The sequence below is a fragment of the Venturia canescens genome, chromosome 2 (genome assembly GCF_019457755.1).
Source record: "Venturia canescens isolate UGA chromosome 2, ASM1945775v1, whole genome shotgun sequence".
Taxonomy (NCBI): Eukaryota; Metazoa; Arthropoda; class Insecta; order Hymenoptera; family Ichneumonidae; genus Venturia; species Venturia canescens.
In genome coordinates, this window is record NC_057422.1 from 25,957,008 (window position 1) to 26,029,096 (window position 72,089).

The 72,089-nt window shown below is 41.9% G+C and overlaps 3 protein-coding genes across 3 annotated transcripts; all 3 read left to right on the forward strand.

Annotated features, from left to right (window-relative positions):
- The first annotated feature begins 27,178 nt into the window (after positions 1-27,178).
- Positions 27,179-28,591, forward strand: LOC122406316 (uncharacterized). Its single transcript, XM_043411710.1, has one exon. The coding sequence runs from the start codon at positions 27,179-27,181 to the stop codon at positions 28,589-28,591; it is 1,413 nt and encodes a 470-aa protein (XP_043267645.1).
- Positions 28,592-28,879: 288 nt separating this feature from the next.
- Positions 28,880-32,671, forward strand: LOC122406317 (uncharacterized). Its single transcript, XM_043411711.1, has one exon. It carries the CDS (start codon positions 28,880-28,882, stop codon positions 32,669-32,671), a length of 3,792 nt encoding a protein of 1,263 aa, XP_043267646.1.
- Positions 32,672-42,681: 10,010 nt separating this feature from the next.
- On the forward strand, positions 42,682-43,830 carry LOC122406318 (uncharacterized protein F54H12.2-like). The gene has a single exon (XM_043411712.1). It carries the CDS (start codon positions 42,682-42,684, stop codon positions 43,828-43,830), a length of 1,149 nt encoding a protein of 382 aa, XP_043267647.1.
- Positions 43,831-72,089: the final 28,259 nt, after the last annotated feature.

Here is a 72,089-nt window from a genome sequence, read left to right on the forward strand (position 1 = left end):
GCATAGAAAATTTTTAAAATTTCGATTTGACGGTTCTATCTACGAATTCACCTGTTTGCCTTTTGGTTTGGCCACGGCTCCGTTCGTTTTTACGAAGATTTTAAAGCCTGTTATGGCAAAATTGCGCGGTAGAGGTCTTCTTCCTGTTATATATTTGGACGATATTCTTATTATCGGGAAGTCTTTTAAGGAATGTGAAAATAATCTTCTGGTGACTAAGAATCTCATCGAGTCGTTAGGATTTATAATTAACGAGGAGAAATCTCACATGACACCGTCAAAAAGGTGTAAATACCTTGGGTTTTGGTTTGACACGAGGGAAATGCGACTAGAACTCCCGGAGGATAAGAAGAATAAGATAAAGGATCTGATTATAAAATTTCGTCACATAAAGACTTGTAAGATTCGCGATTTTGCCCGATTTCTGGGGTCTTTAGTGGCAAGTTGTCCGGCCATTCATACGGGTTCGTTCATACGAAAGTATTCGAGAGAGCGCGTTACCTGGCTCTTTTAAATTCAGGAGATTCTTTTGAGGCGAATATGTCACTTGGCTGTGAGTTACAGATCGATTTTATTTGGTGGTTGAGAGCCATCGAGAGCCCGAATGGTTCGATATTACCCCTTCGATTCTGTGTAGAGATCTTCAGCGATGCATCGCTGTCTGGCTGGGGAATCGTCTCGGGAAAAAAGAGATCTCATGGTTTCTGGAGTAAAAAAGAAAGTTTGGACCATATCAACGTTTTAGAACTAAAGGCGGCTTTCTTCGGGTTAAAATGTTTTGCTGATGGGCTAAGGAATAGCGATATTTTGTTGCGATTGGATAATACGACGGCTATCGCATACATTAACAGAATGGGCGGTACGCGTTCCGTAGATTTGAATAGTGCTGCGAGATTAATATGGAATTGGTGTGAGGAGCGTGGCAATAGAGTCGCGGCTTCGTTTATTGGTACAAAAGAGAATGTGGACGCAGATTTTGAATCGAGGAAGCTGTATAACGAAACAGAATATTCTCTGGCGGAGTCGGCGTTTCAGGATATCTCGAGATTGTTGGGAGTTCCTCGGATTGATTTGTGCGCTTCACGAATTAACAAGAAGTGTGAGCGGTTCGTTTCCTGGTTTAGTGATCCGGATAGTGCCGCAGTAGATGCGTTTACGATTCAGTGGCAAAATTTCCCTTTGGCCTATGCTTTTCCCCCATTTTCAATTATTCTGAAAGTCTTGCGAAAAATTATTGAGGAAGAGGCAAGGGACATCGTAGTGGTTCCTCAGTGGCCAACGCAGCCTTGGTACCCTCTCTTTCGTGCATTACTTTGCCAAAAACCTATTGTTTTTAAGCCTCATAAAAAGTTGTTGTTGTCCCCCAGCAACCAGCCGCGTCCGCTCTGGGCGGATCTTACCCTGGAGGCGGGGTTGTTATTCGGAAAGCGTTCCAGCTGAACCGTGTTCCGGAGATAGCTCTGGATCTGATGACATTTTCTCTTCGCTCCGGGTCGATAAAACAGTACGATTGTGCGCTACGAAAATGGTGGGAATTTTGCAGAAAGCATAATGCAAATTTTTACTGGCCGACTATCGAGAATATTCTCACTGCACTCGCTACAAAGTTTCAGCGAGGCGCTTCGCACGGTTCCTTGAACACCCTGAGGTCGGCGATTTCATTAATCGCAGGGCCTGCTGTAGGTCAAGATTCGAGGATTAAGCGGTTTTTTAAAGGAGTTGTTGAGCGTCGACCGTCCAGACGAAAATATGATTTTACTTGGGATCCGAAAATAGTGCTGGATTATTTAGATTCTCTCGGGGAGAATGACGCTCTTTCTTTGAAAATATTGGCCGGAAAACTCGTGACGCTTTTGGCTCTGGTGACGGGCCAACGTATGCAAACGCTGTCACTAATCAAGCTCAACAATATATTCGAATGCGGTAACACTGTTCAGATACAAATTTCGGATACCGTGAAAACGTCGGGTCGTGGTCGAGCTCAACGGCTTTTAATTTTTTCAAAATATGAAGTTCAAAGGAATATTTGTGTAGCGACAACTGTTGATTCGTATAAAAAACGGACTGATTCGATTCGAGGAGACAAAGATTCACTGTTTCTCGCCTTAAAAAAGCCATATAGAAAAGTCTCTTCTCAGACGCTTTCCCGGTGGATCAAGAAAGTTTTGTCTGACAGTGGGATTAATACGAATATTTTTTCGGCGTACAGTACTCGTCACGCGTCCTCGTCAGCCGCAAAACGTAAGGGCTTAGATTTAGATGTAATAAGAAGGTCGGCGGGTTGGACAAGAGAATCGCAAACATTATTTGCGCGTTTCTATAATCTCCCTGTATGCGCAGATAATGCGGAGTATGCGAGAGCGATTTTGGAGTAAGAAAGATTATTATTACTTATAACGTTATGTTTATCCTTTGTTGGCAGACAGCCAGTCTTTGTTTCTTCAGTTCCGACTGTACAAGTTAAATAAAGAGTTTAACTTCCTATATTTGCCGTGTCACGTCCCGCGTGCGTTAAGGCACATCCGCGGTGCGTGACGACGCTCGCGAGACTTGGCAACAGAGCGACCTTGGCTCGACCTCTGTGCGTTGCCTCGTGCCGTCGCGAGTTGGGGCCCTCGGAATCCGCTGGCTCAGCATCGCCTGATCCCGGGTTTCGAGGAGGAATATCCTTGGGTGCGACCGGGGTGCTGACGGCGCGAGAATATCATGCCACGACGATCGCTTTCGAGCAATCGTCGCCGTGGCTGATGTTCTCGGGCCTTAGTTCCGTTTGATCTTCGCAGACACTCGGTCGTCCCCTCGGATAACTCCGTAAGTTAGCCACTCGCGGCGGTTAAGTAAACCCTGAAATAAAGGTGAAACCGCACAGAGGTTGTCAGCCTAACTTTCGATAATAACGCGAAGTGAGCAACACACTGCCCCTTGCCTCACGGACGTTCTATTGCCGAGTCTTGCAGACTCCTGTATGCACCCCCTATCAATCTTCTCTTACTCCTTCGTACTCTTCCGCTATTTTTCCTTCGGTGTGTGTGTGTATGCGTGTGTAACCACCGCGCGTCTGTTGTAACGCGGTGCTGCGGTGTGTCAGTGTGGAAAAGGAGGGGAGAATTGTCCCCTCAAAACCAGCAACTGTAAGTTCTATTTTCTGTCCATGTTCTTTGTTTCTCCCTATTTTATTACTCTCGAATAAACTTGCAATTACGAATAATAAATTATCCGACTTATATTACCACCTTGAGCGTTCCCGTCAACTCCTCCCGGGGCCCGTACGGGACCACATAGGCGATCCTAACATCTCAGAAAACCCTACGCTTCACGTAGGTTGGTGGCAGCATTAAATATCGATTATTTGTCGTCTGGAATAATAACAATTACGTTCGTCCCTTCTGGACGTAACAATTGGTGGCAGCGGTGGGATATCGTTGCCTATACCACGCTCTCCGCGGTTGATTGGTTCGCTCAAAGTATCCAAATTTTCTATTCTAAATTTCATTCCATAAACAACTTATTCCTGTGTATTTCCGATTCGTTGCGTATCGAACTTTCCGTTTCCACTGCCTTTTCGTTATAAACCAGTCCACGATGCAGGACGGTCGCGAAGATCGTACGCTCAATAATAGCGCGTTGAACATCTCCGCCGCAGAGATGTCGATTGTTCTCAGTGGATTGCACTTGACCAACAAGTTAGCTTCTGTGCCGGAATTTGACGGTGTAACTCCGCCTCTCGGAGATTTCCTCCAAAACGTTCAGAATGCCGCCACGTTCGTCGGAGAGTCCCAGCTCCCCGAGTTTATTACGGGGGTATTGAGTCGTTTACATGGGCAGGCACGAGCGTGTGTACAGGGCATGACATTCCGGACAATCGAGGAACTAGTCGTCGCGTTACGCGAGGGCTTAGCCCCGTACAGAAGTTTAAACTCGTGTTTAGACAGAATTTACGAAGTCCGGCTTCGTCAAGGGGAAACTCCGCGGGAGCTCTACCTTCGAATTCAAGTGTTAATGAGTATAGCTCGCGCTGCGTGGAAAGAAGAGCGGCGCCCAGAGTTGGATGCCGACGGCAATGATACCATAGCCGTTTGGGGTTTCGCTGCGTTCCGTCGGGCGTTGCCTGACAAGCTAAGCGAAATGATTTTCGTTAAGGGTGCGACTACCTTGAAGGAAGGGCTCTCCGTCGTAGAAAAATATATGGCGGAGGTACCCAGTGCAAGTCCGAATCCGCTAGCTGATTTGAAACCAACAGCTTCTATCGGCGAGGTCCTGGCCCTTATGGCCAAGGGGGCTGCGAAGTCCGACCCGCGTTCCGATTCCCCCGTCCCGAAGGATGACAGATATCGCGAGAATGATCGCTCGTCGCGTCGACCGGAGCGATCGGAACGATCGGAACGATCGGAACGATCAGAGCGGTCAGAGAGATCGGAGCGTACCGAGAGATCCGAGCGGCCGGAGAGACCCGCGCGCTCGGAGAGATCGGAGCGTTCGGGCCGCCCTGAGCGCTCGGATCACTCGGAGAGTCCGAAATCGTCGGGCATCCTCAAACGACAGGACGAGGGCCCGCGCCCTCGGTCCCAGTCGCCTCGAAGGGGGTGTTCGAACAGGTATTGTTGCATGCGCGGGTCGGGTTGTGGTTGCTGTCCCTGGTCAAGAACACCGGATTATTACAGCAAAGGGGGGGGGGGGGGGGTGTAATTTGCGTTACTGCTGCGCGTACGCGTACGGTTGTATGTGTTGCCCGTGGTCGACTCCCGTGGTACAGTATAGCCGTGAATCCTCGCGCGCGTCGTCCCCCGATGCTCGCACCAATAACCGTTTGTCTTCATCGCCATCTGAGTCTTTAAACTCTCAGGGGGCTCGTCGGCGGGAGCTGGCGAGCCCACCTCCGTCGCCGGCGATAAACGACCGACGGTCCGTGAAGTTTCAAGACGAAAGGCGGTAGAAAGGAAATCCCCTCCCAAATTGATTTCCGAGCTTAAAATCGCTCTATCGGAAGTCGAGGAGGAGGTCGAAACTCCGGTGGTAAAATTAAAGGCCCCGGAGCTTGTCAACGGATCAGATGAATTTTTCTGTGATTCCGGTTCGGGTCTAAATTTCATCAAAGTCAAGGCGCTTCACGCCGACGTCCCGTTCGACGCGTCCCAATCGTGCGAATTTACCGGCCCGTCGGGTGAGAAATCGAAATCCTTGGGAACCGTCACTCTAACGATCAACGACCGGCCCCATACTTTCCATGTGGTGAAGGAATTTGTCACAAAAAGTAATGGGCTGCTCGGTAGACCGTTTTTGTGGAAGGAAAGGGCAGAACTGTCCTTCCATCACCGTTCCCTCGCGCTGGAGAGCGACCCAGTGCGTCCTCGCCCCTTTTTAACGGGTGATACTCAGCCGGGGCTTTCGCGATCAAACAAAAATGTCTGTTTGATCAGAGCTCGTACGCGTCGTCCGATAGCTTTTGCGGTTACGAACCCCGAGATAAAAGAGGGCTACCTGCCGCGAATCGCGACCGAACCCGGATTATACATCGGCGATGCATTAGTGTCGCAAGATAACGGAATAAGTCATGTGCTCGCGATTAACACTCTAGATCGCGACGTAGAAATCGAAGTTTTGCCTCAGGAACTATTGCCGTTTGAATTGTACCGGGGTGACGTAATCTCGGGTAGTGAGTCGTCTGACGACGATGCCCCTACCCCGGTTGATCGCGTCCCTGCGATTATGAAAGCATTGCGTTTGGATGCTCTGAACGAAGTAGAGCAGAAGTGCGTTCAGCGTATCGTCGAGGAAAATCCGATGCGATTCAAACTCCCCGGCGATAGGCTGCCCTGCACGAGCCTCGTGTCTCACAGGATCCCGACGGAAAACGATCTGCCGGTTAACACTCGTCAATACCGGTTCCCCTCCATTCATCGAGATGAAGTACAGTCACAGGTTGACAAGAAACTCGATAATGGAATAATTGTGCCGTCGCAGTCCCCGTACAATTCTCCGGTATGGATCGTACCGAAGAAACCCGACTCTCAGGGTAGACCGAGGATGCGGATGGTCATAGATTTCAGGAAGCTGAATGAGAAGACCATCTCGGACGCCTACCCCCTGCCCAATATCCTAGATATATTGGACCAGTTGGGAGAGGCGCAATACTTCTCGACCTTCGACCTGGCGAGTGGATTTCAGCAGATCCCGATGGATACGAGTGACAGCGCGAAGACCGCTTTCTCCACGATAAATGGCCACTACGAATACGTTCGTATGCCGGAGGGTTTAAAAAAGGCTCCGGCTACCTTTCAACGATTGATGGATACAGTACTACGAGGCCTTCAAGGTGTCGAACTGTTCGTATACCTTGACGACATCGTTGTATTTGCTAAATCGTTGGAAGAACACGAAACGAAGGTTCGACGGTTAATGAATCGTTTGGAGATGGCGAATCTCGTGCTGGAGCCGGACAAATGCGAATTCCTGAGGAAGGAAGTGTGTTATCTCGGCCATATTATCGGCCGAGAGGGGTTGCGCCCCGATCCCCGGAAAATCGAAGCGGTCCGACATTTTCCGCAACCCACTACTGCCAAAAATGTCAGGCAGTTCTTTGGGCTCGCGGGGTATTATCGGAGGTTCATCAAAAACTTCTCCGGCGTTGCCAAGCCGCTTTCTGACCTCCTAAAAAAGGGGGCAAAATTCGATTGGGGATTGGCGCAGCGGCGGAGCTTTAGGAAATTGCGGAAAGCTCTGTACTGCGAACCCATTCTACAGTATCCTGACTTTGATCGTGCCTTCGCGCTCACCACGGATGCGTCGGACTACGCGGTTGGGGCCGTGTTAAGTCAAGACCATGATGGTTTCGACCTACCAGTAGCCTACTTCTCCCGCATACTCCTCCCGGCCGAGGTGAACTATGGCACGACCGAGAAGGAGTGTCTGGCAGTCATTAAAGCTTTGGATCATTTTCAACCGTACTTGTATGGACGGAAGTTCAGGCTCGTGTCGGATCATGAGCCTCTTAAATGGATCGGTTCAATGAACGACCCAGGTAAGAGACTCGTCCGGTGGAGACTGGCTCTCCAAAATTATGATTACACTTTGAATATAAACCTGGGAAGCTGAATGTGAACGCAGACGCTCTTTCCCGTAACCCAGTAAGTATGATATCTTCATCGACTGACTCGTCGACTGACTCGGACTCGCACGAGTCGGAGGCGGGGAGCAAGCCGACAATGGTACTCCCTATAGATAGCGGTAAACGTCAACCGATCCCCGCTCCCCAGTCGGCTCGCTCATCGCCTTGAAATCCTAGGCGCCCCGACCCGGTGGTCAGGAGCCCGATAGCCTCTCGCACCCGACGTCAAACCGCCGGTGGTGGAGCGACGGCCGCTCCGAACTACGCCGAGTCGTCTGAGGCTAGCTCGGGAGAGGAGAAACGGCCCATACAACGATTGAGTCGTAGCATGCTTCCGACCCCTCTCCTTCCCCCGAAACGCATCCTAAAGAGACCAACGAAGCCATCAGCTGTGCAGGCAGCGGTCGATTCGGCTAATAATGATAATAATGATGCCTCGGGGGCATCGAATACCCCGAGCCCCGGACGCCCCGCTCCTGAGGCCCTGGTGTTGCTGGATGCGCCGCTGAGCGATTCCGAGGATAGCACGGTCGTTGAGGAATTACTCCCGAATGAGAAATTACGTGAGCCTCTTCGAGTAACGTTTGAACGGTTCGATGAATCCCTGCGTGCTCTCGAAGAAAAGTTCGACGGTTCTGGAACGGGACCAGACTGTGTCAAGATCGACCTACCCGATCATATATCGGATGGAGCTGAAGTTGACGAGGAGACCCGCGAGGCTCTCTCGGAAATGGACCCTATCCAAGGTAGGGACGATCGGGTATTAACGCAACGATTGGAGAAATTAACGCAGCGCTTTCGGGAAGTCCCGGAAAGCGAGCTGCTGCGTAGGGTCAGCCTGACGGGGCCTAATGTGTCCCGTACGAGCGAGCGAGACAGCGAGGCGGACGACGAGGGCGACGCCTTGGAAAACCCTGTGGCGGCCTCCACGCTTCTGCACGAGTCCGCTATAGAGAGAGATAGTCGGCGCTCCGACTCTTTCCCGCGCCCCTCGCCCGGCCCACAAGCCTCTCGTGACACGGTGGCTCCCGAGGTCCGTCCCTCACCCCCGCGCGCTCCAGTCACTGAGGCTCCTCAGCTGGCTAGCCCCCCTCCCCGAGCCCCTCCGCTGGCACACCGATTGTCAACGAGACTGTCGCCGGTTGCGGAGAGGGAGGAGGTAGCGAAACAAAATGCATCGCAAGCGTCGAGTTCTCCACGTGGTCGGACGTTGCTAGGCAACGTTGACCGCACGAATAATATGGAGGTTCCCGCGGTGACGTACGAACCGTACCTTGATGTATGGGACGTTCCAACTCCAAGAGCCGCCGCTCCTCCCGAAGTTGAGACTCGCTCCAATATAGTGGGAGATCGCGAGAGTCTCACGTATAAAATGGATAATTATGTACATTTTGTCTCATCCGACGGCGAGGTGGTCACCCCGATCGGCAGGCTTCTGCTCGACCTGGGATTAATCGACCCGGTCGCTTTGAAGGCTAAAAATCTGGCGATCGGCCAGATTGCTCTAACGCGATCCGGTCGGTGCAGGATTTTCAGTGTCGTAATCAAATCCAAATATTACGATCGTACCGATCCTGAAAAAATATGGTGCGGGCTCAGGAGTTTGGAGCGAGAATTCGCTCGTTTAAAACTGTCGTCTTTCCGAATTTCTAGGCACGGCGATTTTACAGACGAATTGGCCCCCGAAGAATTGGTCTCGATGATTCAGTCCTTATTTGAAAATAAGGGCATGAACATCGCGATTTGCTACGGGAAGGCCCAGATACCTGCCCCGGAGTTAAGGGAGGGAATAATAAGAGAAGCTCATACGAGCCTTATAGGTGGACACAAAGATGTGACCAAGACCTATAGGCGCATCCGAGAGCGCTTTTACTGGCCCACCCTTAAAAACGAGGTGCAGAATTTCATTCGTAGCTGTAAAGGGTGCCAAGAGCAGAAACTCGTGCGGGTGAAAACTCGTGAACCGATGCTGATTACCGACACTCCCGTAGATACCTTCGACAAAGTCTCCCTCGACACCGTAGGCCCACTGCCTGTCACTCCTCACGGAAATAGACATATTTTAACCATGCAGTGCGCCCTGTCGAAGTATATAATGGTGGAGGCAATCCCCGACTTAAAAGCGACGACTATCGCCGAAGCGCTAGTCCGTCGGATATACAATGTCCCTCTCGCCATCCTCACGGATCGGGGTGCATCGTTCATGAGCGGTTTATTGCACGAGGTTTCTCGGTTGTACAAGATAGCCCATGTGACTACTTCAGGCTATCATCCTCAAACCAATGGGTCGCTAGAACGTAGTCACATTGTCTTGACAGAGTACATTAAGCACTACGCCAACAGCTGCGACGATTGGGACCGACTCCTGGGATACGCTGAATTTTCCTACAACACCAGCGTACACGAGGCGACGAATTTTACGTCGTACGAAGTGGTGCACGGGAAGGTTGCCAGGCAACCGAGTGAATTTCCGTCCGGGGAAAAATTAGCAACGTACAGCGCGTTCGTGTCCAGCCTAATAAAACGATTAAGCGAAATCCGCGAAATCGTGGCGAAAAACCTGAACCAGGCGAAAGAACGCGCTAAGGGCTACTACGATCGCAAAAGCCATCCGTTCACAGGCAGAATCGGTGACCAGGTATACGTTCTAAAAGAACCGAAAAAAGGAAAGTTCGATAGGCAATACTACGGCCCATACACCATAAAATCTATTACGGACAAACACAATGTTATCCTCCAGACATCCACCGGCGAGCGGTTCGCAAAACATGTGGACAAAATTAAAATCGCATATGTTTAGCCGCTGGTCGATGTGCCGGGGAACCAAGGTAGGAAATAGTGTAGTACGTTAATGCATGAATGTCTTTTCTGAAAGAAAAACAGCATAAAGATGCTAGGACTCGTGTGCACGCTGCTTCTCCCCGCCGGTGTACTCCTTCTCAACCCGGCATCTGAGAGTTTATACCGCGTCAACAAGTTCGACGGCAATGCGGGACTGTATTACGAACACGAAGGCCCCATACAACTACAGCGTGCAGACTGGAGGATAACCCTTCACATCGACTACTACAAATTCATATCAGCTGTTCCGAACGAGCTTGCGAACATCGAGAGGGTCGAAGAGGAGTGCCGATGCTACAATAGTCACTTTGGGTGTGAACAACTGCTTCGGAAAGCCTATATACTGGCCCGGCAGAACCGCGCACACGACGTGGTTGCCGAGCTCTGGGCGATTACCGGGCGACAGGATATTCGCGTCGGAACACAGCCGCTCAAAACGATCAAGAAACGCGCGGCGCCGTTCGGGTTCGTCGGGAGTATTAGCAGGTCTCTTTTTGGTACCGCTACCGAGGAAGATGCTGCGTATTTATCCAGTCAAATCGATCGACTGTTTGCGGACCAGAAACGAACCATCCACCTCCGCGATAAGCAGATGCACATCGTGGATGCTAAACTCCAGGACTTGCATAATGAGCGCGTCGCTGAAGTCCAGCGCGTGAAAGACGTTTATCGCTTCGTAGCGGAGATGCACGCAGAACTACGCGAGCTTGCAAACAAGACCGCTATCGCGCATTATAATCTGACGATCATCGATTACGGAAACCGTGTCATTAACCAGATCGAGAATTTCATTCGCGCGGGCGAGAAATACATTTCGATAATCGGTTCCGCGATAAACGGTCGATTCGATCCCAGCGCGATTTCCCGATCTCAGCTCGTCGATATCGCACACGAAGTCCAAGCACACGGGGGCGGATTGGAATTTCCGTACCCGGTCTCCTATCTACGACCAGAAAATCTAGTGCACCTCGCACGCACTGACATCCTGTCGCAGGAGTCACGGGTAATCATTATCGTCCATATACCACTTTTGGACCACTCGGTATATGATCTTTACCGAGTCATGCCGTGGCCGGTGCCCCAACGCTTTCAAAACGGTAGCGGCTCCGCCAGCGTTGCCCCTTCTTCCCCTTACATCGCTCTCGCTAGAGACCGCCGGACCTTCTTCCTCGCGGAAGGAGAGTACGTGACACAATGTAAGATAAGCGGGGAACGCCGGCTTTGTTCTGGTGGAATCCCGGTGCTTGACGTCACCATGGACGTGTGTGAACTCCGAATGCTCTTAAATCCATCTCGAGAAGCGTTGCGTGTGTGTGACATACGCCTACATAGTAGCCCCCTCGAGTATTGGAGCTACTTACCCACTCACGGCGGATGGCTATTTTCCATCACCAACACCATCAAGCTCCGCATCGCATGCCTACACGGCCCGACGCAAGAGATCCCGATGAGCGGGATGGGAGTGCTGCAGTTGGAGACGAACTGTGTGGGAACGACACCAACGACCACACTCTCGGGCTTACGTACTGTAACGTAAGATTTTCCCCCGATGGGTACGATCACGTCCCTTCTCAGCTCACCCGTCTCGTCCTCTCGCACCGCTCTCCGGCCATGAGAGTGAATTGGGCGCCAGGTACGAAGTACCGCCGATTAGTCGACTTTTGATTCATCCACTCTCAACGATGGTAACGTCAAATAATATAATGTACGACACAGAGGGAACGAGAGACACGCGTGACTGAGGACGGTCCGGCTACTCAGCTCATCTGAGATACTGAAAGGTAGAGGGGGGGATCCCTGGGGAAAAGGTAGCAATTCGCAACGCAAAAAAAAATAAGCCAAGACAAAGCAGAATTCTGGACATATTTCAGGCTTTATTCAAAGTGACCGAATAAGTTCGAATACAGCAAAAGAGATAAATTATAACCGGGTTGGACTCGATACAAAATAAAGTTTGAATGAAATTAATTCGGGGGGGGGGGGGGGGGCATCAGGTCGCAAAACTTTGACCGCTCGCGCAGTAGCGAGGGACTTCGCGCGGGGCGCGCCCAAATTCATCGAGTAATAACGTGGTTAACGATTCGCCTCGTGGTCTCCCGGGTGCCGTAGGTAATCGACAACCGATGCTCTGGCGTGCAGGTAAAAGGTAATCAGCCGTCCGCCAGGCGGATGCTCTAGGTAAAAGGTAAAAGGTAAGCAACGCCAGAACAGCCGGCGCCCTAGGTAATCCAAGGTAAAAGGTAATTGGCACCCGTTCGATCGCGAGGAATCCGGCGATACGCGACGAAAGGTAACCGAAGGTAACCGCGGGACGAACTTCGGCCGAGCGCGAGGTAACGCCGAAGTTCCCGCGCGTTCAGTGGAGGTAATACGAGCTGACGCGAATAAAGAATACGATAAAATAGGGATAATGAGCGTCGGATTAATATTGGCAAAGATGACAGAGATGATGCAATAATACGAGGTAATAATGCTCGCAGAAAAAGGTAACAGAAAAGACGGTAAGCGTCACACGAAATAAAGAAAGAACAATGTAGGCGAAGGTAAAAATAACGGTTGAAAAAGATTCGATACGAAAGACAAAATATAACGCCGTATAAACGATGCTCGCCAGCGCGAGCGAGAGGGACAGAGCGCAAACAAACGCGAGGTAACGTGCTCGCTAGAGCCTCGGCGCGTGCAGGGAGAGAGAGAGAGAGAGGCGTCGTCGCGTGGAATATTCCAGCGCGTACGACGCAATTTCACAAAGACTCGAATTCTATGACTGACTCTACTTTAGCGCGAAACTTTAAAGAATTGACTGAGACCAAATTAATAACGAAAAACTGATCAAGCTGAGCCCTTCAAAACGACAATATCAAAAGACGGGAAACACGGGAAGTATCGGCCGCAATCTCGCTCGATACCTCGCCCTCATGCCCCACTAAAACGCAACCTAAACTATAAAAACCGGAACTATATTCCGAAACAATAAGAGAAAAGAAAAGGGCTCGACTAGATCAGTGAATTCGGTGGAGATAACGAGTTGGACTTACCGAGGAACGCTCGCTGCACAAAGGGGTGGTCGTTGGACTCGACTGGACGCTGACTCACCGGTATGATGTTCGGAACTCGACTAATTGTGCGTGCGAGCGGTCCTCGCGATTCGGCGTTGTCCCCACCACCGGGCTCCGGCAACGCAGCGCTCTCGCGCTAGGCGCGAGCCCGAGCGCGAACGCTTGGCTCGCGCTTTCGCGCGGGTTTTCAAATGGGGAGCGTGTAATGAACGTAATTTTGATTACGCCTTTTGCCCTAACGGGTTAATCACGACTCACCTTTTGTTCTCCCTTCCCTCGCTCACTCGGAACACTCCTCTCGACTTGATAGCCGTGATCCGGGTGTCTTTCCTCTTGGGGATCCGGCGGGCAGCTCCGGAAGGACGAGGGGAGGCCTCCCTCACGATTCCGGACGTCTCGGAGACGTGGTGGGCCCACAAAATAAACCACCAGGTACAACAGCACCTCGCCTCCAGAAAACTCCCCCAGACCCCACCTGACGAGGCGCCGGTTCACACGGATTGTGACACCCGAATCCACGGTAGTGCGGGCGGTGCAACTCTGGGTTGCTCCAGCGGGAAGGACACGGGCGGCGTTCAAACTATGGCCTATGCCAGCGTGCTCCTTCGGCCGCCCGCAAGTCGAGAGTGTTATTCGATGCTCGGTGACGGTGTGAGAGGGGTGATCCTTATGAGCGAGATCGGTTCAAACAATCGGAGAGCCTCAACCAAAATAATACTGATGGGGGGAGGGGGGCCCCGGCGGGTGGCAACGCCAAATCGCTCCAACATCGTTCGAAGCTGTCAAAATACACGTTATTAGAACTTAAAACAGGCGAACTAAAATTCTCTCTCCCTCTTCTCTGCACGCGGAGGTAACAGAAGGTAAAACAGGTAAATTTCGCTAGCAAGGTAATACACGGGTTAATAAACTAATACTTAAAAATACGTGACGCTGAGTCTTGTTCCGAACACTGCCAGTGAGTCGAGGGGCGTCCTAAAATGGACCGTAAACCCGGTCCACTGGTCGACACAGATCGTACGAGTGGCGGGGCAGAAATGTCACGTCACAGTACATACACCAGCAAGAATATATATTATTACGAGCCGGGTATTACGTTGAATATTTCATCGGTCGCTCCCACACTAGATCAGCACGGGTTCGTTCCCGAGCTCGGACCTTCGTTCACGCTGAGCGATAAGGAGCGCGCCGCGAGCGGTAACCCGATCCTGGGAGATAAGGCCGGCGAGTCGTTGCTCGCCGTGGAGAAAGAGCTGAAGACCATCGGCAAGCATAAGAGAGAGAAAGAAGAACAGCACTTTCTCACTCTGACCAGCTTCTTTGGCCAGGCAGGTCTGCTAGGCTTATTCATCGTCTACGCTTCGAGAGGTTGGCTGTCCTTCTTGCTCTTAGGAGTATGGAAGCGGCTATGCTGCCGGCCGAGGAAAACATAGTCAAGGGTGGAGCGAGCCTTCCACTCCACTCCAGATATTGGGCTTAGCCTTTCTGCACGTGTCGACGGACACGACGGGGAGGGGGGCAGCTCGACGCCGGCCACTCGAGCCGAGCTACACAATAGCCTGCCCTGTATCCTCTACACCCCTCCACGTCACGTCCCTCGCCAGGAGATGTGCGTGTGACAAAGTAGCTCGGACGAATTCATTTACGCCCGAGTCCTCGAGCTTGAAACATCGCCTTCGCGCGTGCTCTCTCGTTCCCTTCTAAAATTCTAAATTCTAAAAATCTCTAGAATTCTAAAATTCTAAAAATTCAAAATCCTAACAATGCTTCGAAAAGAACAGGTGAAAGTGGTGAATTCGTCACAAACCGGACTTAGACTTCATAAAACCAAAAATAAACTGTGCAAAATCGTAAAAATGCAGGCCGTCGTTGCTCGTTATATCCGTCGCCGAGAGTGCCCTGTGTGCGCGCTATCCATCGCGGAGTGTCGGGATCTGTTCTTGTGCCTACACGCGTTTCGTCAGCAACGGGCGCTGGACGGGTTACCCGATTGGTGTCCCCTCTGCGATATGGCGGGTGACGATAGCCACGTGTCATCGTGCTTTAGGAAATTCCGCGTCTTGGTATACATAGAGGCGCGGGACCGCAAGGAGGTGCTGGACCACGCCGGGTCGCGTGAGAAATACATCGAGGACGCTGCGGCGGAGGTGGACTCTATCCCGGCGGCTCGCAGATTTATCATCTCCACCCGCCCCGTCGCGCCTCTCGTGCAGGTTCCGCTCCCTGGGTCCTCTCGGCTTTCTCCCGGCGTGGAGATACGATTGGAAGGAGCGGCGGTCACACCAATCGGCCCCACCGGCCCCTCCGCGCCGCCATCGTCAACAGAGTGCCCGGTGTGTGGGAAACTCCGCGGATGTCCGGGGGTGGCCGCGTGTTTAGAATCGAGTGTCGCCCGGCTATCCCGGAGGAAGGGCAAGGTGGCCTGCCCCCTGTGCGGTGTATACGTGCAGGGGAAAACCTTCGCGAGACACGCCGGCGGCTGCCTCTCTCGCTGGGATGGTAGGGGTCAAGCCACGCAGTCGGCGCCCCAGATACGCTCACGAGCTCACACGAACGAGACCGCTCGCCAAGCGACGCGGTACACCGCTGCTTCGCCGGCACCCATCGCTGCGCCGCCGATAACGTCGCGAGCGGCCGTAGCGGCGGCCGGGGCTACACGACCTGCGGCACCGACAATGCGCGACACCACGGCGGCTCTCCGGGCCCGGGTGGCGGCACAGCCAGCCGCAAGCCACCCCACCCCCGCGCCTGTGACTAACACGGAGGCTCCCACCACATCAGCGTGCATGGAGCAGCTGGGTGAGCTGCTCCTCAACGCCATGAGCGACGACGGAGGACCGAGCACCGCCGAACTCGGACAGCTGACGGCCGTGCTACTGTGAAAGATGCGGGAGAAGTAGCGTCGCGACCACGTTTAAGTGCTTATTATTATTCATAACTTATATATATACGACTATGAGTTTTATTCTGGTTTATTCTATTTCCTCTTTGCTTTATTTTTCTCTTTATTTCCCTTTTACTATATTCTTTTCTCAATGCCTTTTGTTTTATTTCATTTTCACGTTCGTCGAGGACGACTAAAGACTATATTGAACTTTAAACATCTACAGTGGGATCTATCGGAAGAGGCGCGAAATACAATTATACGATTAAACGAACTTACCTGTAAGTGAAGTTCGATCGTAATTGTATGTAGCGCCTCTTCCGATAGATCACATCCCACCCTGCTGAAAACTAGATTTTGTGTTTTGGTTTTCTTTTTCACCAGTCACCCATTCCCTGATGGTGGGTTTATTCACCCATTTATACGGCAATACTTTGAAATAATGAGCTCTTAGGGCCGGGCGCCTGTCCGGGGGGGATGAAAAAGTCTCTAGACGAGCTTTGAAAACGTGTGGTATTTCTGGTAGTGGGAGGGGGACTACAGTGGGATCTATCGGAAGAGGAGCTACATACAATTACGATCGAACTTCACTTACAGGTAAGTTCGTTTAATCGTATAATTATACTCCTAGATCACCCCATCACCTGGCATTGGATAGTGGAACCCCCACACGCTTATTCCCATTTACCGGAATTAATTAGAGCCAAAAATAAAGTACTCTCACGTTTCAGACATGGTCTGGAGTGGCATGAGGGTGATATTACTCTCCAGCAAGCATGCAGAAATTTGCAAATAATTTCAGAACATACGCAAAATATATTTATTCGTGGAGAGAAAACATTCTCAATTTTGAGTGAACTACTGAACGAAGTCAAAATTACTCGGGTAGATGAATATCTCAACAATAATATATTCATAGATTTATTGACTACATGTGCCATGTGTTTACGCCATAGTTCTACCGCCGAAACTTGGGCCAATGACTGCTGTGCTTTAAACAGTGCAAGTGTAATTAAAAAAATGATTAAACAAATTATGTGTACGCGAAATACCCCTTATAGGATTATATATAAAGGTGAAAGGTGAATCTTTTCGTCACTTCTCCATCGTCTTCATACGGAGTATGAACACACAACAAACACGAGAAGCTCTACGCTATCTACCTATAGCTACCACGGGAGTATTTCCAGCTGATGAAATTCCACGTTTATGATCGGGAGCTGTAGTTATAATAGTCAACACTGATGAACACACAAAACCAGGAGAACACTGGATCGCTATGTACATCGATCAATTTGGAAGAGGATGGTACTTCGTCAGCTATGGATTCCCACCCATCATACCGCAGCACCTTGCAAGACTCCGGAGAAATTGCAAATTCTTCCGATGCAACATTAAAAAACTCCAAAGTGATTATTCAGATGTGTGTGGACAATATTGTATTATTTTTTTTGCACCTTATGTCTTGTGGTTTTGATATGGCTAGAATCAAAAGTCTCTTCAGTGATGATCCCCGTAAAAAAGACAAAATAGTGCGAGAATATTATAACGCTTTTGTCTCTAAAAATTCTATAAAAAATAATAATAATATGCGTGGAGGTAGTAGTTTTACCGAGCGTAGATTCGCATGTATACGCAGGGGTTTTGTATGCGGAAATAAACGCTTGGAGCGCAATTGAATTTATTGTAGCCATCTTGACGGTATACGATAGCGGAACATCTCTATAGGATGCGATACGAATAAAATTAATGAAAATTGTAGTTCGCGAATTTACGAAAATAAAAATAGTTCGCGTATCAATGACCGTGAGCGTAAAAAAAATGATATATAACTTTCATATTTTTGTATGTAACGTAAACACCGTATATTGAAGTAAAAAATTGTGAATAAAGTTGGGGTAAAATATCTTTAAGGAGGGTGGCTACGTTCGTCAAATTGATAAGAAATTGATCAAATTTGGTGATAATGTTCTTCAACATCAAGTGCGAAGATACAATTTTTTTCAAAATTTTCTTCTGCTTAGTTATCGAGTAATTACGCATTAAAGCAGATTTCTTATGCCCGGAATGTATACCTATATATATGGAAACGCTATGCTTATACACGTGAACTTTGGTGATCAATTACTCGATAACTGTACAGAAGAAAAATCTTAAAAAATTTGTATTGTCAAATTTAACTTTAAAGAATATGTTCACCAAACTTTATTAAATTCTTATCATTTTGAAATTTTTAATGTATTTTACATGGTTTAGCATGGCAACATTGTATCGTCCCTAGCCACCCTCCTTAAAATGAGTACTCTTCTTAAACAAATCCAAAAAAAAAAATCATCAATGGTTAATCTTTCATTCATTCTCTCATCATCGCCATTATTACTATTCCCGGTTTAGTCGTTCATCGACTCTCACTACTTCGCCGACTTAGTCGCGGAAGTCTTTTTGCAGATTATATAAATACTTTCCTAAAAATCAAACAAGAAGCCAGCGGAGCACCAACGAATTGTGTTGGGAATCCTGAAGCGATGCAACAATACATCGACGATTATAAAAATGCAGAAGGAGTCTTGCTTGATGCAAATGCTATAGATTTCAACCCGGGTCTTCGTTCGCTTGCCAAACTCGCTCTCAATTCTTTTTGGGGAAAATTTGGACAGCGTGAAAATCAAACTAATACTTTGATTATTTCTACGCGTGCAGAGCTCATGGATTTACTTACAAGTTCAGAAATTGAAATTACAGGAATCTTACCTGTAAATCATAGAATTATGTACGTAAATTACAAAAACGCTGATGAGGCTATTTGACCTTCGCTTACAGCTAATGTTGTAATTGCTGCATACACGACAGCACAGGCGCGGCTCAAACTGTATGAATATTTGGAGGGACTTGGTCGTCGCGTGTTGTATTGTGACACCGACTCGTGCATTTATGTAAGTCACGAACGAAGTGATGAATACCAGCCTCCTGTCGGACAATTTCTCGGAGATCTGACTGACGAGTTAAGTGCATACGAAGATGGTTCATACATCACTTCGTTTGTGTCGGGTGGACCAAAATTCTATTCTTTTATTGTGCGTAAACCTGATGGTACCACTGTAGAAGTATGTAAAGTTAAAGGTATCACGTTGAACTTTCAAAATAGTCAACAAATAAATTATCAAACGATTCGCTCATTTGTGACGGGAGAAAGGAGTGCACCAATCGTTTTGAAATTCGATGCAATAAGACGTACCGAGTTTGATCATGTAATTTCACGCGAAGAAACTAAGTCTTGCGCCCCAGTGAGTGTAAAACGTCAACAGAATAGAGAATATTGTACCCTACCCTACGGTGTTGTTCGAACAACGGTATGAATGTGAATTGAGTAATAAAATATTAATATAGGGTGTAAAAAAAAGAAAAAAAAATGGGATTAGTATTATCATATTTTTATTGTTTAATTTTATAATAAGAAAAATTATGCACAGTTTTGTAATGAAAAAAATACTGTGATAACGTTTAATAAAAATGGTGAACTTTATTTTTATGTATGTTTACGGAAATAAATTGCGCCTTCCTTCTTTTTCCATCTTAGAAGATAAAGTTTTTGCGGTGACACAACGGAACTCCACATTCTCTCGAAAATGAATATTATTTTGCGTCTAGCTCTGGCGTGTAGGGTTAAGAGGCCTTGTTCTACTCTACCATCCACAGGGCTTCATTTTGCATCGCGGGTAAAAAGGCCTTACTCCATTACACCTGACACTTCGCATTCTTTCGAAGGCTGGACATTATCTCGCGGCTAGCTATTTTACACCTGAGGTTTAAAGACCTGGCTTTGCTACAGTTGTTATCGTGAATTCTTCAGAAGGACGGATATTATTTCTTAGCATGTCTGAATAATGAATTCTTCAGAAGGTTGTCTGTTATTTCCTTATTATTTTTATGCTAAGAAGAAAAAGGTAAGAGGCGATCTCTCACACTCCAAAAAGGTAATGAAGACTATGAGATTTTTCAAAAAAAAATAGCTAGTATAAATAATAATGAACGAAGAGTAATAATTATTGTTTATTAACATAATTCAGATTGTTATTCCGAAAGTTAATTGAAAAAAAATCAGGTTACTTTTTAAGAAAGTCATTCAGGTTAACATTTTTTATTCTTGTTTTTATGAACGTGAACGAATATAAATATAGAGCATTCGATTTTGACAATCATTTCTCATTATGGATCCGCGGTGGAAACATCCATGGACCTCCATAATTTGCGGACCTACTGGTTGTGGAAAAACTTTTTTCGTAAAAAAATTTTTCAAATACATTCACGAAATGGCTGACGTTCGTTTTGATCGAATACTTTTTTATTACTTTGAATGGCAACCTGGTTATTCAGAGTATGGTAATAAAATCGAATTTCGTGAGGGATTACCGCAATCTGGTGACTATTCAGCAGATCAGCGTCCTAAACTTATTGTGATCGATGATTTAATGCGTGAGGCCTCAAATAATAGCATTGTAGATTTATTCACAAAGGGGAGTCATCATAAAAATCTGAGCGTCATTTTCATAACTCGAAACATATTTCATCAAGGACGCGGACAGAGAGATATTTCTTTAAACACGAATTATATCGTTATTTTTAAAAATCCTCGAGACCGCGCCCAAATACAACATCTTGCCAGGCAGGTTTATTCAGAAAATCCTCGTTTTTTGCAAGAAGTATATTTTGATGCTACGTCTGCCCCTCATGGCTATTTATTACTCTATCTCAAACAATCGATACCCGATAATTGCCGATTTCGCGCATGCGTATTTCCTGATGATCAATATAAATACGTTTATTTACCAAAAAAAGAAATAAAAACGCGCGACACATCTCGCGATGTTCCAGTAATGCGTTTGTAATGGCAGCGCGAGGAAGTCTCGGTAAAAAACATGTTATAATTTTACGAACACTTTGCTACTTTACACAAAATCAACTACGACAGATTTTACGAATAATCGAACCAGCATTAAGCCGGATAATCTGTGAATGTGCGCTCAATGTATTGCTCGGTAATGTGAACCTCAAAACTAGTGAAAGACGTCGGCTGCGAAAATATGCAGTACTGATTCGCCGCTTAGCTGAAAAATGAGGATATTGGAAAACTAAAAGACGTTTCATCATCAATCGCTGTACTGCTTTTCTCAAGCTTCTCCTTGTTCCGGTATTGAAATATTTTCAGCATGGAACACACGAGGAAAATGGTTCTCATTCCATATGATAATCTACATCGTCTTGGAGAAAAACAACAGAAATCCACTGACGAAACGCTTTCTCCTCCTCTAACAACATCTCTGAGCAGTGTTCAAACGAGGGGAACTCCTCTTTCTCGTTTGGACTCCGAAATGGCTGAAATTTTGAATTCTACATCGTATGCTAGTGATAGAGATAAATCAACAGCATATCTACAGATTTTACATAGATATCTGAATCTCACTTCACATTCAAAGTACGATGAGAAAAACAAATTGAATACTTCCGCAAAAACGGATGAAACTTCGGAAAAACATGAAATGGATGCGGATGAAGATCATGATACATCGGAACAATCAGCTGAGATGAGATCGCGATTAAACGACACTCTTATTATCGACAGAGTTCCAAAAAAATTTCACCCAAAGGCTAAAATGTTATTGCGCAATCTTCATAGAAATACCCCACCCTCAAAAAGAATGAGTTGGGATGCGAACGGTGTGGTATCTATAGGTGGTACCAGAATTCCTAATTCCAATATTGTTGATCTCATCAATGATGCGATGCGTGCTAGAAAACGAATTAAACCGACGGGTCGTGCTCATTTCGCTGAACATCTCCGAAAGATACAGATGCCTCGAGAATTTATTGGTAACCCTGAGGTACTTCAAGAGCCTACAATCATCGAAGCATCAACGCCCCGCAAACGCGTCATCTCCCCAGAGATTGCTGATATAACTTCAGATACAAGTAGTAGTGAGTACGAGGAGACGGACGCAACTGGGTTTCAACAAGGACGTGGCCGCTCGAGTAAAAAACGAATTATTTGGAGATCGTTAAAACTATGAAACGATTCAAATCGATCTATTATAATCCCTCCCACCCTGCATCCTTTTCTAACGCTGAAAATTTGAAAAACGTAAAAGGTATTGACAAAAATAAAGTCGAGCCGTGGTTAGAGAGTCAAGACGCTTATACCAGACATCGGCTTATTCGACGTCGATTTCCTCGACGTACGTATAATGTGAATAATATTGATGATGTATGGGAAGCTGATCTGGCGGACCTCCGTTCTATCGCGACATACAACGATGGCTACAAATATATTTTAGTTGTAATCGATGTGTTGAGTAAATTTGCCTGGATCGAGCTCAAATCCTAGATTTCCCCTTCTTTTACAAACAGATCGCGGTCGAGAATTCACGGGATCTCCATTCCAACATTTTTTAGCACAAAAAAAAATTAATTTCCGTACAGCGCGTAATCTCGATATCAAAGCATCGATTGCTGAACGATTCAATCGCACACTTAAAAACCGAATGTGGCAATACTTTACATACACGCGAAACAAGCGTTATATCGATGTTTTGCAAAAATTCGCACATGCGTATAATCAGACGCGTCACTCTGGCACACGAATGCGACCTTCTGAAGTGACTTTAGAAAATGCTAGCCTAGCTCGTGAAAATCTCGCGCGCCGATATAATTCTTTGAGAAAAAAATTAAATATTGAATTGCCTAAATACAGTGTAGGAGACTTGGTGCGTATCAGTAGTGCAAAAGCTGCGTTCGCGAAAGGTTACGAAAGTGGATGTACTCGAGAGATATTCAAAATACAGCGAATATCAAGGAACCGTCATCCAGTCGTGTATATTTTACACGATTTAAACAACGAGCCCATTGACGGAATCTTTTACTCGCAAGAATTATCTCGCGTTCGTTCGGAATAACGAAATTCTAAAATTACTGACTCTGCAAAATGAATTTTAGAGACAAAGAATTTTTCTTTGTCGTACTGCCTAGTAACAGCAGTACACGATATTTTCCTAGCAATGCCCCTACAAAATTCAACACCAAGTTACCACGCCATCTTCACCTAGATGGAGTGTGGGGAGTAGCTGTCAAAGAAATAAGTTATCCAATGAATTTCTATCACGTTCCGCGAACACCGCATACTGTAACTTTTGAACACGGTGATTATGATAAGTCTGATCGCAGTGATCATAGTAAACGTTTAGAAGAAACGGATATTATTCCGAGCGGCGTGTATCGTACTATGAACACTTTGCTTGATACGATAAATAATTTACCTTGTATAATGGAACATTTAGAATTTACCCAAGAACATAATGGATATGTTAAAGTTTTGCAAAAATGTAATGAGCCGAGGTACCACGGATTTCGTATGTCTCCTTCAATTGCAAAAATGTTAGGATTCGGTGAAGTTACTGAGGAGGGAAAAGGTATCAGTTTTAAACATCCGTGTTATTTTTTGAAGGGATATTTCCTGGTTTGTGAGTATGGGAATGTGGAGAAGTGTATTGCCGGAATGAAAGAAATGAAAACGAAAGCGAAGTGTTACGTGTAAAAACAATAGTCAAAAATATGACAGGGTTTATTAATTTCGAAGAGTTCACAAAGGTAATATGGCATCAAAGCCGTCGAAGAGAGCCGCTAATGAAGTGTTCCTGAATGAAGAGATCGAAGTCGAAGCAAAATAATACCGTGGAAGAAGTCTCGGATCTCGTATTCCCGATGACCGAGAATATCGCGGGCGTAAATCGCGGCACTCCCGTACACCGTTCGTACGAGTTCGACCCGAACGAACAAGAAGAATCCCGAAACTTTAGAAAGAACACCGAAGTATCGAAATATACTGAAAATAGCCGAAAGAATTCACTGAATTATTTCCCGAATATTTTCCCGAAGTGCCACGGTTGTAAAGCGCAACACTCCCGTTAGAAGTGGAGATTGAGCACGAAATATGCGATGAAGAAAAACCAGATAATTGTCCGAAGCACGAGAATCGCTATAGATCCGTCGCGTACCGAGATCCTTGGAAGAAGAGAGAGAACCCACGCTGGTGAGCTACCGGCTAGCATCGCACGAGGGAGGGAAGCGCGCGCAGAGGTGCACGGAACCGCCGAGCTCAAGCGCGAGACCAACCGTGCACTGAGGGCCCCACGCGAGAGAACGGCGAACTATGCCCTTTTCTGAACAATCCGTATAAAGGTTATCGCCCTGCGTCTCTAGCTCGTGCAATCCCGCATCGTCTGTTCGTATACTCAGATCTATATTCGCATTGTCAATAAATAAATTTAAAAAAATATTCAACTGTGAAAAAATTAGAGATCTATTGTAACATATACAGTGAATGAATTACGTTTCCTGTAGGAATTCTGAATTTTGGAAATAAAAAAAAATGAGATCATTTTCTAACGTAGCCAAGTACAGTGAATGAATTAAGGTTCTTGTGGAATTCATTCGTGTACACTTTTAGCCCTAATCCCTCACTTATTCAGAAAAATTTTCCAGCAAACGTCACAGAGCAACAAAGGTTTCTCGAATGATTCTGCAATTATTAAGAGATTATCATCTGTTTTTATGCTAGCTCGGATTATAAACTTAAAACAGTTTACGCGTACAAGTGCATGCATTGTATCTATACGATGAACTGCACAAATTCATTTTCAACATTACACACAAGCTTGGCGTGCATGGTTTTCAATCGGAAGCTCGGGAAGATACAATTGTTCAAATTTACTATGAAAACAAAAATTAATTAGAATTGTATGAACGAGTGTGAAAAAAACCGATCCCCCAATAAAATAAGAGGGGCCCTGTTATATAATGATTTGGTAAACAATACAGATGGGTGAAATTTGTGGATAAAATTGAACAATTAAACGAACGGATAAAGAAATGAAATCAATCAATCCCTTTATATGCCTTTATCTTGTACGGATAGATACGGCCATTCTTTCATGCCCATACGCATTTTAATTTATCCACGCGTCACTTTCACTCGTTTGTCCGTACACTCTTTTTTTACCAAATGGGCAGATGATTGGATGAATTACACAAGTATTGAAATGGATGAACAAAGAAGTAAGCTGTGTAAACATTGATTTGAGAAAAGAAAACGCGTTGAATACGAAACATTTGGAGTAATGAATTTATCAGTCAAACTAGTCAAGAATAGATATTTTTTTTGTGTACACAGCGCGGGATTTCACGTCGAACTACTCAATAAAATAGTTGGATGGAAAAGGGATGGCAAATTAAAAAACAATTACATGAGAGGATCATCAAGTTTTCTTCAAATATATGGACGGATGAGGCATTCCTTCGCCGAGCTTCCGATTGAAAACCATGCACGCCAAGCTTGTGTGTAATGTTGAAAATGAATTTGTGCAGTTCATCGTATAGATACAATGCATGCACTTGTACGCGTAAACTGTTTTAAGTTTATAATCCGAGCTAGCATAAAAACAGATGATGTTCAGAAAAGGGCATAGTTCGCCGTTCTCTCGTGGGAGGCCCTCAGTCGACGGTCGGTCTCTCGCTTGAGCTCGGCGGTGCTGTGCACCTCTGCGCGCGCTCCCCTCCCTCGTGCGTCGCGTGCCGGTAGTTGCCGGCGCCTTTTTCTCTCTCTTCTGTTCGGAACGTCGTACAAGACGACACGTGCTTCATTTATTCATTCAAATTTTCGTAACCTTCCAACATTCTTTCGTCAACTCTGTGGAGTGCGCGCTTTAATCTTGCGATTTACGCCCGTAAAATTGAAACGTGTACTTTTATTGTGTTCCGGCGGTATTTCACTTCTTTTTCATATCGGAATTAGAATTGTTAACGGCTCACTTCTAGAACGCTTTTCCGCCATATTGGCCACCCACGGACTCTTCGAGACGCTTCGATTGTGTACTCTTCGATTCGAATAAACTGTGATATTTTTACGCTATTTTTTACACAAACATTCTTCGTTTCGAATTCTTTCGTTTTCTTTCACCCGGCCATACAATTTCATCCACGATTCCTTCTCACAAACCAGGAATTCTTCTCAAAAAATTACATGGTCCTTCGAGCCGGATCGTGAGTTGGATTTCGTGGAGGTTTTTGTATTTTTTCCGGTATTAAATTTCATAGTGATTCGGACTTTAGTGCATAAAATATTCGGTGCCTTCAAGGGACTCAGTTTCGTGAAAAATCTCGTGGTTGCGGCACACGTGGTCGCGCGCGCGCGAGCTCGGTATCGACCTCCGCTTTGTGCGGATCTTCGTAGTGCCGTCTCCGTCTTTCACACTAAGCCTCCAGAACGTGCTTCGCTCTCTTCTGTCACTTGGCAACAAGTCTCTCGCCGGAACACTTCAATCCTTCCCCGGGTAAGGCAACGGAGCTCCGTGACGTCATCGCTCCGGTTTCTCACTTCGCGAGAACGCTCAAAGGAGTAAGTACTGCACAATTCTCTACAAAGAAACGTGCTCTATGCAACGGCTTTCTTCGAGCATTTTCAATATCAACTGGAGTTCTCATTAATTATTTCTCCTGAACATTATTGTGGAAGAATTTCGCGATCAAATCGCCGCTGTATTGAAATTCTCTTCTCGCATTTCTTCGAACTATATCGCGAGTGTTTCGCCGCGACATTTTTGGACGCTATCGCGAGTGTTTCGCCGCGATCTTCAAAACTTCTCCCGGCCCTCCTTCGAACTTCATCGCGAGTGTCTCGCCGCGACATTTTTGGACGTTTTCGCGAGTGATTTCGCCGCGAGTATTGACACTTTTCGTTCTCTTTTTTCAGCCATTTTTTGCGAGTGATTTCGCCGCAATTACAGCAGTACTTTCGTTTCGGTTTCCGGATTCGTCGCGAGTGATTTCGCCGCGATTATTGACACTTTTCGTTCTCGTTTTTTGGACGCTTCGCGAGTGACTTCGCCGCGCTTTTTTGGACGCTTCGCGAGTGATTTCGCCGCGTTTTTTAGACGCTTCGCGAGTGATTTCGCCGCGCCTTTTTGGACGCTTCGCGATCGATTTCGCCGCGCTTTTTTGGACGCTTCGCGAGTGATTTCGCCGCGCTCTTTGGACGCTTCGCGAGTGATTTCGCCGCGCTTTTTAGACGCTTCACGAGTGATTTCGCCGCGTTCTTTTGGATGCTTCGCGAGTGATTCCGCCGCGCCTTTTGGACGCCTGCGAGCGATTTCGCCGCGCTAGTTTGAACGCTGTTGCGAGTGAGTCCGCAGCGATTCTCAAAATCCGTCTCGGCATTTCTTCAAGCGTTTTCTCGACTCTTTCGCCATGACGACGGTTCAAGCCAAAGTTGATCGTCGCATCGCCGGACTCTACAGCACATTCCAGTGCATCATCGGCCTCGCTGAAAATGCGCAGGAGGCTTCAACCAGCAACACTTCGCGAGTTCTCGCAATGACCCGCCTAGAGCTTTTAGAAGCCGAATGGGTGCGCTTCAAAGCAGAACATGCTCTCCTCCTCGACATGAATTGCGAGAATTTACAGGAACAGGCGTACTTCCGGGAGTCCGTAGAGGCTCAATGTCTTCAAGCGTACGAGACGGCTAAAGTGGCCTATTTGACGATCAAGGAGCATTACGACCGCACCGAACCTACCGGCGCACTTCTCGCCGACGTCTCAGCTGCAGAGAGTCAGGCCGCTCTTCGTCGGTCTCTTCCAGAGATTAAACTGAAAACATTTTCCGGAGAATTCTCAAAGTGGCGGGAATTTCATGACATGTTCGTCTCCATGGTGGGTGAGAACACATACATCACCTCCGTAGAGAAGATGCATTATCTTCGAACTTCGCTAAAGGGAGAAGCAGCTCAACTGGTTTCGAACCTTCCTATCTCGGCCTCTTCATTCGCAGCAGCTTGGGACATTCTCGTCGAACGATACGAGAATAAACGCCTCCTCATCACGGCTCAGCTTGATTGTTTGCTCGGCATCCCGAACATAACAACTCGATCCGGTAAAGCTCTCAACAACCTTCTCAACACTTTGTCTGAGGTCCTCCACGCCTTACAAGCGCTGGAGGTCCCCATCCAATCGTGGGACTGCATCTTGGTTCACATCGTCGCTTCGAAATTGGATCAACATCTTCGTGAACAATGGGAAGTCAAGCTCGGCGCTGCAAAAGAACCGGCAACTCTTCAACAACTTCGAGATTTTCTCAACACTCGGGCTCGAGCTCTGGAGAGCATCGAGATTCGTGTGCCGCAGTATTCTTCTCGGCAGTCTTCAACCGCAGCACCGTCAACGAAACCGGCCACTTCGCGACCTTCATCCTCATCGGGCGCCGTCAAGGCTTATACATCGCAGGTCCCTTCGAAGGGTACGATCCCTACAACCGTGGATCATAAAGCCGCTATGGCGTCCACGAAGCCCCTAAATCCAGGCGGTTCGGCAACCCAATGTTGTCACTATTGCCTCAGCCAGCACTTCATCGCGAAGTGCCCCAATTTCAGGCAGCGGACCCCTCAAGAACGTCGGACAATCGCAGAACAGCGACGATTGTGTTTTAACTGCCTCGGACCTCATTCTGCAGTAAACTGCAAGGTAACCGGCCGCTGTGCTGAGTGCGGTGGCAAGCACCACACACTCATCCACACCGGATCAATCTCGGCTACTCCTTCACCACCTGCCGGAGCTCCTCATCCGAAACCATCGGCATCTTCGTCGCCGAATGAGCCTCAGGCTTGACTCCTCCAGAGTCACCTATCGGATATTTCAAGAGGATCAGCTTCAACGGGCACTTCGCGCGACAGCGCTCCGCTTTTCTCGGACACTTCCCCAAAAACGGCACTTTCATCGGACTCTTCGGGCACCCGTCTAGCCAACGCAATCGTCGAACCGTGCAATCGGCCGTCAGTGCTTTTGGCCACTTGCCTAGCGCTTATCACATCTCCAGCCGGTCTTACTTCTACCATTCGGATCCTCATCGACCCCGGGTCCGAACTTTCGTTCATTTCAGAACGCGTCGTGCAATCGATGCAATTCAAGCGTCAATCGGCATCATTGAACGTGGTAAGCCTCGGCAACCAACGAACTGGGCGCACGCGGGGAGTAGTCACCGCTCACCTCTCGTCTCTTCACGACTTCTCGGCCTCCTTCTCGGCCGCTGCATTCATTCTCCGGGCTCTCACCACGCCTCTCCCGTCATTCACTTCAACGGGACGGAAATCTTGGAGTCACCTCAACGGCTTGCAGCTAGCCGATCCGGATTTTCTTCAACCTCGGCCCGTCGATCTTATTATCGGAGCCGACTCCTACGGCAAACTCATCGAATCAGAAGTGATAAAAGGCCGTCCTTCTGAACCAATCGCACAACGAACGCTGTTCGGATGGATCGTCCTCGGACCAATATCGGACACTACCACTACTCCGACATCCCTTCATCACGCCTCAGTCGAGGATGACGTGTCCCTTCAACTTCGGAAATTTTGGGAAGTGGAAGAACTTCCGTCAGATTCTGCTCCAACTCAAGATGAGGATACAGAATTTTGCGAACAGCACTTCAAAAGCACGCATACGCGCGACGCTTCGGGTCGCTACACAGTTCGGCTTCCGTTCAAATTGCCTCCAACGACACTCGGAGATTCCTTCACGGCCGCTTCCCGATCACTTCACCGACTTCGATCTCGGTTGTCTGACAACGAGTATATCAGCCAGCTGTACGCGGAATTCCTTCAAGAATACGAGGCTCTTCATCACATGATCCCGGTTCCCGACGTAAGACCGACGAAACCGTGCTTCATCCTTCCGCATCGTGGAGTCGTGCGTGAGCACAGTGTCACCACAAAACTTCGAGTCGTCTTCAACGGGTCGTGCAAGACCAACACCGGCTTTTCATTAAACGACATACTCCATACTGGGCCAAAACTTCAACAGGACATTTCGGACGTACTTCTATGGATTCGGCAACATCGGTTCATCTTCGCTACTGACATTACAAAAATGTATCGGCAAATACTTCTACACCCGGATGATCAAGACTTCCAACGGATTCTATGGTACAATTCTAACAACGAACAGATCAGCTATAAACTCACGACCGTAACTTACGGCCTCAGTTGCGCCCCCTATCTAGCTATTCGGGTCATGCTTCAACTTGTCGAAGACGAAGGCCAAGAGTTTCCTCTAGCCGTTCCGTCGCTAACCAAGGGACGATATGTCGACGACATCTTCGGCGGAGCTGATTCTGTATCAGAGCTTCGGGACATTGCTCTTCAACTAGAACAAATTTGTGCTCGCGGATGCCTTCCACTTCAAAAATGGACCTCGAATTCACCAGCGGCACTTCAACATCTTGACTCTTCAGCCTTACAACCTGAAGCAGTTTCGATTAAATCCGAGGATTCGACGACGAAGCTTTTGGGCCTAGTCTGGGATCCCATCAAGGACGTATTTCGGTTCAACCTTCAGGCAAACTTCTCTTCAACAATAACTAAGCGGATCGCCCTCTCGGAAACTGCTTCCTTGTTCGATCCCCTTGGTTTTATTTCTCCGGTAATCATTACAGCCAAAATCTTCATGCAGGAGCTCTGGCTCGCAAAACTGCAGTGGGACGACCTTCTCCCGGAACGACTTCAACTTCGGTGGTGGCAATTCCGTGAAAGCTTGAGCGATCTGCCCCTCATTTCGCTTCCTCGGTGGCTACATTCGTCTCCCACGGACTCGGTCGAACTTCATGGGTTCTCTGACGCTTCGCAGCTAGCCATGGCTGCTGTGGTTTACCTTCGATCAACTTCTTCAGACGGCTCGACTTCTGTCACGCTCCTCGCTTCCAAAACGAGAGTGGCCCCTCTAAAACGGCTAAGTATCCCTCGCCTCGAGCTTTCGGCTGCTCTTCTACTGGCTCGGCTCATTGCATACATCCAGAAAACGCTTCCGCGAAAAGACGCGCCTCTCTATCTCTGGACGGATTCATCGGTTACTCTCACCTGGGTCTCTTCGCAACCAGCTCGCTGGAAAGACTTCGTCCGGAACCGAGTTTCACTCATTCAAGACCTGACTTCAACGGCTAAATGGCGCTTCATTTCGGGAAAGGAGAACCCAGCGGACTGTGCTTCGCGAGGACTGACTCCTCTTCAGTTGTCCAAGCATTCTCTCTGGTGGTCCGGTCCCACTTGGCTAATGAACACTTCGGAAAACTGGCCGGCACAGCCACTAAACCTTCCCACGGACGCTCCACTCGAGCATCGGCCCGGCTTCAGCTTTACTTCAAATCTCGAGCCAATAGGCGAGATTTGGGATCTTGTTCAACGGTATTCTTCATTGACACGACTTCTTCGAATCACGGCAATGTGTCAACGAGCTCTTCATCGTTTCAAGCGCTCCTCACCGGTTCGGACGGACATACAGCTTACTCCAGACGATCTTGAACAAGCAAGACTCTTCTGGGTACTACATATACAATCGGCTCATTTCGCTGCGGAACTTCGATCAATCTCAAACGGAAATTTTCTGACACGGGGTCATTTCCTGTCGGCCTTGACTCCCTTCATCGATTCGCATGGAACTCTTCGCGTCGGGGGACGCCTGCAGCATTCCAGTCTAAACTTGGAAGCAAAACATCCGGCTATCCTTCCACGTCATTCGACATTCACGACGCTCGTCATCGCTGACGCGCACCTCAAGACTCTTCACGGCGGAACTCAATCGACCTTGACTCTCCTTCGTTCCAATTACTGGATCGTCGGAGGTCGAGCACCAATAAGATCGTTCATTCTTCACTGCGCTAAATGCGTTCGGTTTCGAGGACTTCGAGCTCAACAGCTCATGGGGCAACTTCCGATCAGTCGTGCTACTCCTTCTCGGGCATTCCTTCACACCGGACTTGATTACGCCGGACCCTTCACAGTAAAAACATGGCGAGGCCGGAATACGAAAACATACAAAGGATATCTGGCCGTCTTCGTTTGTTTTTCAACGTCAGCTGTTCACTTGGAACTGGTGACAGACTATACCTCGGATGCCTTCATCGCGGCCTTTCGGCGGTTCACGAGTCGTCGAGGCATTTGTCATACGCTCTATAGCGATTGCGGGACGAACTTCATCGGAGCTGATGCCCAACTTCAAGGACTCTTCAAAGAAAGTGCGGCAGAAATGCCACACATAATTTCTTCGCTGACTAACATCGGAACTCGGTGGTCCTTCAACCCCCCCTCGGCTCCTCACATGGGAGGAAAGTGGGAGGCCGCCGTCAAATCGGCAAAACATCACCTTCAACGGGTTATCGGGGACTCAGCACTTACGTATGAAGAATTTACAACTCTTCTTACGCAAGTCGAGTCAGTGCTAAATTCACGTCCGCTGGGCGCCATGTCAGACGATCCGGATGACTTCTCTGCCCTGACTCCTGGCCACTTCCTCATCGGCGAGGCCCTAAATTCAGTTCCGGAACCTTCGCTCACTTCAACTCCGGAGCTAAAACTTCCGCGCTGGGCCCAAATTCAACGGAGATTCCAGCAGATTTGGCAACGCTGGTCATCGGACTATCTTCAACACGGTTTAGCCACTTCCAAGTGGCGACATCCTCGGAACGAGATCCAGGTTGGCTCCCTGGTCCTCATCACGGATGAACGACTTCCGCCTTCAAAGTGGCCGCTCGCCAGAGTGGTCTCACTTCATCCCGGGGAAGACGAACTCACCCGAGTCGTCACACTTCGCACGGAGTCATCCACCTTCAAGCGGCCAATTTCAAAGCTCTGCATTCTTCCGGTTACTTCTTCGACAACATCGGTTGCCGAAGGCGGGGAGTGTGTTCAGAAAAGGGCATAGTTCGCCGTTCTCTCGTGGGAGGCCCTCAGTCGACGGTCGGTCTCTCGCTTGAGCTCGGCGGTGCTGTGCACCTCTGCGCGCGCTCCCCTCCCTCGTGCGTCGCGTGCCGGTAGTTGCCGGCGCCTTTTTCTCTCTCTTCTGTTCGGAACGTCGTACAAGACGACACGTGCTTCATTTATTCATTCAAATTTTCGTAACCTTCCAACATTCTTTCGTCAACTCTGTGGAGTGCGCGCTTTAATCTTGCGATTTACGCCCGTAAAATTGAAACGTGTACTTTTATTGTGTTCCGGCGGTATTTCACTTCTTTTTCATATCGGAATTAGAATTGTTAACGGCTCACTTCTAGAACGCTTTTCCGCCATATTGGCCACCCACGGACTCTTCGAGACGCTTCGATTGTGTACTCTTCGATTCGAATAAACTGTGATATTTTTACGCTATTTTTTACACAAACATTCTTCGTTTCGAATTCTTTCGTTTTCTTTCACCCGGCCATACAATTTCATCCACGATTCCTTCTCACAAACCAGGAATTCTTCTCAAAAAATTACAGATGATAATCTCTTAATAATTGCAGAATCATTCGAGAAACCTTTGTTGCTCTGTGACGTTTGCTGGAAAATTTTTCTGAATAAGTGAGGGATTAGGGCTAAAAGTGTACACGAATGAATTCCACAAGAACCTTAATTCATTCACTGTACTTGGCTACGTTAGAAAATGATCTCATTTTTTTTTATTTCCAAAATTCAGAATTCCTACAGGAAACGTAATTCATTCACTGTATATGTTACAATAGATCTCTAATTTTTTCACAGTTGAATATTTTTTTAAATTTATTTATTGACAATGCGAATATAGAAAATCATTTAAAACGACGGTCACGACCTTTTAATACTTGGCGTGCCTTTTTTACTTTTTGAAGTTTTAATATTTACTGATTTCACTTCTTTTTGCGAGACGTGACAACTATATAGGAATCGTATTTCATTCACTATATTTGTCAACTTCAGAAAACGATCTCATTTTTTTTTTATATTTTGAAGTTTTTTATTGATAATGCAAATATAGAAAATTATTGGAAACTACGGTCGCGACCTTTTAATAATTGGCGTTCTTTTTTTACTTTGTCAATTATTTTTTTTCTAACTTAGCTGATTTTTTAGAGGCGTGACAATATTTACTTAAGAGAAAAAATACATTCCTCGTCTTCGACGAAAATTTTTAAAACGATTTGTTTCAAGTTGAGTGCTTTTCTCTATGTGCCAAAAGCAATCGACACAGCCAATTTTTCTATGTAGACGGACGAAAACTGTGCGGTTATGTTCATGTGAGTTGAAACCTTTTACAAGCAATAATGGTGACGATTTTGATTATCCATTCAGCAAATCGAATTTTCCAATGAAAGATTGGGAAATTCCTATGCAATGGGATGATATTTTCATTTTCTATTCCTTTTTTTGAAAAGCTCCACTTGTTTACTTGGAAAAATGATTTTTGAAACTATCTTCATCTCATTCATGGATTCCATGTTGACATGGATACTGTCAATGGTTTGCAATGTCCAAGGAAATGTTTCCATGGTATTCAATGTCTAAGACCACAGCTTTATGGTTTTTGGTGTCCAGTGATATTTTTTCATGGTCTTCTGTAACGTCTGAACCTGCCTCGTCAATGTAAACTATTAAATCGCAGATCTAGATATCGATAACTATGAGGAAATATATCGTAAACCATTGCACCGTTTACCTAAATATCGGGAAATATAAAATTGTCGAATATATATTGAAAAATACGAAGGCATCCACCTAGACATCGAAAACTCTATAGTCGCCAAACTAGACTTCGAAAACTATAGAGCCGACGACCTAGATATCGAAAACCTTAGAAAAACTCATCACACTATCGGAAACTATGGAGCCATTGACTTTCATATCGGGAACCATGGACAAATTCACCTTAACATCGGAAACTATGGAGCTATGGACCGGGATAGTGAAAACTATGAAGTCGTCAACCTAGTCCACGAAAACAATGGGAAAACATACCTGGACATTGAAAACTACGGAGCCGTTGATCTAGACCTCGAAAAGCATGAAAAAACATACCAGCACGACGAAAGCCATGGAGAAATATACCTAGCCATCGAAAACCATGGAGCTGTCGACGTAGACATCGAAAACAATGGAACCGTCGACCTAGACCATGAAAACCATGGAGAACCATAACCAAACGTCGAAAACTATGGAAATGTTGACCTAGCATCAAAAGCCATGACGGAATATACCTGGACCACGAAAACCATGAAGGAACATACGTAGACATTTAAAACTATGAAGAAATATACCTGGACATCCAAAACCATGGAGGAATATACCTAGACATTGAAAAATATGTAGACACATACCTAGACATCGAAAAGTATGGAGTCATCGACCTAGATCGCGGAAATGATGAAGAAATATACCTAGAGAACAAAAACTATGGAAACTCAGACCTAGCCATCGAAAACTGTGGAACCATCAACTTAGACCACGAAAACCATGGAGAAACATACCCAGACATCGAAAACCATGGAGGAATATACCTGAACCACGAAAACCATGATGAAACATGCCTAGATATTGAAAACCATGGAGGAATATACCTGGAACACGAAAACCATGAAGGAACATGGTTTTCGTGGTCCTTCATACTTGGTCATTGAAAACTGTAGAGCCGTCGACCTCGACTGCGAAAACCATGAAGAAACATACCTAGACCACGAAAACCATGGAAGAATCTACGTAGACCACGAAAACCATAGAAAAACATATCCAGACATCGAAAACCCTGGAGGAATATACCTGAACCACGAAAACCATGGAGGAATCTACCTAGACCACGAAAACTATGGAGGAATCTACCTAGACCACGAAAACCATGGAGCAATGTACCTAGACCATGAAAACCATGGACAAACATATCCATACATCGAAAACCATGGAGGAATATACCTGGACCACGAAAACCATGAAGGAACATGTCCAGACATTCAAAACCATGAAAGAATATACCTAGACATCAAAACCCATGGAGGAATTATCCTAGACCACGAAAACCATGGAGAAGCATACTTGGACATCGAAAACTGTGGAGCCGTCGACCTCGACCGCGAAAACCATGATTAAACATGCCTAGACATTGAAAATCATGGAGGAATATACCTAGACATCGAAACCCATGGAGGAATTATCCTCGACCACGAAAACCCGAGAGAAACATACCTGGACATCGAAAACTGTGGAGCCGTCGACCTCGACTACGAACACCATGAAGAAACATACCTAGACCACGAAAACCATAGAGGAATCTACCTATACCGAGATAACCATGGAGGAATATACCTGGATGACGAAAACCATGAAGGAACATGCCTAGACATTGAAACCATGAACAAACGTACCTAGACCACGAAAACCATGGAGGATTGTACCTAGACCACGAAAACCATGGAGGAATATACCTGGACCACGAAAACCATGAAGGAAAACGTCTAGACATTGAAAACCATGAAGGAAAATACCTAGACATCAAAACCCGTGGAGAAATTATCCTAGACCACGAAAATCATGGAGAAACATACCTAGACATCGAAAACTGTGGAACCGTCGACCTCGACCGCGAAAACCATCAAGAGACATACTTAGACCACGAAAACCATGGAGAAATATACCTTAGACATCAAGAACTATGGAGAAATACACCTGCACATCAGAAACCATAGAGGAATATACCTAGACATCGAAACCCATAGAGGAATTATCCGAGACCACGAAAACCATGGAGAAACATACCTGGACATCGAAACCTGTGGAGCCGTCAACCTCGATCGCGAAAACCATGGAGGAATATACCTAGACATCAAGAACTATAGAGAAATACACGTGGACATGAAAAACTATGGAGAAATACACTCGCACATCAGAAACCATGGAGGAATATACCTAGACATCGAAATCCATGGAGGAATTATCCGAAACCATGAAAACCATGAAGAAACATACCTGGACATCAAAAACTAAGGAGTCGTCCACCTAGAAATCGAAAATCGCGATAGAATGTACCTAAACCTAGTCCTCCAAAACCCATGAGCTATCGCCCTAGACATCCTCGAAAAATCCAGCGGCGTCGACCAGAATTTTATATTTTTTTATTTTTATTATTTATTATTTAATGTTATTCGTATTATTCAATTTTTTTATTTTATTATAATATTATCATTTTATATTATATATTGTATAATATAATATTATATTATATGTTAATTATAATAAAATATTTATTATAATAATATTTTATTATTAATTAATATTAATAAATAAAATATATATTATATAATTATATACATATTTTATGCGCAAACCAGGAGCTGGTATTGCCCCCGCTGTGCGCCCATTCTCTGTCTCTCTCGCTCGGCGACGCAGAAGGAGAGGGGGTAGCCGCGTTCAGCGTAGTGCGTGACGTAGAGTGTGACAAAAGTAAGAAATCGTGCAAAGGACGTAAGTCCAAATGTAAACAAGCGTAACTTACGCCTCTCTGTCTCTAAGAAAATGAAAATCCCGAAATGATGGATTTTAAATCTCTAACGTTACATATCTCAGGATCTACTGGACGGATTTACTTGCAACAAAGACCAATGGAAAGAGAAAAATCGAAAAAAAATCGTCACAAATTTTCAAGTTCTTTTATGAAATGGTTTATTTGTGAGAGCCATTTGAAAATTCTGTGACGTCATAAAACCGGCATATTCGCGTATATAAGAGTAGCGGCAGGGCTCGCGCTGGCTTTTCTTTTGCGCTGCAGTTTTTCCTTTTAATACTTGGCGTCGAGCCGCTACCGCGTCTCTTGATATTTGCGAATCATATATAATTGGAGACGTCCAAGCACCATTATTATCAAAAGTTTCCATAGAAGTCGAAGATGAATATGTTTATGGAGCGAACAGAACTGTACACTTCCCTTCTCCACGATACATCCCTCTTATACGCCATGAAATCCACACGATCGAAATCGATATAAGAGACGAATTTGGACAACCAATTCCATTCGAGGAGGGGACGTTGACCGTGACGCTACATTTTAAGCGCTTACAATAAATAACTGATGGAACATTACTTCGACGACGAGGATGCTCTGCTGGAATATGGGCGTCGCGGCTATGGTGGAATCAGCCACGTCTATGTCGGTGCCCCGAACCAACGAGGAAACGGAATCGGAAGTTTTTTGGGAGGACTCTTTCGTCGTGTATTACCACTTCTACGAAAAGGAGCTGCTGCGATCGGTAAAGAAGCTATTCGCACAGGTGCCAATATCGCATCTGATGTCGTCAGAAATAATATGAATTTGAAGGAATCATTTCATACCAGACTACGTGAATCTGGTAATAATTTAAAACGGAAAGCTGAGGAAAAAATAGATAAATTAATGACGGGTGCGGGCTATAAAATGAGGAAAAAAGCGTCATCTGGTCATTCTCTCAGTGTCCGTGGAACGAGACGAACCGCTCAGAAAAAGAAGAAAAGTACTAAAACGAAAAAGAAAACTAAGAAGAAACCGACTAACAAACGGAGGAAAACGACGAAAAAAAGGAGAAATTATCGTAGCATAGCTGATATATTTGCATAAGAGATCGTTCGGAATACAGCGAACATGGCTTTCTTACATACACACTCATGCGAATGTTTAAGGGGGTTATCGTGATATTTCATTTTCTATAGAAATACTTAAAAAAATTATGAGGCACTCATTCCATCACTGCAAATAACGTGTTAAAATTTCAGAAGGCCTAGCTTCATGTTTTTCGAGAAACAAAATCGCAAAGTTTTTTTGTTATACACGGGCTCTTATGGAAAGGTCGTCGCAAGCTCGTCGCGAAAGACACGTTTTCTCCTATAACTCGCTTAATTTTCTATAGTTTTTCATTAAAAACGAATATGTTGAAGGTGACTATGTTTAGAACCACTGTCTGAAATTTCAGTACACCTAGCTTCACGGTTTATAAGATATTGTAGTATAAAGTTGCACATTTCGACGAAAATCACACGCGAGTGAGACACGACGGAACGTATAGCGGTGTTATGTGGCAACGTTGCAAAGTCGGCTATGTAGTGCTCTCCAGTGCCAGGACTCGCGCCGCGGGGAAATTGAAATGTATGTACTGTGAATAACTGTATATACCGTACATATGTGCAGTACATATGTGTAGTTATACTAACGAGTAGTATCGGTCACGGCAGTGGAAGTACTATTGTATAAAAAGTTAAAAATGAAATGAGATAACTACATAAAATAACGCACATACTATTTTGATAAAATAGAAAAGCGTGAGGAGATGAAAAGTAGTAAAATAACGTGGATTTTTCATGAGATCTTGCTTATTTTTATATGTTATCACTTCTTATTTTCTAATTTTCAAATATATTGAAAATACAGTTTGGCTTCAAATGTATTAAAAGAAACTTTTAATACTTATCACAAAAATTTTAATGAGTTTCTAAAAAACTTATGATTTTTTGAATAACTTTTTTATTTTTGGTCACAGTAGGCTTATTAGTAATTTCTGATTTTTTAGATAAGTTATTCAATATTCCATCGTTGCCACTGGACTTATAAATTTCGCTTAAACTGTCTACAGTGAAACCTGCCAGGGCTATTTTTCCAATTATGTCTCTCGATACAACTGTTTTCAATGGTCTTAAGTCGACGCTAGAAATTTTTTGGTTATTAATTGTTCGAGAAATCATTTCAGAAAATGATTTACTGAAAGAAAGTAACGTAGTTTCCGTCGTAATAACATTAACAAGCTCTCGCATTACTTTGACATCGAATAATGCTTCGTGAAAATTAAGATTATTTTCAACGGTTAAGAATAATTTTGCCAATTGAATCAAAGTAAGACTTCCAGGCCCTTTCTGATTTGGAAGTAATTTTCTAAAAACCAACAAAGTATCTGAGCATTGTTTAACAGTTGAAAAATGTTCCATTAATCCGGTGTTTAATATAGCAGTGATTATGCGCGGAAAGTCGAACCTATTACCATTGTGCGCAACTAAAACACAAGATTCGGAGACGAGTTTCAAGAATTCTGCAAATGCAAGTAATGCATCATAGAGACTCATCGCGAAGACTTGCTCATTTTTATAATGTAACTCATTATTGACGAAAGTTAAACCATTTACTTTGGTAGCTTGAGCAGGAATTGAACAAGTTGGCAAAATGTATACACTAAATTGAAAATCTTCGCAAACTGCAGCAATTTGCAGTATATTGTGAGAAACTTCGAGGCCGGCTGTTTCTAAATCAAAGTAAATAAATTTATAGCTTTGAGAATTAACAATATCATTATGTGTAACGATCGGAAGAACTTGATTATTATTTATACCACAGTTGGTCTGGTATGTAATACCTTCTGTTCTTTCTCTGGTTTTACGCAAATTTTTCCGTGCCGCAATTAGTTCAAGTCTCCTCAATTTCGATTGTTTCAACTTTTTTGTTTTGGTTTTATTTTCTCTTAGTTTGTCTACTTTCGTGAGATATCGAGTTGTGAATGACGCCTGCTTCAAGCCGAGATTGTTTTTGACAGTAAATAAACCTCTATCCCCATCATTTTTTGAGAGAACAGCGCAAGCAACTCTATAATCAGCTGATTGGCTTTTACTGTAACATTTTGCTTTGGGAGCTTTGCACGCTATCATACTATTCAAACTTTCATTCGCTTGACTTGAAGCAGCAACACTGAATTTAGAAGCATTGTTAGCGTATGTAGAAAAAACTTCTTGAAGTTTAACAAACAAAAATTCGTCTTTTAAAACGATAGTTTGCTCATTACCATTTTCAGCTCGTTTACACCATTCCCCACAGTTTTCGTGCTTGTTAAAAAAATGCTCAGGAATATTTTTCAAGCTATTGGCTAAACTAAATGTATCATTTTTATTTTGAGCAATAGCATAAGAGAAACATTTTTTGAAATGAGCTATGACTCCTGTTTTTTTTAACTCCTTGTAGCTGTTTGATAATTCATATAATTCGCTAACAAAATTTTTAATCAGATGATTATTGTCAGCTAATTTATAAATTTCAACATTGCTTCCTTTCTTAATAGCAGCAATAGTTGAGCTGTCTTCGTCGCCAATTACGACACGAACCTTCAGATTCTTTTCTTTCAGTATACGACTATTGTTCACGAGTTCTGCCCCAGCATCGGCTTCCATAGCTTTGGCGCTACCTTCGAAATTTTTCCTGCAATCGTGACTTTGCGAATGGTGACCTCTATCACACAAACTGCATTGACGATTTCGAGTCGTGTAATCCAACACTTTTTTACCAAAAAATCCAATAATCGCTCCATAGCCGTTTAAACTATCATAACTTCTGCCGGTACCTCGTTTGCTCCAGCCCATATCATAGGATATTATTATATTAACAATATCCCCACAAGCATCATCAAAATTATTTGGGTTAACGGAAGAATCACTAGAGGATTCAAGAATTTCAATGTGAGAATATACGTCTTGAACTATCTTGGAAGGCCTAGGAAGGAGAAGAATCAACAAATTTAGAAAAATAGTTCAATTTAAATTTATTGAATTTTGTCGATACTACAAAAAATTACCAGGCATGATGGACTAAAATGTCAACAAATATTACGTCACTTTGTTGACATCCTTAATAAAAATAAAATATTGCTCATGTAAAAGATTTAAAAATTGTAAAAATAGTCTGTAAATAAATGAATTTTTCGATTTATAAAAAAATAAATATGAAAAAAAATTTCACAAATGTATAGAGATTGAAATCTTATGAAATATCCGAATTGGATTGTTTGTAAAAAATCAATACATGATCAAAATTCACTGCGAGATTTAAAATTGAGATAAAAAATTCATTGAAAAATTCCAAAAAATAATTTGCCATGTTTTCTTACAAAACTTTTGCAAGTTCTTTAGCGTGTCTTAAAACAAGTTGTCTCTCTTCTTGAGCTGCTTTTTTGCAACTTTCTTTTGCAGCGTCTTCAATTGTTGGACCGACTTCCCGTTCATACCGTTTGAACATGTCCATAGATATAGTTGGAACATCCAGGCACGAGAAAATTTTATTCAAACCAGTGCATCCGAGTCCTGAGTTAATACCACCTGTAAATAATTATATAATTCATCACTATTTGATAACATTGTAGATTTTATTGATTATACCATTTCAATATAAATAATTACCAAGTACAGCTGCTAAATTTGTTTCAGAGTACGTGCCCTTGGTGCACTGCAGTTTGTTTCCACTGTTAACAACATTTAGCGTATTACAGCTGCGACATGAAATAGTCCATTGCGAATGTAAACCTTCGCGTGTTTCACTTTTTATATCTCCAAAACTCAAGATAGATTTACAGGTACAACAAATCATCTATTGTTCCAGGACTTTGAGGTTAACTATCCTGTTTCCGTCGCACACACTCTCTTGCAACGCGCTTTTTTTATTCTTTTTTGCTTCTGCCATAGCCAAAAGTGCCTTTCGTCTATGATCGATTACCTTTTGCTTTGCTAAAGGACCGTTTTTCTTTCGTACTCGTCCCGTCATTGTGAAACAATAAAATAAATACCTTGTTACTTTTTTGATACGACTGTTTTCACAAGGAGCAACGTTGCCAGACGTGAGAGTTCTCACACGTACAGACTAGAGCTACGCGTGTGTGACTACAGTCATTCGCAAAAGTTTATCGTTTCGGGAGGAGTGGGGAGTATACTCGAGTATCCTCAGCTCCGATCGCGGCGCACCAACATTTAAGCGCGTATTGTACAACGATAACCCCCTTAAAATCTGAGCTCGAACTTTTTTCGCTACCACCTACGCAAACTACGATCGAGGGATCAAATTGGGTGCACTATAAGCCTATTTCCTCTCTAACAGATGATTCTCCGATAGAATTCGTCATTCTCGGACAAGGTGATGGGTACATCGATCTCGTTCATACCATGTTAAGTCTTCGTGTGCAAATAAAAACTCCATCTACCTCTTTGCAAGCTGAAGGATCGAAAGATGCGCCCAAGGAATTACCAGAAATTGCTCCTGTAAACAATTTACTACACTCCATGTTTAATCAAGTGGATGTGTATTTAAATCAAAAATTCGTTTCACCACCGAATAACGCTTATGCATACCGTGCTTACATAGAAACATTGTTAAATTATGGGCCTGCGGCCAAAAAATCTCACTTGACTTCCGTTTTATGGAGTGATGATACTCCAGGGAAAATGGATGATACGAGTTTTAAAAATAATATCGGCTTGCGAGAAAGAGCAAAACTACTATCAGCTGGAAAAACAGTCGATTTAATTGGACATTTACATTGTGATATTTTCAATCAAGAACGTTTCCTTTTAAATGGTATAGAAATGCGTCTACGACTTGTGAGAGCAAGAGACTCGTTTTGTCTAATGAGCTCTCAACCGGATATTTCATGTGGCTTGAATATAAGCGAAGCTACATTATTAGTAAGACGAACAAAAATCGCACCAGGAGTTTTACTCTCTCATGCTCGTGTATTGGCAAAAACAACAGCAAAATACCCTCTTACACGCGTTGAAGTTAAAGCCATTTCGCTACATGGAGGAGTGCATGGAGAAACGATTGACAACATCGTGCTTGGGCAACTTCCAAAACGAATCATAATCGGATTTGTCGATAATCGAGCATATAATGGAAACGTTCAAATGAATCCGTTCAATTTTCAAAACTATAAAATCAATTACCTCTCATTATATGTGGATGGGGCGCAAGTACCTTCTCGACCTCTACAACCTGATTTCACCCAAAATAATCTTTACATTGATGCCTATCATACATTATTTTCTGGTACAGGAATACATTTTTTGAACGAGGGTAACTCAATCAATCGAGAAAATTATCCAAAGGGTTATTGTCTCTTCGCATTTGACTTGACACCTGATCTTTCCGCGAATACCAGTTCGCATTGGAATTTAGTGAAACATGGAAGTGTGAGAATCGAGGTACGATTTGCCGAGGCACTCGCTTCTACTGTAAATTATATAGTATATGCAGAATATGATAATGTTCTGGAGATCGATGCCTCGCGTCAAGTAATTGCTGACTTCAGCGGTTGAACTTCAAGAAAAAGCAGGTGTCAGATTACTCTGCATTCGTCGTTCGTCTTTTCGACGGAGAATTGGATTTTGGAGAGAAAACAAGTCAGTTCATCGCGCGCCGCTGTTCAGTACGGACGTAAAAAATGGAAATAATCATCGACATTCAGGGAATGTGTGATAGAGAGCATCGTTTTTTACCGAAAGAAGTTGCCGTCGTTGCTCTAAATCAACCTTTCACCATGCATTGGATTGTTTCTCCTCCATACGCATTCCACGAACTCCCCAGCATAATACGTCATGAGAATCAAATTTTGACTCTTCATCACCATGGATTGGAATGGTACGAGGGCGATGTCTCCTGTAAACAACTTTATGCCAATTTGCGTGAAATAGCACGGCATGCAAAAACTATTTGGACGCGCGGTCACGAAAAAGCCGATTTATTGAGCCATGTAATTACGCGAGAAATCAACGATCTCGAAAAACCGGAATGGGGATGCCCAGGATTCAAAAAATTATCCACGTCACGCAGTAGATGTCTACGACATAGTTTGGGTGCTGTGAAGCCTACGAATCGTTGTGCATTAACGCAGGCTCTCATGTTGAAAAAATTTATCCTACGGATGAATAATCAAGTACCTGTCACTGTACTCCCGGAGGAGGAGAAAAAAAATCCAGAAACGGACGACAAGAGTGAAGATTCATTTATGAGTTGTTTCCCCTGTATAAATTTTCCTCAAAACGAAGTTCTCATTTGAAGGAATAGAAACTATTCATGAGCATTATAACTCTGCGATATGCCTCTGTTATGAATTCAGATATAAAGTGAAAAAGTATATCTTTTCACCATTCTTCAATTTGCTAACGGAGCATGAACACACAACAAATTCGAGACGCTCTACATTATTTACCGATTGCGACTACTGGAGTATTTCCGGCTGATGAAATTCCTCGTACTTGGACAAGGCCTGCTGGAATAATTATGAACACAGATGAACACTCAAAACCTGGCGATCACTGGGTCGCAATGTACGTTGATCGAAATGGAAGCGGATGGTACTTCGATAGTTACGGATTACCACCAATCATTCCACAATACCTCGAACGACTCCGGAGAAATCGCAAGTTCTTCCGTTTCAACGTTAAGCAACTCCAAAGTGATTCTTCAGACGTTTGTGGCCAATTTTGTGTTATTTTTTTGCACCTTATGTCTTGTGGTTTTGGTATGGATAAATTCAACAATCTCTTCTCTGATAATCCCCGAAAAAATGATGAAATAGTGCGTTAATATTATAAAGCCTTCGCATCCCGTCGGATAAATAACAGTGTTCGTAAAAATGATATGATGAGTGGTGGTGGTGGTAGTTTCTCGGATCGTAGATTTGCTTGTACACGAAGGTGTTGTACGCGTAGATAAAAAAATGCAGCGCGTCAACTACATAAACAATATTGTAATCATAATAAATATGTGGGTTTTTTCAAATATTTTGTAAACCATTAATGTATTTAGAATATGAGTGAAAAATAAAAAAAACAATTTAAATGTATTCAACAGTGTTATTCGACCCACTACTCCCAAAGAGAAAAAAAGAAAAAAGTAGAAAAACATACAGGTATGGTACTTCTCACACTATCCCCCTCCTTCCCCCCTCACACCTCTCCGCCAAGCTATTTACCTGTGGAGTGGGAAAAAATAACTTGGAGTGGGTAGGTGTTGTGGTGGGGGAATGAGTGGGGATAGGAGTCGGGGGCGCCATACCTGTATGTAGTCTACTCGCGTCTCTTTGTTCAACGAATGTGTACGCCGAGATTGAAAACGATAAGAGTTGTTATTAATCTCTCTGTGAACAACAAAAGTTGAACTATGGGGAATTTGCGCCGTCCAAATTCCCAATCGATAAATAAATATTGAAGCGAAACACACTCTCTAATAATTTATTTCGAAAACATGGCACGCACGAGTGTTTACACCGGCGGCCATGTTGAAAAACTGTCACTTCGCGGAGCGGCGCTCGGGAAGCGAGGCGCTCAGCGCTGCCAACTCAATTTCATTTCAACAAAATTCCCTAGACTCTCAAAATTCTTGATTTTATTAAATATTAATTAAATAATCTTTTTCTTGTTAAAAACAAAGATACGGACTGTTAAAAAAACATATTTTAAACAATTAGGTGAAAATTTCAGAGTAAAAACATTTAATTTTTTAAGAAAACTTTTCTTTTATAGATTGAGCGTGCACAATGCGCATGCGCGGTGACCTACTTTCACAGGCACGTGCAATAAACTCAGTCTTGACCAAGCAATGAATGAAAATAAAATAAAAATGTTATTGTTCAGAAAATTAATAGAATATAAAACAAAATAATGGGAGAAGTCTTAAAATAAGTTAAAATTGATCAAAAACTATTTTATTGATTCATATCAAATTCTAGCACATGCGCATTGTAATTCTAGCTCGAATCAGCAAATTGGGACCCACGTGGGGCATTACCGAGCCAATAGGAGAATTTAGAGTGGGAGTCCCTGGTTCGAGATTAAGTCGCGCAGCGAATCAGAGAGAGGGACAAAGTCGAAAAGTATTATGATCATTATTTCCTTTGTTTCAACGGGTATAAAAACCCGAGCGCAGAAGCTCCAGCAGCTAGTCTCATCTCGAATCTCGCCACGCTAGGAGCCAGTCACGTCTCGAATCTCGCAGAGCTCGACTCGCATTCCCAATTACCAAACGCCAGTCTTGCCTCGAGATCTCGCCACGTAAACTCGCCAAATCAGACGAGAATAAAGAAACATAAATTTTTCGCTCATTTCAAAAATAGCTCTAAAAACAAAGAGCAAAATAACATCGCTATTATCCCACTCAGAATTCAAAAAACAACACCTTTCCTCTCTCACGCTAAGAGGGCCGGGTTCATTCGATTTCGTTTGAACTCAAGATTCTTAGGTGAGATTTTCCGATCTATCCAGGAGGGCCGGGACAGTTCGATTCCGTTCTGTCTCAAGATTCCTGGTAGATTTCCAATCCTTTTTCTATCCAAGAGGGCCGTGGCCGTTCGATTTCGTTCGGTCACAAGATTCTTGGGTAGGACTCCTACCTTTCCACGCCAGAGGGGCCGGGACAGTTCGGGTTCGTTCTGTCTCAAAATCTCTGGGTGGATTCTTTTCCATCAACGAGTCATTGTTTTCTGAGTGGTGATTTAACTAATCAATTAATTTGTTTTCAATCAAATCTGAGTATTTTCTTTATTCTCAAAACGAGACAATTTCGAGTCATTTATTATTTCGAGTTAATTAAATTATTCCAAAAGCGAATCACTCACTAAAAATCATTATTTGAATTATATCGAGTCGAAAGAGTGAAATCAGTAAGAAATCCACTCGAACAATCAAATTTGTGTTATATCGAGCCAAAAAGTGAGTTTATAAAATTATCCAATAAAATTAATTAAAAATTTGTCAAAACCAGCGTTGGCGAGATTATTATTGTTATAATTACGAGAAATATTAGAAATTTGACATTAAAAACAAATTCCTTCATGCGAGATAATAATTATTATAATTTCGAAAAATAGATAATTGCGAAATTCCAATACAAAGAAAAATACCGGAAACAAAATTCTCATGCAAAACAAAATTCATTTATTTTTGTAATTTAATCCGTGAATATTCAAAATTTAATAAATAATTTGTTATTTTCAATTTAATTTCATTTTACTTTTGTTTTTCTTTCATGCCCGCTCTTCTTAATCATAGAATTGCTCGAATCCACGCGTGACGGTGTGCACTAGCACAAACGTACCGTTACAATATATAGAAATCAATGGAAAAACAATAATTGAGCGGTGGGGAATTTGCACCCTTCAAATTGCTAATAGTCGAAATAATATAGACATGGCTATGGAAAAACAAAAGACAAACGATGGGGAATTTGCGCCGTGCAAATTCCCCACCGCTCAATTATTGTTTTTCGTCGTGAAGACGACAAACAACTTTCAATTGTTTTGAAAAATTGTTGCGCGGCGTCTCGTGTTGAACGATAAAGAAACGCGTTAATAGCTAATCGCTAAAAATGCAATCGAAACGCAAAATTCGCGCATCAAACGACAAAAATTTCGACGGATATACGTATAATATTCATCATTCAACTGGGGAGCATAGTTGATAAGTGGAACAATAAATAATTCGCACAAGTATAATAAGTAAAAGCTCTTGTCCACGTGGAGAGTATAGACGGCAAGTATATGTCGGAGTTTTAAGTTTGTTTCTTGTATGTTTCACTTTCCCCATCATATTTTTAAATATATTGGTCAACCAATTTTATTGTAGCCAATACTTTTAACATGCATAAAAATTGGTTTTAAAAAATTCCACCCATAGGTATGTAGTGTGCAATCAAAAGAAGAATAAAAACAGCCCCGGTTATAGATGCGAAGATGCGGGCAATTTGTTTCGAGAGCCAAACAAGCAGGAAACATTTGTGCTTACTTATAAACACAATGGACAGCCAAAACTGGACGAAGTAAAGGAAATCCATTCGTTTAAAGTAGACATCAAAAATAGAATAAAAACCACGGTTTTGGCGGGGCAGCCGACCCAGGTTTACAACGGTCTCGTTGGTGAGTAAGTCCATCCAGGTCTATATACGTAAACCGTGGAAAACGTTTTTGACCTCATACAACGTGAAAAATTATAATCAATGGAAATTTTACAGACATTCATTGGCCGCATCAATGTGCCCATACGTAAGCGTTCGTTCGCAAATGGGGCGGGATTTCCGTCAAAATCAGCCGCGGAATCCTCCGAATTTTCTTGCGTACGCAGAGTACCTCATGTCGTCGGAGGGAAAATCTCTTTTGAGGTATAAAATAGCGAAAAACCCCAAGAGCTGGATCAACGCTTCAATGACAGCTCAATTCGTCGGTGAAGAAGAGAATCCGTCACTGCTTTTATATTCACTGAAATTCGTAGAGTTATTCGAAAACTCGAAAGAGATGCACCTCGATGGTACATTTAGATTTAAGCCCGTATTTCGCCGGAGGCACCGACAGCCTCATCAACTTTTTGTAATTTCGGGTGACATCGCTGGAAAAGTAAATATATTTATATATATAGCAAAAAATTTACAGCATGGATATACAATTAAGGGATACTAACTATAGTACTTCATTTTTTGTCAGGTTTTTCCAGTAATATATGCCATAATGGACAATAAGAGGTAAATTTCGTATGAAAAAATACTGGAAGCAGTGCGCGATGACATCGCATCGGGGTGGAAACCACGTTATGTTATTTCAGACTTTGAAACTGCAATCAGGAATGCAGCAGATGCCGTCTATTCTGGGATCGAAAAAGTTGGCTGTTTTTTCCATTTCACCCAGGTGAGTGCAATCCGTGCTTCCACATAATCTTTATTTTTCTTGATCTTTTTTTACCACCTTCGGTCCAAATCAATCAGATTCACGTAAAAACATGGAAATCACCTTTTTGTCCATAGTGCGCAAAGATATATTAAAAAGTCGCATTCATTTTTTTAGTACAATATGTTTTTTCCGTAGACTATTCAAAGACATTGGCGGAGCTGTGGGCTTATAAAAGAGTTCCGGAAGGATCCAGTGGGGATAAAACTAAAAAGAATGGTTATGGCACTACCTCTGGCTCCACCGGAAATGATTGCGCGGCTCTTCACCAAAATTGTGAATAGCGTGCCGGACAACATGGCATCGAAAATGACTCGCTTCTTAAAATATGTTTTCGAGCAATGGATTCATGGTTTTGGAGCAAATAACTTATCAGTACATAATAAAAAGAGTTTTCGAACCAATAATGCTTCCGAGGCAATAAATAAAAGTCTAAATGCCCTACTGGGCTCTATCAAAAAGCCATCGGCTATGATTTTTACTCGTAAGTTTATATCAAATTATTCATTTCATTGTAGAATCTAATTACGTTTGGAAATATTTTAAAAAAATCCAATTTTTTTTTCAAGGTTGTTGTTGCAACATCAGACATGTACACATACTAAAGTCATCTCCATGGTAGAACGATTTTTTTCGACACTCATGATAAATGTTAATAAATGTTCAATAAAATAAATATAGAGATTTCTAATTACCGATTGTTCCCAATGTTCATTATTTTCCAGATCCTAATAAAATTCGGAGAATACCGAGGAGCAAAAATTTTGTTTTCTGGGCGCGTATCAGCGTAAATGACGCCGGAAGTCATCAAATTTTCGTTGACGGAATAAATCATTTTGATCCGGATATGAGGAGACGTCTTATCAAAATTGGTGAGACGAAAATTACCGAAGGTAAGTTGACAACATATAAAACTCAAACAATTTTGTCTCAATTCACTGCTCAATAATGAATCTCAATTCTTTTTATGTTGCAGCTTCAACAACGATGGGAGGAATCCCGGTCGACTTACCAATCCAAGTCGAAATCAACATCGATTAAAAATAAAATTATATAATCTGTTTTGTTTACTCTTCAAAAATATTTCTTGTTAAGCATGTTTTCTCGTTAAAAACGAGATTGTTAAATAAATATTATCAAGTTACATGCATGTGACCATTGTACATATGTTAAACAATCATGTCTAATTATTTATTATTCCTTCAAAAACTAAACATAATTCTATTTAATTGTACTAATATTTGTCTCATTTTTTACATGAAAATGTAAATGCTATTATACTTGTAAAATTTTTAATATTTTAAAAAATTTGTAAATACTGTGACGAAACACTCGCGCGACGGCCCGAGCCCGTCGAAACTAACGAAACTCCGCGATCTTTAGATCGCGGACAAAACATCGCGGCGACCACGCTCGTCGTTATTGACAGGTGGCGGACATCTTAGGCCGGTAGGCATGAGTCTGAGTGGAGCTACCGGCGCCGCTCTGAACTTTGCCGCGCTATATTTTCGGAAAATAACTCTTTTCTTTTTATTTATTATTTAACTCGTCCAAGCGAGTAATTAGGTTTAAAATCATCGAAAAAAATAATATGAACTTAAGGAAAATAATTACAAGTGTAAAATATGATCACAAACAAAAAAATGTAAAAATCGACTGCTACGCATGCGCGAGCAGAGCGTTGATGAGCTATAGGACGCGTACGTGACTTTTAGCAATTGTAATTATTCGAATCGTATTTAACAAAGTGACGATGCCAAATTAAAGACAAAATTGAATAATAACTAATCAAATCGAAGTTTTTATTATTGAAAAACAGAATAAGCTGAAAATCATAAAAAGCGGTAGTCCGCGCATCGTATGTTGGCCCGCTCGACCAACGGGCGAGCGCGGATCATGGCAACGGGCCAATCTGAGAAGGCGTTACAAGTTCATGCGCAGAACCGGTCGAAAACGGAGATTCTCGGCGCTCGAGAGTTTCATGGTGGGGAACGGGGTATAAGAAGCGCTGCGCGACTCATTCGGCAGTCAGTTCTCCCTGCCTCAAGGATCAACTCGGACCTCTCTATCTTACAGTACTAACTAAGCACTCTGCTCAAAACTCATAAATTCCTTTCCTAAATTATCCTGGATGCCTGGAATCTCGGAACGATTCGGTGACGTTTCAATCCCAGAGTCCAGGGTCCACTCTTAGTTTTTCCAAATTTCCGTTGCACGGGATCTCGGAGCGATTCGGCGACGTTTCAATCCCACAGCCCGTGGACGGTGAATTACCTAACCTAGTGGATGCACAAGATCTCGGAGCGATTCGGTGACGTTTCAATCCCAGAGCCTGTGGTCTACGCTATCCTGTCTTAACTCATGTTAGATTCTATTTTGTCATTTTATGATCGTTAAGAGCAGAGCTATAATAATTTTTTTTTTGGTTAATTAAAATTTTAAATTCAAATTTGATAAAAATCTTGTCCGAGTTGGCCGGGTACGGAGACCTAACGCAATTTAGAAAATTAACAAAAATCCAAGAGGCGATAGATCGAGTTAAAATTATATCAAGTCAAAACAAAATTGAAAAATTGTAAAAGCGAAGAGATCCTCTTGGATTCATTTATTTTTTTTTTTTAAAGAAAACAAGCGTGAAAGGACATCGGGAATATTGAGTTTCGCGAAATACAGCGTGCGGTAGACATTGATTTTCGGGTTTTTGCGATTTTAAAAAACAGATTTTTGTTTGTACACTTTAAAATTCGAAAATTGAGAAATTTAAAATTTCTCAGACAGAGAATTTGCAACGTTTTCGGGTCTTTCGGGTCTCTCTCTCGCCTGACCCGGTAAAATAAAGCAAGACAATAGAAAAAAAAACACCAAACTGTTTAAATCATCAAAAGCAATCGCGAAGCTTTTTATTTTTGTCAAAATTCGATCAGTTATTTGAATAAATTTGATTATTTTAATTTTCTACAAGAATTCTTGGTTTCCGCGTTTTCCTTCATACCTGCTCCTTAATAATAAGGTAGCTCGAACCGACGCGTGGCGGCGTTCAGGCCAGGTCGGCTAGAGCGTTTCGTTACAAAATATATATATGTACACGGTGTGTATCTCGTTACGCATAACGGTCATCGGCGAAGCCACGTGATGACGCACCGTACATGTTTGTAATATATTCGTCGAGAACACTATAATTGTCTACACATTCGACGCGTCGCGGTTTCGAATTATTGTCGCGCACAAATGTAATGAAAATTTTCGATCGCGCACAACGTATTTCAACAGGACTTTAGAATAATATATGGTGGAATTTTTATATCGCGGCCGCGCATGTATATGCGTACGTACAATTTTGTCGTTGCAAACTGAGAGCGGAAGTCGTGATGTGTGTTCGAGAAAGGTCTTCGTACTACGTTAATCATGCGAAATAAATGGCGCTGAATATATGTATTTTTTAAAAATTGTCACACGACGATGAAAAAACGTCGATATGCGCGCGTCTCAATAATAAAGCGAGGCAACGAAAATTCAATATATACAATTCATATCGTCGAGCTAATTACAATATTTTCTTTGTAAACATTTATTGAATAAAATCACGTATACAGTGACGATCTCTGTAGTACATAATAATATACATATACTGTAACGTAACGCTCTTGCCGACCTGGCCTGAACGCCGCCACGCGTCGGTTCGAGCTACCTTAATTTTAAAAAGAGCAGGTATGAAAGAAACGTGAGAACGCGGAAATTAGATTTTGACAATTTTAACAATTCGGATTTATTCAACTTTTATCGATTTTACAGGATCGTTGATTTTTTTATTTATCATTTTGATTGCATTCGACTATTGGGGAAATTTCGATTGCGCTCGCCGTTTTCGAATTGATCAAATTTTTAATTTACACGTTTTTTCGCTCGCTTTTCAAAATAGTAGTTTCAATAATTCGAAAATGTTTCGGTTTTATACATTAAAAGAAATTATTATACCAGGAAAAAATTCTATAAAAATAATAAACGAAAAATTGAAAAGTTCAAAAAAATTCAACAAAAATAAAAAACAATCGAAAAAATTCTGTAAAGAAAAATAAAAAAATTTCAAAAAAATTCATAAATATTGAAGACATTGAAAAATGTACTATCCAAGTTACATGTAGTATAAAAATGTATGATATCAATTGGAGGCCAAGTTTTTATTGATAATTTGGAATATTTATCGAACAAATTGGAAACTTTAATGAAATTCATGATAATTATTTTCAAGAAAAAAGTTAATGAAAAAAAAGTCATAACGGAAGTTACGTGCAGTACTAAAATGTATTATATCAATTCGAGGTCAAGTATTTATCAGTTATTCGAAATATAATCTCCGGCGACAAATGAGCGTTGAGAATCCTTGTCGGGCTCACAACGTTTTATCAAAATTACTAAAAAATTAATGGAAATAAAATCATTAAAAATTCACATGAAAGTCATTCGTTACTTCAACAAGGTACACACTTTAAAGAATCGATTCCCCTCCGACTTTCAGGATCCCCTGGTATTATTCACAACATTCAACTTCGATTGGATCGGTACAAATTATGTTCAAATACGTCTTAAACGTACTTGTCCGGCCCATCACTTTTTATTCAAATTGCTCATTCGAAAACAAATCAAAAACGAAGTTAATGCATGTGTTAATATTAAGGAACAGTAATTCCCGAGAAAATAATTTTCCTTCGAATCGCTCTTGTCAAAATGAAACGAAAATGAAAGATGAAGTTGATTAATCTATTTATATTATATGGAATCATAATTCACAACAAAATCATTTTTCTCCAAATTCCAGGAATCCACTTGTCGTACTCGACTAGTGATATTTATCAAAATGTGTACGTGACTATAGAAAAAAAACATTGCATGGCTGAGTAGGTTCGAAAATTTCTAGTAATGCGCCTGATTATTTCTCATTTTCATTGGTTCACTGAAGAAAATGAGAAGTGGATATTGCTATACGAACTTGCGAACAATCAAGTTCAAATTAATTGGAGATCTTATTTTTATTTCTATCCATTTTATTATATTTGTCATTATAGAACAGCCCTGATTTGTTTTCGAATGAGCAATTTGAATAAAAAGTGATGGGCCGGATAAGTACGTTTAAGACGTATTTGAACATAATTTGTACCGATCCAATCGAAGTTGAATGTTGTGAATAATACCAGGGGATCCTGAAAGTCGGAGGGGAATCGATTCTTTAAAGTGTGTACCTTGTTGAAGTAACGAATGACTTTCATGTGAATTTTTAATGATTTTATTTCCATTAATTTTTTAGTAATTTTGATAAAACGTTGTGAGCCCGACAAGGATTCTCAACGCTCATTTGTCGCCGGAGATTATATTTCGAATAACTGATAAATACTTGACCTCGAATTGATATAATACATTTTAGTACTGCACGTAACTTCCGTTATGACTTTTTTTTCATTAACTTTTTTCTTGAAAATAATTATCATGAATTTCATTAAAGTTTCCAATTTGTTCGATAAATATTCCAAATTATCAATAAAAACTTGGCCTCCAATTGATATCATACATTTTTATACTACATGTAACTTGGATAGTACATTTTTCAATGTCTTCAATATTTATGAATTCTTTTGAAATTTTTTTATTTTTCTTTACAGAATTTTTTCGATTGTTTTTTATTTTTGTTGAATTTTTTTGAACTTTTCAATTTTTCGTTTATTATTTTTATAGAATTTTTTTCCTGGTTCTAAATCTTTTTTCTATGTCATCCAGAAACAAGAGACCATCAATGTACTTGTCCCAACCTTGTTTTCCCTAGGGGAAGTTTATGTTTTGATATCTTGCCTTTTTTCTCAAAAGTTCCTCATTTATGTTATGACGGTTATAGGAATTTAGTATAAATTTCTATGAATTATTTGCTTAGTACATTTTTATAGATTCCATTCTCATACGAACATTTTTTATGGGATAATCTTTTTCATGAAATTATCAGCAAATAAGGGACCATCAATGTACTTTTCCCAATCTTATTTTCCCTAGGTATGATGTTCGGCTTATAAAGTTGGTTTCCACCATAAAAGACCAATTTTTCGTAAAAATTGTAGTGAAAATATTTCGTCACAAGTCTGCCCTTGAACTTTAGCGATTTTTTTCCTTATACTTTAATATGTTATGCCTATTAGGAACTCAACAGCATGGAGGAATCCGGGATGAGGCCCGTGAAATGAATTTCGGTTTATAATGTTGGTTTCCACGTAAAAGACCAATTTGTCTTCAAAATTGTACTGAAAATATTTCGGCACTGGTTTGGTCTTGGACTTTGGTGATTCTTCTCCTTGTCTTCTAATATGTTTTGTCTATTGGGAATCCAAGAGCATGAAGAAATGCGTGTTGTGGGCCATAATATGATTTTCGGCTTATAACGTTGGTTTCCACGAAATAAGATCTATTTTTCGTTAAAATTGTACTGGAAATATTTCGTCACAGGTCTGTCTTTGGACTTTGGCGATTTTTTTCCTTGTAGTCTAATATGTTTCATCTATTTAGAACCCAAGAGCATGGAGAAAAGTGTGTTGTGGGCCGAGATATGATTTTCGGCTTATAACGTTGGTTTCCACGAAAAACAACAAATTTCTCGTCAACATTGTACAGAAAATATTCCGTCACAGGTCTGTCCATGGAGTTGGGCTATTTTTTTTCTTCTACTCTAATTTGCTATGCTTATTGGGAATCCAAGAGAATGGTAGAAAGCGGGTTGGGGACCGAGATATGATTTTCGGCTTATAACGTTGGTTTCCACGAAAAAGGACCTATTTTTCGTCAAAATTGTACTGGAAATATTTCGGCATTGGTTTGTTCTTCCACGTTGGTGATTTTCCCTCTTATCTTCTAATATGTTTTGTATAAAAGGAACCCAAGAGAGTGAAGAAATGCGTCTCGTGGGCTGTAATATGATTTTCGGCTTATAACGTTGGTTTCCGCGACAAAAGATCTATTTTTCGTCAAAATTGTACTGAAAATATTTCGTCACCTGTCTGTCCTTGGCCTTTGGCGATTTTTTCCAAGTCTTCATACCAAGAAAGAACTGATGTAAAGATTTCCTCAATAGAACAGATTTTATTTATCCCTTTTCTTCAAAATTCAAATGAAAAATAGATCAAATTCAAGACACGAAAAATCCAACAGATTTGCCCACTTTAAATGTCGCTTTTGCATTCTGAATCTAGAGATTTCATTTCATCCAAAACGTGCCCTCAATGAAATATATTTCCAAAGTTTGCAAGTGGCCGCTGAGGTCCAATTATCCACAGTTTGATAGTTGCTGAAAAAAAGTACCCGTAAACTTCTAACATTTATTATGCCAGAACTCAAAGCAGCAAAAAAAACTAAGCGAACTTAATTCAACAAAGCAACAGAATTCAAAGACGTTTAAGGTACCTGCATTGGTTTTGGAGGAAAACCTATTCAGGACAATTCAGAAATTAATTTAGAAATTCGAAAACTCACAATGGAGTAGAAAAAGGAAAATTGAAGTATCTAGAAAAGCGGAAGACTTTTGTGATGAATTTTCTAGATTACATGATACGGTTGGAGTAAATGATTTGAATGATTGGCACACACGCTGCAACACAGAAATATCAAAGTTTGGAAGTTTTCGCTGTATATCAGTCATACAAACTTCAATACTATTTGAAAAGGAACACTTAAAAACTTGCCGAACCAAGTTTCATTACATATTACCATAATCAAAGATAAGAGGTGATCCGTTGCATATATATTTATCCACAGAAATTTCAGAGTTCGCAGGTATCTGCTGCGGTTCAATGTATCTGCGCAATGAGCTTCGAAGACAGCAATTTCAAATCTATCCATAAATGAGCAACTGAAGACTTTTATAATCAATTTTTTACTTCATATAGTGAAGCGAAACACCGACTCGAGAACTTTATTTCAACGACATGGCACGCACGAGTGTTTACACCGGCGGCCATGTTGGAAAACTGTCACTTCGCGAAGCGACGCTCGGGAAGCGAGGCGCTCAGCGCTGCCAACTCAATTTCATTTCAACAAAATTCCCTAGATTCTCTTAACTCTTGTTTTTATTGAATAATGATTAAATAATATTATTCTTGTTCCGAAAATTAATGCGGATCATTAGAGAAACACATTTTGAACAATTTGGTGAAAATTTCAGATTAAAATTATATAAAAATTTAAGAAAACTTTTCTTTGAGAGATCGAGCGTGCACAGTGCGCATGCGCGATGACCTACATTTAACAGGCACGTGCAAGAACGTGACTTTCGGCAAATTAGTGAATAAAATCAAATAAAAATAATCTTGTGAACAAAATCAATAGAAAACAAAATCAAATAATAGAAGAAGACTTAAAAGGGATAAAAATCGATCCAAAATTCATTTTATTAAATTGAATTCTTGCACATGCGCAGTGTGACTACAGCTCGACTCGGCCAATTGGGACCCACGCGGGGGAGTTAGCGCACCAATCAGAGAATTTAGAGTGGGAGTCCCAGGTTCGAGATTAAGTCGCGCAGCGAATTGGAGTAAGGGACAAAGTCCAAGTGCATTATTATTATTATTTCCTTTGTTCGGGAGAGTATAAAAACCCGAGCGCAGAAGCTCCGGTAGCTAGTCTCGTCTCGAATCTCGCCACGCTAGGAGCCAGTCACGTCTCGAATCCCTGAGAGCTCGACTCGCATGCCATAACCAAAAGCCAGTCTTGCCTCCGGATCTCGCCGCGTGAACTCGCCCAAATTTAAAGAATAAAGAAACATAAAATTCTCGCTTATTTTCAAAAATAGCTCTAAAAACAAAGAGCAAAATAACATCGCTATTATCCCACTCAGAATTCAAACAGAATAACACCTTTCCTCTCTCACGCTAAGAGGGCCGGGTTCATTCGATTTCGTTTGAACTCAAGATTCTTAGGTGAGAGTTTCCGATCTATCCAGGAGGGCCGGGACAGTTCGATTCCGTTCTGTCTCAAGATTCCTGGTAGATTTCCAATCCTTTTTCTATCCAAGAGGGCCGTGGCCGTTCGATTTCGTTCGGTCACAAGATTCTTGGGTAGGACTCCTACCTTTCCACGCCAGAGGGGCCGGGACAGTTCGGGTTCGTTCTGTCTCAAGATCTCTGGGTGTAGGGATTAGCTATAATATTTCAATTTCATGTATTGACTCTTTTCTCAAAGGGGGGGGAAGTTGACGACCCGTAACGAGAAAAATGAGAGGAAAGGAAAGATCTCGTGAGAAAGAAAGAAAGAAACTTAGACAAGTACTTACTTTGAAACCTTCGTATAATGTCCAACCTCTCGATAATTTCGTTGACAAATAATATTCTTTTACTGAGCTTATTGACAAAATCTCGTGCCGGTAAATTCTCCGTTTGAACTATAAGTAGTTCCCAATATTTGACAAATAAATTCTCTTCAATATTTCAGGAATCTTCTCTATAAGAACCTGTTACAATAGTTATATTATTTTGCTACTTTTCGCTATGACCGCCGATCGTACAGTGCTCTCCTAACGCTTTTCGAGATCCGGGAGTTCTCTATCCCCTACAATTATTGCTTAGTTCGACCACCGATCGACGCGCAGGCGCCGACGAATTTGACGACACTTGTTCAGTCCTAGGGCGACATCTCTCAGACCCTGATCCAAAATCGATATAACATACCTACACGATCCAGGGCGCCTACGCATTACACAACGGTCGAACAACTGAGGACGGAAAATGTTCGAGACTAGCTTCCTGTCACAATGAATAGTGATGGGCCGGACAAGTACTTTTAACACATATTTAAACATAAATTGTATCGATCCAATCGACGTCGAATTTTGAGAATAATACCAGAGGATCCTGAAAGTCTGAGAAGAATCGATTTTCTTATAAGTCTCTGCCACCATAGAGTAAGAAATGACTAGCTAGCATGTGATTCTTTTGGATTTGAAAGCTTCTTAGAACAATTCAATAATGTCAAAATTTGGAGTTACTAATAAAATACTTGTCCACCGATTGATATCATAAATTTTAGTGCTGCACGTAATACAAATTTTCAATTCATTAGAAAATACTTGGCCTCGAATTGATATAATAAATTTTAATGTTGCACGTAAATTAGATGGAATTTTTTTCAATTGATTTAGCTGTTCGAATCAAATAAGAAAAATGAGGCATCGGTTTCCAAAATGATTTCAAGGGCGATTTTTCGGTTTATTATTTTTTACTTGTTATTTGATTCTTTTGACACTTTAAAAAATAGATGCAGATTAGTTTTTTTTTAATATAACGTTTTTTCAAGATTTGTAAAATTTTTTTCGAATTGTTCTGTATTTTTTTTTATGAAATAATTTTTTTTACAATTAAAAAAAAATTTTGTTTAAAGTTTTTTTATGGGTGGAATTATCAGCAAACGAGGGACCATCAATGTACTTGTCCCAACCTTTTTTTTCCTTAGGGGAAGTTTATGGTTTGATATCACGTCTCTTTTCTCAAAAGATCCTTATTTATGTTCAGATGACTATAAGATTTTAGTTTAAATTTCTACGAATTATTTATGATTTTTGGCTTATAACGTTGGTTTTCACGAAAAAAGACCTATTTTTCGTCAAAATTGTACTGGAAATATTTCGTCACAGGTCTATCCTTGGACTTTGGCGATTTCTTTCCTTATACTTTAATATGTTATGCTTATTGGCAACCCAAGAGCATGCCGAAATACGTGTTGCAGGCCGAGATATGATTTTCGGCTGATAACGTTAGGAAAAAGAAAGGAAAAGAGGAAAGATAGATCAAATTCAAGACACAACAAATCCAACAGAATTGGCCCTTTTTAAATGTTGCTTTTGCATTCTGAATCTAGACATTTTCGTGTCATTCAAAACGTGTCCCCGATGAAATATATTTCCAAAGTTTCCAAGTGGCCGCTGAGATCCAATTATCTACAGTTTGATAGTTGCTGAAAAAAGGCACCCGGAAACATTTATTATGTCAGAACTCAAAGAAGCAAAAAAACTGAGCGTACTTAATTCAACAGAGCAACGGAATTCAAAGACGTTTAAGGTATCTGCATTGGTTTTGGCGAAAAACAATTTCAGAAGAATTCAGGAATGAATTTAAAAGTTTAAAAACTCAGAATAAAATAGAAAACGGAAAATTTAGGAATTTAGAGAAGCTGAAGACGTTTGTGATGAATTTTTGAGATTACATGTTACGGTTGGAGTAAAAAATTTAAATGATTGGCACACATGCTGCGACACAAAAATATGAAAGTTTGGAGGTATTCGCTTCATACCGCAGTAATACAAACTTCAATAGTATTTAAAAAGAAATACTTTAAAACTTACTAAACCAAGTTCTATTACTCATTCTCATAATCAAAGATAGGGGGTGATACTTAACACACATATTTATGCACAGAAATTTCAGAGTTCGCAGGTATCTGCTGCGATTCAATGTATCTGCGCAATAAATTTTGAAGACAGCAATTTGAAATCTATCCATAAATGAGCAACTGAAGACTTCTGTGATGAGTGTTTACTTCATATATACGTCACAGTTAGTTTTAAAAAGTAAAATGAGTGGCACAGTATATCAATTTTATAATTCGCAGATTTTTGCTGTATTTCAATAATCCAAATCTATAGTATTATAGAGAAAAGTTGGCAAAAGTCATGATGTTACGTTGAAATGACATAGCGAACATTGTATTCAGAAATTCTGTATGTTCCCATGGATGTTAGAAGGCATTATATTTGATCGCATCCAAAACTGAGCAACTGTAGACTTAGCGTAATGAATCTTTTCACTAATAATTCCACATTTGTAGTTTGCAAAGTGGGAATACTCAACATACATGTCATTTCATAAGTATTGTTGTCAAAATTTGTGTTTGCCTACTGCATTCCAAAGATTCGACTTTTCATATGATCAGCAAAGAAAACATCCAAAGACTTTTTGGAATAAGTTTCAAAATTTGTTACTCGACAGACCAGGTGGAAAAAGAATAACTACACTTATATCAAGACCAGAAACTGTTTTGAGAATCTGATGTACAAAATGTGAGATTGATGATCATAGCTGGAAACCTCTTGAATCACGTTACCACAATCAGCATGTTATATTAGGCAATTAATTAATGATATGTATCGATCCGCTGCAAACCGATGGAGTGAAAACGAGGATCGGAGAGGGCAGAGCCAAACTGAATATGAAGCAAAATATGGGAAACATGAGAAATAAATTAGAAAACATTTATTCAATTAAAGTTTACAACATCATTCTAACAGTTCTGTGTGTTTTTGTTGTATTTATTCATATATATAATCTGACGCCTTCATATATATAACCTAGCCTACTGACGATATATTTACAGTGGACAATATTTCTCGCACTCTGATTTAATTGAAAGATTATTTCAGTTAACGCTTATTTCCAGTCGAACAAAATAATGAAATCTTGAAAAAAGTTTTCATTGACATATGCATCGCGCATTTTTTATATCCTTTTTCGCACACATATCACAGACTACATTTACGCGGCCGCTTTGATACTGGTTTAGTATATCACAAAATTTAACGAAATAAATAGTAATATGCACTTCGTTAGATGACGAAAATTATTTTTAGTTATCCCGCACGCACTTCATAACATCATAACCCCAAACGTCAACATGACGTGAAACTTCGGCTGGTGACTTTCGAGCTCTCGGCATGTGACGTCAGTCCACGACACCGCCGCGAAGTTAGACCGAGGGACATGAGGCCTTTGATGGTTTTATATACAGACATGTCAAATTTCTAAAAGTGTTAGTAACTTTTGCATAATCTTGAGCCTGTGCAAAGTTTTTTCTCAGCAATTCCGCGACTGATCGTGTTGGTTTCGGGCTCATTCGAAAGAGATTTTGAAATTTAGTCTCCAAACTAATTTTCGCTTAACAAAACATCTCTTGAGCTCCGCAATTCTAGAAAATGACATGCCAGTTTTACCCCCACCACCGCGAATCGTTTTATTCAGAGAAAAGATAGTCTCGGCGAGAGCCTCAGGCCAGCAGACGACAGGGCTGTCAATGTACTTGTCCCGAGACTCTACCGAGTCTCTTGATCTCTACGTCGGATTCACCAGCATAGACCCACCGGGGAAATCAGTGTTCCCTCCGAGCGCTTCGCTCGTGAGGAAGGACACCGCTACAAGAAAAAAATTCTAGACAGGTGAAACCTGTGGCAAAAATGCACCCACGTGAGTATTTCCTGTATCTAGTTTATAAAAAAACGAATCTCTACGTCGGATTCACCAGTATAGACCCACCGGGGAAATCAGTGTTCCCTCCGAGGGCTTCGGTCGTGAGGAAGGACACCGCTACAGGAAAAAAATTCTAGACAGGTGAAACCTGTGGCAAAAATGCACCCACGTTGTATTTCCTGTATCTAGTTTCTAAAAAAACGAATCTTTACGTCGGATTCACCAGCATAGACCCACCGAGGAAATTACTGTTCCCTCCGAGCGCTTCGCTCGTGAGGAAGGACACCGCTACAGGAAAAAAATTCTAGACAGATGAAACCTGTGGCAAAAATGCACCCACGCGAGTATTTCCTTTATCTAGTTTCAAAAAAAAACGAATCTTTACGTCGGATTCACCCGCCTACACCCAACGGGGAAATCAGTGTTCCCTCCGAGGGCTTCGCTCGTGAGAAAGGACACCGCTATAGGAAAAAAATTCTAGACAGGTGGAACCTGTGGCAAAAATGCACCCACGTGAGTATTTCCTGTATCTAGTTTCCAAAAAAACGAATCTCTACGTCGGATTCACCAGTATAGACCCACCGGGGAAATCAGTGTTCCCTCCGAGGGCTTCGCTCGTGAGGAAGGACACCGCTATAGGAAAAAAATTCTAGACAGGTGAAACCTGTGGCAAAAATGCACCCACGTGAGTATTTCCTGTATCTAGTTTACAAAAAAACGAATCTCTACGTCGGATTCACCAGTATAGACCCACTGGGGAAATCAGTGTTCCCTCCGAGGGCTTCGCTCGTGAGGAAGGACACCGCTATAGGAAAAAAATTCTAGACAGGTGAAACCCGTGGCAAAAATGCACCCACGCGAGTATTTCCTTTATCTCGTTTCTAAAAAAACGAATCTTTACGTCGGATTCACCAGCATAGACTCACCGGGGATATCAGTGTTCCCTCCGAGGGCTTCGCTCGTGAGGAAGCAGACAAATCATTGACCGTTAGATTGACTTCCAGTCGCCATACTGTGTTCGACGTTTTGAAATTCTCATCAAATTATTTTGATCTCCCTGAAAATTCTTAATATTAAAATACATAACTCGAAAACTGTAAATTTACATTAGCATATTTATTCATTTTTCACTATTTGTTACAGTGCTATAATGAAGATCATTCAACAACGATCTTTGGTTAGGGTTAGGTTTTGGTTATTGGTGCGTGTGTGGCTACTCTTAATTCGAGGCTAGAAATTACGCGTGACACATGTGTCTGAAACTCCGCCGTACTTCAAAAAACTCCGACAAATGAAGATGCGCAGTCGGTAAAATCACAACATATTTCATCTGTCCAGGCATTAATGCATAGTACTGTACACAAGTATCTTCCACGGGGGCAGCCTCTGTCCGAAACAAACCTCAATGAATCCGTTTCGAAATTATTTGATTGTTTTGCTGCCAACGCCGATAAGCTTGCACCTTGCGCATCAAGTCAAGCAAATGAAAGTTTTAACAGTCTTGCTGCTAACAAACACCCGAAATCAAAATTCTACGCGGGATCAGAATTTTTCGATTATAGGGTTGCAGCTGCAGTAGCTCAAAAAAAAATTGGTACTAAATATATACTTGAAGTTAATAAGTTAATGGATTTATCACCGGGCAAAGAAACGCATAAATATCGAGAATCCGAAGATGGAAAGAGGGAGACCCAAGTCAAATACAGAAAATCGGTGGAATTCAAAAGGAAAAAGGCTTTTCGCTACAAAAAAAAAGATCTGCAAAAACTACGGCAATATCACAGCGAGAAGGAATTACGCACCAAACAGAAAGTGGATTCAGCAATATATCAGACGTTTTACATGATTCGTACATCAGCGGTAAGCAATTTATAAATTATCGATGAAAAGATTAAAAGTATTAAAAGGTCGTGACCGTCGTTTTAAATGATTTTCTATATTCGCATTGTCAATAAATAAATTTTAAAAAATGTTTAACTGTGAAAAAATATGAGATCTATTGTAACATATACAGTGAATGAATTACGTTTCCTGTAGGAATTCTGAATTTTGGAAATAAAAAAAAATGAGATCATTTTCTAACGTAGCCAAGTACAGTGAATGAATTAAGGTTCTTGTGGAATTCATTCGTGTACACTTTTAGCCCTAATCCCTCACTTATTCATAAAAATTTTCCAGCAAACGTCACAGAGCAACAAAGGTTTCTCGAATGATTCTGCAATTATTAAGAGATTATCATCTGTTTTTATGCTAGCACGGGTTATAAACTTAAAACAGTTTACGCGTACAAGTGCATGCATTGTATCTATACGATGAACTGCACAAATTCATTTTCAACATTACACACAAGCTTGGCGTGCATGGTTTTCAATCGGAAGCTCGGGAAGAGACAATTGTTTAAATTTACTATGAAAACAATAATTAATTAGAATTGTATGAACGAGTGTGAAAAAAACCGATCCCCCAATAAAATAAGAGGGGCCCTGTTATATAATGATTTGGTAAACAATACAGATGGGTGAAATTTGTGGATAAAATTGAACAATTAAACGAACGGATAAAGAAATGAAATCAATCAATCCCTTTATATGCCTTTATCTTGTACGGATAGATACGGCCATTCTTTCATGCCCATACGCATTTTAATTTATCGACGCGTCACTTTCACTCGTTTGTCCGTACACTCTTTTTTTTACCAAATGGGCAGATGATTGGATGAATTACACAAGTATTGAAATGGATGAACAAAGAAGTAAGCTGTGTAAACATTGATTTGAGAAAAGAAAACGCGTTGAATACGAAACTTTTGGAGTAATGAATTTATCAGTCAAACTGGTCAAGAATAGATATTTTTCTTTGTGTACACAGCGCGAGATCTTACGTCGAACTACTCAATAAAATAGTTGGATGGAAAAGGGATGGCAAATTAAAAAACAATTACATGAGAGGATCATCAAGTTTTCTTCAAATATATGGACGGATGAGGCATTCCTTCGCCGAGCTTCCGATTGAAAACCATGCACGCCAAGCTTGTGTGTAATGTTGAAAATGAATTTGTGCAGTTCATCGTATAGATACAATGCATGCACTTGTACGCGTAAACTGTTTTAAGTTTATAACCCGTGCTAGCATAAAAACAGATGATAATCTCTTAATAATTGCAGAATCATTCGAGAAACCTTTGTTGCTCTGTGACGTTTGCTGGAAAATTTTTATGAATAAGTGAGGGATTAGGGCTAAAAGTGTACACGAATGAATTCCACAAGAACCTTAATTCATTCACTGTACTTGGCTACGTTAGAAAATGATCTCATTTTTTTTTATTTCCAAAATTCAGAATTCCTACAGGAAACGTAATTCATTCACTGTATATGTTACAATAGATCTCATATTTTTTCACAGTTAAACATTTTTTTAAATTTATTTATTGACAATGCGAATATAGAAAATCATTTAAAACGACGGTCACGACCTTTTAATACTTGGCGTGCCTTTTTTACTTTTTGAAGTTTTAATATTTACTGATTTCACTTCTTTTTGCGAGACGTGACAACTATATAGGAATCGTCTTTCATTCACTATATTTGTCAACTTCAGAAAACGATCTCATTTTTTTTTCTATTTTGAAGTTTTTTATTGATAATACAAATATAGAAAATTATTGGAAACTACGGTCGCGACCTTTTAATAATTGGCGTTCTTTTTTTACTTTGTCAATTATTTTTTTTTCTAATTTAGCTTATTTTTTAGAGGCGTGACAATATTTACTTAAGAAAAAAAATACATTCATCGTCTTCGACGAAAATTTTTAAAACAATTTGTTTCAAGTTGAGTGCTTTTCTCTATGTGCCAAAAGCAATCGACACAGCCAATTTTTCTATATAGACGGACGAAAACTGTGCGGTTATGTTCATGTGAGTTGAAACCTTTTACAAGCAATAATGGTGACGATTTTGATTATCCATTCAGCAAATCGAATTTTCCAATGAAAGATTGGGAAATTCCTATGCAATGGGATGATATTTTCATTTCCTATTCCTTTTTTTGAAAAGTTCCACTTGTTTACTTGGAAAAATGATTTTTGAAACTATCTTCTTTTCATTCATGGATTCCATGTTGACATGGATACTGTCAATGGTTTGCAATGTCCAAGGAGATGTTTCCATGGTATTCAATGTCTAAGACCACAGCTTTATGGTTATTGGTGTCCAGTGATATTTTTTTAATGGTCTTCTGTAACGTCTGAACCTGCCTCGTCAATGTAAACTATTAAATCGCAGATCTAGATATCGATAACTATGAGGAAATGTATCGTAAACCATTGCACCGTTTACCTAAATATCGGGAAATATAAAATTGGCGAATATATATTGAAAAATACGAAGGCATCCACCTAGACATCGAAAACCCTATAGTCGCCAAACTAGACATCGTAAACTATAGAGCCGACGACCTAGATATCGAAAAGCTTAGAAAAACTCACCACACTATCGGAAACTATGGAGCCATTGACTTTCATATCGGGAACCATTGACAAATTCACCTTAACATCGGAAACTATGGAGCTATCGACCGGGATAGTGAAAACTATGAAGTCGTCAACCTAGTCCACGAAAACAATGGGAAAACATACCTGGACATTGAAAACTACGGAGCCGTTGATCTAGACCTCGAAAAGCATGAAGAAACATACCAAGGCGACGAAAGCCATGGAGAAATATACCTAGCCATCGAAAACCATGGAGCTGTCGATGTAGACATCGAAAACAATGGAACCGTCGACCTAGACCATGAAAACCATGGAGAACCATAACCAAACATCGAAAACTATGGAATTGTTGACCTAGCATCAAAAGCCATGACGGAATATACCTGGACCACGAAAACCATGAAGGAACAAACGTAGACATTTAAAACTATGAAGAAATATACCTGGACATCCAAAACCATGGAGGAATATACCTAGACATTGAAAAATATATAGACACATACCTAGACATCGAAAAGTATGGAGTCATCGACCTAGATCACGGAAATGATGAAGAAATATACCTAGAAAACAAAAACTATGGAAACTCAGACCTAGCCATCGAAAACACTGGAACCATCAATTTAGACCACGAAAACCATGGAGAAACATACCCAGACATCGAAAAACATGGAGGAATATACCTGAACCACGAAAACCATGATGAAACATGCCTAGACATTGAAAACCATGGAGGAATATACCTGGACGACGAAAAACATGGAGGACTATACCTGGACCACGAAAACCATGGAAGAATCTACGTAGACCACGAAAACCATAGAAAAACATATCCATACATCGAAAACCATGGAGGAATATACCTGGACCACGAAAACCACGTAGGAACATCTCCAGACATCGAAAACCATGAAGGCATATACTTAGACATCAAAACCCATGGAAGAATTATCCTAGACCACGAAAACCATGAAGAAACATGCCTAGACATTGAAAACCATGGAGGAATATACCTAGACATCGAAACCCATGGAGGAATTATCCTCGACCACGAAAACCCGAGAGAAACATACCTGAACATCGAAAACTGCGGAGCTGTCGACCTCAACTGCGAAAACCATGAAGAAACATACCCAGACCACGGAAACCATGAAGAAACATATCCATACATTGAAAACCATGGAGAAATATACCTGGACCACGAAAACCATGTAGGAACATATCCAGACATCGAAAACCATGAAGGAATATACCTAGACATCAAAACCCATGGAGGAATTATCCTAGACCACGAAAACCATGGAGAAGCATACTTGGGCATCGAAAACTGTGGAGCCGTCGACCTCGACCCCGAAAACCATGATAAAACATGCCTAGACATTGAAAACCATGGAGGAATATACCTAGACATCAAAACCCATGGAGGAATTATCCTCGACCACGAAAACCCGAGAGAAACATACCTGAACATCGAAAACTGTGGAGCCGTCGACCTCGACTGCGAAAATCATGAAGAAACATACCCAGACCACGAAAACCATGAAGAAACATATCCATACATTGAAAACCATGGAGAAATATACCTGGACCACGAAAACCATGTAGGAACATATCCAGACATCGAAAACCATGAAGGAATATACCTAGACATCAAAACCCATGGAGGAATTATCCTAGATCACGAAAACCATGGAGAAGCATACTTGGGCATCGAAAACTGTGAAGCCGTCGACCTCGACCCCGAAAACCATGATAAAACATGCCTAGACATTGAAAACCATGGAGGAATATACCTAGACATCAAAACCCATGGAGGAATTATCCTCGACCACGAAAACCCGAGAGAAACATGCCTGAACATCGAAAACTGTGGAGCCGTCGACCTCGACTGCGAAAATCATGAAGAAACATACCCAGACCACGAAAACCATGGAGAAACAAATCCAGCCATCGAAAACCATGGAGGAATATACCTGAACCACGAAAACCATGATGAAACATGCCTAAACATTGAAAACCATGGAGGAATATACCTGGACGACGAAAAACATGGAGGAATATGCCTGGACCACGAAAACCATGTAGGAACATATCCAGACATCGAAAACCATGAAGGAATATACCTAGACATCAAAACCCATGGAGGAATTATCCTGGACCACGAAAACCATGAAGAAACATGCCTAGACATTGAAAACCATGGAGGAATTATCCGAGACCACGAAAACCATGGAGTAACATACCTGGACATCGAAACCTGTGGAGCCGTCAACCTCGATCGCGAAAACCATGGAGGAATATATCTGGACATAAAAAACTATGGGGTCGTCCACCTAGAAATCGAAATTCGCGATAGAATGTACCTAAACCTAGTCCTCCAAAACCCATGATCTATCGCCCTAGACATCCTCGAAAAATCCAGCGGCGTCGACCAGAATTTTATATTTTTTTATTTTTATTATTTATTATTTAATGTTATTCGTATTATTCAATTTTTTTGTTTTCTTATATTATTATCATTTTATATTATATATTGTATAATATAATATATATATTATATTATATATTAATTATAATAAAATATTTATTATAATAATATTTTATTATTAATTAATATTAATAAATAAAATATATATTATATAATTATATACATATTTTATGCGCAAACCAGGAGCTGGTATTGCCCCCGCTGTGCGCCCATTCTCTGTCTCTCTCGCTCGGCGACGCAGAAGGAGAGGGGGTAGCCGCGTTCAGCGCAGTGCGTGACGTAGAGTGTGACAAAAGTAAGAAATCGTGCAAAGGACGTAAGTCCAAATGTAAACAAGCGTAACTTACGCCCCTCTGTCTCTAAGAAAATGAAAATCCCGAAATGATGGATTTTAAATCACTAACGTTACATATCTCAGGATCTACTGGACGGATTTACTTGCAACAAAGACCAATGGAAAGAGAAAAATCGAAAAAAAATCGTCACAAATTTTCAAGTTCTTTTATGAAATGGTTTATTTGTGAGAACCATTTGAAAATTCTGTGACGTCATAAAACCGGCATATTCGCGTATATAAGAGTAGCGGCAGGGCTCGCGCTGGCTTTTCTTTTGCGCTGCAGTTTTTCCTTTTAATACTTGGCGTCGAGCCGCTACCGCGTCTCTTGATAATCGCAATATCGCCAGAACTGAAATATCTTTTTTTTCATCAAGAAAACGTTGATTTCGAAAGGTGCTCTATCGTTGTATTTGATTTTGAAACTACTGGATTGCACAAAACAGCTGAAATATGCCAGGTAAAAATTAACGATCATTTTGCCATAACAAAGTATGAATTGTTTATGTATATTTTTATAGATTGCTGCATGTACCAGTGAAGCTTCATTCGATTCATATATCATACCGTCAAACGGTATGTCACCTGGATCCACTCAAGTTACTGGGTTGCGAGTTTTGAATGGGGAAATGTATTTGGAAAATACTCGATTGGGTACTGTACCAGCAAAGACTGCGGTTACCAATTTTTTTTATTTTCTACAATCTCAAGACCAACCGCTTATTCTTGTAACACACAACGCTTTTAGGTGATTATTGTTTCAATATGATTCATGAATTTATCATAATGCGATATATGTGTTCATGAATCTTATTTTCGTTGGCAGATTCGATGCACTGAGGATTCTGAAGTTGGCAGCCGATTTGGGCTTGAAGGACGAATTTTGTTCAAGAGTAAAAGGATTTGCTGATACGTTACATATTTTTAAAGAAAAACTTCCAGATCGGAAGCTTAGCAAACAGAAATTTTCTCAGGAAGCACTTGCTACAGACTTCATTCACCCCAGTCAAATACAAGAAGCTCACAATGCGATTAACGACGTGCAAATACTCCAAACATTAATAGAGAATATTGGTGTTGAAAAATCGCTAATTGCTAAACACACGCGAAGTGTTCCTTGTATTTTAAAAGCGGGCACAACTGCAAAAATAACTGCAAGCAATAAAGCTTCCTTGCACAAGTTTACCGATATTTCCGAACATATGAAAATGAAAATATCAAAAGCCGGCATCGACGAAGCTTTGGTCAAAAAAGCTTTTAAAACTGATTGTGACGAAGGTGTACGAATTTTATTAGCAGAAGATGTCGGAGGTAGACCAAGAGTGACGAAAAATAAAAAGATTATAGAGACAATAATTCAGCAGCTGAAAATTACTTGATTTCATACAGTCCACGATATTTTACTCCATGATCTATTACGAATTTTTTCTGGTCTCATTACCTGTGATGTATAACATAATTTATTATTGTTGGAAAATAAATACATAAATTGTGTTAATCGTTGAAACTTGTCGTTTTTATACAATTGATTCGTTTTTTTAACCTTTTTATGTACGCGTATACCCACGCCCGGACGTGCATGTGTTTTTCACAAATTCCAGGTTAGGCAGTCGACGCTTCAAATGTCGCGCATGCGCTTCAGCGCTATGCTGAACATCCGATTTCTGCGACGTTGCGGAATCGTCTCACCGGCACGAAACGTCCCAGAACATCGAGTTTGTAGATATTTCAACATTCAATATCTTTTTAGATAGATCGATAACCTCAAACTTTTTTGATATATTCTGAATGCTTACAATTTGGAGAACAATACTCTATTTTTTTATTTATTTCTGTTGCGGGAGTGTATATATTTATCAAAATTACTAAAAAATTAATGGAAATAAAATCATTAAAAATTCACATGAAAGTCATTCGTTACTTCATCAAGGTATACACTTTAAAGAATCGATTCCCCTCCGACTTTCAGGATCCCCTGGTATTATTCACAACATTCAACTTCGATTGGATCGGTACAAATTATGTTCAAATACGTCTTAAACGTACTTGTCCGGCCCATCACTTTTTATTCAAATTGCTCATTCGAAAACAAATCAAAAACGAAGTTAATGCATGTGTTAATATTAAGGAACAGTAATTCCCGAGAAAATAATTTTCCTTCGAATCGCTCTTGTCAAAATGAAACGAAAATGAAAGATGAAGTTGATTAATCTATTTATATTATATGGAGTCATAATTCACAACAAAATAATTTTTCTACAAATTCCAGGAATCCACGTGTCGTACTCGACTAGTG

Excerpts from the sequence above, each read along its gene's own strand:
- LOC122406316 (XM_043411710.1), top strand. The coding sequence starts at position 27,179 with ATGACGACGGTTCAAGCCAAAGTTGATCGTCGCATCGCCGGACTCTAC.
- LOC122406317 (XM_043411711.1), top strand. The coding sequence starts at position 28,880 with ATGCAATTCAAGCGTCAATCGGCATCATTGAACGTGGTAAGCCTCGGC.
- LOC122406318 (XM_043411712.1), top strand. The coding sequence starts at position 42,682 with ATGTTAAGTCTTCGTGTGCAAATAAAAACTCCATCTACCTCTTTGCAA.